Source organism: Saccostrea echinata, unplaced genomic scaffold, assembly GCF_033153115.1.
Source record: "Saccostrea echinata isolate AGI-Se365-2 ecotype Australia unplaced genomic scaffold, CSIRO_AGI_Sech_v1 ptg000089l, whole genome shotgun sequence".
Taxonomy (NCBI): domain Eukaryota; kingdom Metazoa; phylum Mollusca; class Bivalvia; order Ostreida; family Ostreidae; genus Saccostrea; species Saccostrea echinata.
Window position 1 is genome coordinate 283456 of NW_026889838.1, and position 72089 is coordinate 355544.

A 72089-nucleotide genomic window follows, 5' to 3' on the forward strand; every position below is an offset into this window, starting at 1 on the left:
TGTTTGTTTACTTGGATATCGATTGAAATAGAATTCAGACTATCTGAGCTTTCGTTAGGTTTCAAATATCCTTTAATTATTTATCAATTTGTTTGTTACCGGTATATATATTGATTAGTTTTTATAAATGAAAAAAAAAATAAAAAATCAGTTGTCCCTCTTCATTGCTTTATCAGTGAAAATCAGGGAGTGTAAATGTTCTAGGGAGGTCCTTGGAACAGCCCCATTTCAGGAAGCTCTAAACACTGCACACCAAAGAGTTCTATTTGTAGGATAGTTATATTGAGTTAGAGTGATCTGCCGTTAGAAGAAAAAAAGAATAAATGGGAATCTACAGTTAATGACACAATTTCTTATGAATTAAAGTTTTCTTAATGTTATGTTAGACCAAAGTTAAGTAATTGAATACATTATTTCCATTAATTTTCCGGATGCAAGTAAACAGCAGTGATTTCTGTTCACAATTAGTTAATTGTTTTTGAACATTTTTTCTGCAGAAATAAGGCAGGCACTCTATGTTGAAAATGAACTACATATACTGAATATGTGAACCTTTATATGATATATTTTTCTCAAAGTCCAAAAAGCATTTCATTAGTGTTTAGAGCTTCCTTAACTATAAAACCCGACAGTCATCAGCTGTTTCAGGCACTATTCAATGTTTAAACTGCTAAAACAACATATTGATGTGATCTAAATAAGCATTAGATTCTAAAGCAAAGTATTCTGTATTAATTTTGTTAAGTCATCAACAAAACAACTGATTGAAGGCAGCAGGAGTTATACGGGGCAATATTTTTTAAAGGGGTTGTTGTTGTTATTCTTATTCTAACCATATAATATATGTATCATCTACTAAATTTCAATTTATCCTACTTTTATTAGAAATAAAGTCGACTATTTCGTGTCTGTTTTCCTTTCAAAAGTACATTTAGATGTCATCTATACGAACCAATAATATAAACTTTGAAAAAATTCACAATACTAAAATTCATCTTTTCTATAAAAAAAAAAGGAGAATTGTATAACTATAATAACAATAAAGCATCTAATGTCTGATAGGAAAAAAAATGAAATGATAATTTTTAAAAAAATCGGAAACGTATTATAAATTGTATTTATGTTTTTGTTTCAATTGTACCTTACTGTAAACATATTATATTAGCATGTACAATATTTGGCGGAAATTGATTTTTGAACAAGATAGATTTGATTTAGCACATTTTCTAATTTTTGCATACAAGAGCAAGACTTGTAGCCGTATACCTGAATTAGCGGACGTTTCTTTCGGCGAAAGGTGCTAAAAACACTGCTAAATGTAATATGTCTACAGTAATTTTAGTTATATCAATTTGTATGGCTTTGAGAGAATGCATTGAGACTTATGAAACAAGAATATGAATGGTTTCGTTTAAAGTCATTTCGTAAGTTCTATGGTCGGCAGGGGATGCTCACTCCTCATTGGCACCTGATCCCACCTCTTATGGTATAGGGTTCCGTGTTTGCTCTGCTCCTGATTTGCATGTTTAATTGACTTTTGAGCTTGAATACTGTTCGTTATCTCCATATATTTCATTACATAAACCATATACATGTCTTGCTACATTATATACATATACTTTTGGAAAGATAAACACCTTGGGTATATCAGTGCCTCTGTAGCCAAAACGATGTTTCAGAGTCTGAACATAACCATTTGTCTACTTTGTTTTATTGCTTGAGTACTGTGTCTTGTTCGTCTTGAACTAAAAGGTATATCTTCGGAAGGAGCGTTAATTAAAATGATGTTTACTGAGAATCTTAATGTTTATTTTTAAATAGCGAATGAAAATTTCACATGCAGTTCTAGATTAAAAATAATTGTCTGGCGTCAGTAATTAGAATACTAAATAAAGGAACTACATATACATGTACCTTACAAGCAAGTTTAAGACATAATGTCAGTAAATTGACAAGCATGATCGATCTACAAACCATGTTCAACTCCGCTGCAAAACATATTTAAAGGTGGAAAATGTGCATATAGTTTAAGATACAATATACATCCACATTATCTGAGGCAGTAAGTTATATTAATGAAGAAGTAAATGTTTTGTGACTGTGTTGTAAATATACCATTTTCAGATCGAAGGCATTAGCGCGTCAAAATTGCTATTGCGAGTGATTCAGGCCTGATCTGTTCACAATAACAATTAAGATTATTAATTGCCAGAGCATTCATTGATCGGTTGTTTTTCTTTTAATTTAAAAGACTGCAACGCTTATTCCATGCACTATCAAAAAAAAAATTATTCTGCGACCTGTTTCTTTGAATCAGGGCTCATACTATCGTTAGAAGGCAATTTGTTTATTATAATTATGTAAAATGCTTTCCTCATAAATTACCTAGAGTAAGAAAGATCTCTTGCTGTGGCTTTCAACTCGAACTCGACATTTAGATGTATCGACCACGTATTATAAATCAACATCAATTATTTCCATTTATATGTCGACTCGATATCGCCCATTCAACTTGAAATAAAAGATACAACAGAGTCTAACACATCTGTTTCATATTTGGATATTTACTTGGAAAAGACGTTAAACCTAACAACAACATTTTATGATAAACATGATGACTTTAAGATTTCAATCGTCAACTTCCCTGACTTAGCAAAATATCCCTATATCCTGAATATGGGGTTAAAGTCTTAAAGTTAATTCGATACACAGAAACATACAGTTTGTATGACCAATTTCTAAAAGATGCAAAGTTATTTACAAACAAGTTGATGAAACAATAATACAAAGAGTGTCGTATGAAGTAATCATTTTGCAAGTTTTTTGGTTGATTCAATGACCTCGTCAGCAAATACAACCTATCATTAAGTCAATTGCTGACTAAAGTTTCTCTTACTAATTGTAAGGTCATTATTTACACAGTGAATTGTCTACTGATAATTCCCGATCATGATAAGGAGCAAACGGTTGGTGTGACCAGTCAGCAGGGGATGCTCACTCCTCCATGGCACCTGATCCTACCTCTGATTTTTTTGGAGATCCGTGTTTTCTCCACTCTGATTTGTATTGTTTAAAGGGACTTTGAGCTTGAATACTGTTCGTTATCTCACATATTTCATAATTGTTGTTGAAGGTTGTAGTAGATTTTTAATTATATACGAAATTAAGCAATTGAAACTGTGTTGGATTTTTCTTTTCATTTTGTTATTTTGAAAAGAAGCATACCCATTCAGAATACTTATAGGAATTCTGTACATTTTGCAGACTTTGCTGTACCTATATAAGATGTTTCAATGTACATGACAGCTAGCGTTTTACTTTCAAACATTTAAGACTTTGTGTTTGCATTTGTACACTATTTACTATAATATCAGATTTAAGAAATAACGGGGCGATGCATGTTTACAGAAAATATTTATTAAGTGCGTGTCTACGAGAAAACCACGCAGAATGCTATGAAAGCATTTTTTTTTTTCAAAATTTCTTGAAACTTTGCAACTTCAAAGTGGGATCAAGGTCATATACTTCTTGCATAAGTTTGGTGACGTAATTTCATTTTTTTACCATGGATACAGGGAGAATAAGTTTATCGGCATATTTCTATACCCACCATGGAAAAATAACACCTTTTGTATATATTCTGTTTGTGTATGAAAAATCTCCATAATATCTTCAAAATTAATGGATTTAAGAATTAAAACCTTTGAAAAAGAAATATTTACCGCATTTATTCCACATACCTTTTTGAATATGAGGAGCTACGAGTGCAAAAAGGTCACGATAATTGTAAGGAATAAAGATATTTGAATAGTCTGCAGAAAAACAGCTATAAAATTCCAAGAAACGCTTCAGTTGATTTATATTTTTTTTTTTAAGTGATTGTTTTTAGATATTTTATTTAGAATTAATGGGATTTTGGTTGCAAATTTAAATTAATGGAGTTTTCACTCTTGTAAGTGCAAAACTGCAAGTGCAAAAAGGTCACAATAATTGTTAGGGATATTCTGTAGAAAAACAGGTACAGAATTTCAAGAAACACTTCAGTGATTATACTTTTATCAAGAAGTATTTGTTTAAAGATATTATGGTAAAAATTACAGGCAATTTGATGGCCCATTTGAATTACATGTACTTGATTTTTTTCACCCTAGCAAAATTACCTTTTTCTGGGTATAAAGGCATACTGGACTACTGGAGTGATTACATTCTGAACTTTACATCAATTCAGGCACATGACCTTCAATCTCCATGACTTAAATTAGTTTATATTTATCAAGAATATCACACAGATGCATGGTTTGAATATTTGTTTAACCAGAAGTCTTTGTCGAGACTGTAGATCGACTGGTTTGTACTCATGATAAAGGAAGAGATAATTAGCAGTTGGACTTGAAACTTTGCAACAGCAATAAATAGAATAATGATCCTTGATTTAGTCTCTTTTCGTGGAAATCTGACTGAAACTGTAGGAGGAATAGACTTTTAAAAGAATTTTACAGAAATTTCTATTTTAGTAACCATGGCAACACCGTTCATTAAAATCAAAAACTGATAAAAAAAATTATGTATCTCAGTGTAGTCTATAGCTACTTGTGTGTCAAGTAATAATGAAATAAGACTACATGTAAAACTGTAGGAGGAGTAGCTTTTGAAAAATTGTTTAAAGACAGATGGACGACCAACACCTTACTATCACATAATCTCTTCTGGCCATGGTCTCTAACCAGTAGAGCTTAAAATCATGAGTTTTTGACAAGGCTTAATGTATTATAGCAATGAACTGGCTATAGCTATGGGGCTCATTTTACGGGTCCCTTAGCATGAAAATGCACATGCAAAAACTGCAAATATATAAAATTGCAAGTTTAACAGAGAGAGTGTTCAAAAGTGTGAACACATCAGTGAGTAAAATCCACTTTTTCACAGTGTTGCCCAAATTCCATACAGTTCTTCACTCCAAAAGTTGTCTTTAAACATGCAACAAATTTTATACAAATGCTGATTTTGTTTGACCTAAAATTATACAAATGATTGAACAGAATAAAGTTTATGTCATTTTTTTAAAACCATGAAGTCATTAAAAACACAACCAGTATTTAAATGAAGTATTTGACAATGCTCAATTAAGTTCCTTCAAATGCATTTAAAAAGTACCAAATGTATCAAGTTCATGTTACTTTTACAAAGAAAAGACAGTAACATTATGAAAAAATTTATCTATAAGATGATCTCTAATTTTAAATTGTCAAAAAAAAAAAACACATTTGAAGCTACTACACTGAAGGAAAGCAAAATATATGAAACATTAATTGGTGTCCAGGAAAATCAAGGAGTCCCAAAACTGTCATGGAAAAAAAAATTGATCCTTTTCCTTTGAAATGCTGTCGACAACTTGAAGCATCAACTCTGTACCTTGGCATGGTGCAACAGGCCCTATTGCTAAATGTGCTTGGCGTATGTAAATATTCCTGTACAGTATTGCAAATAGTCCAATTTCTGAGATACTTGACACTTTGAAGGAGGGTAATTTCCATTTGACAGGATATCCATTGCATGGTTGAACAATTTATGCTTAGATCTTTCATCTTTTGACCAATTTGGATGCACTTATTGACTGGGATGATATGAATTCAAAATCTGTAAAAGCAATGACAAACTAATGTTTGAATTAAAGTTTAAAATTGATATTGCAATAATCATGATAATCAAAGAAGACATTTTAGTACCATAAATATTCATTTATACCCAAAAGCAAAATAGCATGTATTTTGATGTTCTTAATGACATTGGGAATGAGGGAATAATTTCAATTTTATAGCAAAGGGACCTTGGCAATGCTTGCTTGAATCACCTTTATTTCTTATTTTGTTAGAGATCCAAATGCCTTAATGGCTATCTGAGTTTAATGCAAACCTACAGATGATCCAAATATAAAACAAGCTAATTCAGAGAATTGTGACCCCACTTTTGGAAAAAGATGAGGATGGAAGAACTGGATCAAAATAAATAAAATAAAAAAAAATTAAAAAAAAAAAATTAAAAAAAAAACTTGCAGATGGAAAAATAAAAAAAAGGTCAACCTTGACCTTTGAGCTTTTGGCTTTAAAGTCAATTGGTGTCTTTTTTAAATTAAAGAAATAAATTCAAGACCTCAAGGAGAACCAGAGTTATCGCCAGGACATAATTTAATGCAATATTTGAATTTTTCAACTTGACCTTTTAACTTTGAAATCAAAGGGGGTTTCTTTAAGTCGTTGGGAATTATGATATAAAATTTAATAGAAAAAGCTCAAGGGAAACTTAAGTTATCATTTGAAATTTTTTTGTATCGTAGGAATTTCCAACCTTGACCTTTTGACCTCAAATCAATAGGGATCTTCTCTAGGCTATATGAAGGAGTTGTGATATGAAATGATATTGCAAAAGCTCAAAGGCTTTTTGAAATATTGTCCCCAAATGAAAGTGTTATAATACATACATGCACAGATAGAATGACAAACGGACACACCAAAATTAATATTCCCACTTACAGTACAACCAGGGACAACAAAATAAACTGTTTACATAAAAACACACATACTTGCCTGTACAAGTTATTTATAAAATAATTGATAAACATTTATTGGGGGGCCCGTGGGGGGGGGGGGGGAGGAGGTGTTACCTACAGGTATTAGGTCATATGTTTTCTGTTAAGTCCGTGACTTCTTCCATTTTCCTCCACTCTTTGCTCTGTAAAATAATTGAAAAAGCCAAGAAGCATATATACCATTATACATTACAATTAATGCTAAAATGCTAATGCTGAATTATTTTGAATGAATCATAATTAATTTAATTGAACTTTATGGGCTTGACTTATCACGTAAATTGTTCTTCGTGATTTTGTTTATCAATAATGTGAACGAGCAGTTACATGTACATTATCATGATTATAGTAACTTGTATGTATACATTAAAAAATGTTAACCACATGTACACACTCTGGTTCATGACATTGAACTGCATGATAACAATGCCCACTTAATTTTATTTTTCAGTGTGGAAATGAAACATATTTGTTAATTTTATTTTTTGAGATATTAAACATTGGCATTATTTTTATTATTATGCAGTACCTTCAAAAATATTATTATATTATATTACAGAAAGTGATGACCTGTTTGGTTTGATTCATTTGCTGCATTGTTAATAGGAATACATTTCTGCTAAAGAATAAACATTAATTTTAATATAACAATACTTAATAATCCTCATAGTTAAATGATGACATATAGCCAAATACACACACATGAAATGAAACAAAAATCACACTAGAGATTTTATTTTTAGTTCTAACTTAAATTCAAAATAATACGCAATTGAAATTTTATTTCCAAAAAGGATCATTTACATGTGAAATCTATAATCAATGTTATGAAACTATTGAGTGTAAAAGCCATTCATCAACATTTACTGTAGAATCCTTAATTTATGTGAGTACTAAATATACTCAAATAAGAATGTAAACAAGAATTAACAAGTGGACTGCTGCTCAAATTTTCACTTTTTACATGTATTTTTACAAGTATTTCAGCTATAAAATAATAAAAGCAAGTAATTTTGTTTCATAAGTGAAACTCGATTTATAAGCTACAGATTGAATTTTAGAAATAATTTGATGAAACTTGTACATATAATTATATACACACAGTACATGTATATGTACATTTAAGATCTTCCTTCAGCTCTACCACCATACTGATTTTTAGTGCGTGTTTCTAGACATCTTTTGCATATACATGTAACAAGTAGGAATCAAATAAGTTGATCAATATAAATCATTATAGATTGGACATGTAAGATGTATAAACTTCATATCAATAGATTTTCACAAACTATATAGACAAAGTCAGTAAATATTTCCAATTATGATATCACTTTTTGATAATATTACATGTATATTTACATGTATAGGGTTGTCCTTAAGACCTGGGGGCAGGGGAATTTCTTCACCTATAATGACATAATTCCCCGATTTCTCTGGTATTTCCCTCTCAACCCTCACTAGGGGGAGGAACCCCCAACATGCTTTTTTTTAAAGCTGTTTCATTTCTTATGGACAACCCAAATATCATGTACAGTGTCTATCTGAAAACTTTAAGGTCAGAAATTAAGTTAATTTAAATGGCTCAGCAAAATGTCTTTAGTCTTTAATTCCTTGGGGGACAACAAAAACTGCATAATGTTCTTACCAGTTCCAACAGGCAAAACCTCATTCAGCTTGACCCTCTCGGTTAACGGGTTTGGATAATAGCGTTTCCCCTATCAGGTATAGGTGACAACATGTTCTTTTTTTTCTTTTCCAGTGTAGACCAAGTATATTTCTGTGTTTGACACATACATGTACATGTAGGTTTGTTCACATAAATAAGACGGTCCAAGTCCCATAACAGCTGCAACTTTTCAAGATGGTTCAAGATAGGAAGCGTTTCAGGGACAGAAATGTCTTCTGTGTTGCATTTAAAATGCCTTGTATGTGCAGCTGAATCTATTTTACAATCTTTCAACAAAACTAGAGATTTTTTTATCACAATTGTCCTCAAATCAACTCTTCAAGTCACTTCATCTTTTCGTCTGCCATTAAGACACCAAACTTTTAATTCCTTTATATAAGGAGAGTTCCACTAAGGGAGATAATTTTTCTAATAGTTTCAGCCAACTTCAATAGATCTATTTTTTAATTAGCATAATGCCATTTGCAACCATATTCCTTTTAACTATCAATTGATTTTGAAGGATTTTTGCAGTTAAACTGATATTTATAATATTTTAGGCGTTTCTTGGGTTTTTACAGCATTATAAATATAGTGGTATTTTAAACACATTGATTTAATCTAATTTTAGACCCCACTTCTACAGAATCAGTGTTGATAAATGAAATAAAATAAAATATTTTTAGTTAGAGCACTTCTTTTAAATTTATTTGATATTTTCCATTTGAATAAAAGTGCATTTTTTGCTGCATTTTTTTTCTCTTAATCTATGGGTGTTTTTCTAAATATTTTCATAAAACTGTGCTAAAAATAGAATATAGGACTATAATAGGGGTCCCCACAGGTACCTGACAGTTTTGATACTGGGATTTATTAGAGGACGCATGATGCTAATCAGAAACAATAAAATCAGTCAAAATGATCACAATGCCTTTCATAATAAAATTTGGATTTTGCATGATTTTCTCGTAGATACTCACTTAAACATGAGAACCATACACCTACAAACCATGATTTGCTTTTTCAACTATAAGGATATCTCTAGATGACATTATCATGATTAGCTAAATTTCAAATTCAATATCCATTACAGCTATTGTTTTCATTTTTTTAATCAGTAAGATAATTAAATCAATTCATTTTTTTTACAGGGCAGCAGCTTTATCATTTATGACGCATCACATATCGCTTTTTTAAAAAATTCAACAAGAACATATATTGAAGTAAAATTCACTAAAGACATAGAAGAAATATTCTTGCAAACAATTTATTCATCAGGTAAGATTGTATATGATTTTTTGTTTTATTCGATTTGAATTAAATACATTTCAATTGTGTTAGGAGATATATTTTTTAGGTACTTTTCAAAATAATTATGTTTTACCAGATGTGTGCTCAAAGAAGGGATGTGATCATTTTTGCTTTCCTGGAAAGAATACAGTTGTATGTCAGTGCTTTGAGGGATACTCATTGAGTCTAAACGGAAGAGATTGTCTTCGTAAGTGAAATATTCTTTTAATTAAAACGCATTCTCTGTAAGCTCCAAAAAATCTTGGAAACAACATGTTCCGGATTTGATGAAATTTGCACCACAGATGTGTCTTGGTACAAAACTAGCAAATATGGTGTCGGAAGTTCCACACGTGCACTTGGTTGCCATGGAGACGGATCCATCGAATTTGGCCATTTTTGGCCCTTTTTGACCAAATGAAAACATGAAAATTAAGGAAATGTAAACGGATATTTATCGGTATCTACTACACTCAAACTAAAATCATTGGATCACATGGTAACTTGAACTTTTAAGGTACACAAGGCATATAATCGTTTATTCTAGAAATATTCCCAATCTAATAAAAAGGTCATGCAAATTGACATGGTTTCTGAAAATTTGAAAAATGGAGGATTTAGCATTTTTTGAGATCTTTAAGGCTAAATAAGAAAAATTGTCAGTGGAAAATTTCCAAATCTTATATGTGTTTTTATACTTGAGAATTAGTAGTGTCATCTCATGAAAAAAATATCGGTGGGCATTTACTCCTATTTTTAGTAACATGTATCTATAAATAGATATATTTTAGAAAAATGTAAAAAATCAAATTTTGGCAAAGTTTTAGATGTCAATGCTGGATAATTAGGAAGTATATTGTAAATATTAAGATGTTAATGACAGTAGCTAGACACCACTAGCTGGAGTGAAAAATGGTTGAGGGGGATTCCCATTTCTATTTATAGTATCAAGCACCCAAATATAGATATGTCTCTGAATATTAAGAAAAATGACAGTTTTATGCTAATTGGAAGCTTCATAGAAAAAGTCTTAACAAATATTAAGCTTTTTACAATATGCCTTCCAAAAGAACATGTGTTTGTACAATAATTGATACAATATTGAGCATCAACTCTTGTTTCTTTTTATAACAACAATGGTCTAAAAATAGATTCCTCGAATTATCGAGAAAATGTAGATTCTTGCACTTTTTCAGGCAATGATGGATGGAAAAAATGCAGACTAACTGTTATAAACCTAGTGTGATTGACAAGTACTAGAAACCATTTACAGAAATATACACTATCTGAAGGGGGTGCCCTTTTCTATTTATAGCACAAACACCCATAAATAGAGACATCTCAGCATATGAGGAAAAATGACAATTTTCCACCAGTTGTAAGCTTCATTGAAAAAAATATTTACAAAATATACTGCTGTCTACAATATGTCATGAACAAAAACATTTGGGCAATTAATAATTGACACAATATTGAAGATGGACTCTTTTCTTTTTATAGTAACCGTTGTCTAAAAATAGATGCAGTGAGTTATTTAGAAAATAGAGATTCTTGCAGTATTTTAGACATTATGGATTAAAAATTTGAATACTCCCTATTATAAATATTATGTGACTGACAAGTACTGAAACCAATGACTGAAATGCAGAATGTTTCAAGGGGATTCCCATTTCTATTTTTAGCACCAAAAAAAAATAACCTAGATACGTCATAGTAGGTAAAATGAGGTTAAATAAAAATTTCCCATATACTGGAAGCTTCATTAAAATTTTTACAAACATATTGCTATCTACAATATTTCAACAACAGAAACAGCTGTTTAGACAGCACTTTACATATTAATGAACGTAGGCTCACAATTCTTTTTTAGCAACAGTTTCTAAAAATAGATGCTGTATTATGTAAACTCGCACTATTTGAGATATCATGGATGGAAAATTTCCAGACTAACTGAATAGTGAAAACGAAATGAAATATGGAGATAACGAACAGCATTCAAGCTCAAAGTCCATTTAGACAATACAAATTGGGAGCAGAGCAAACACGGACCTCCAAAAACATCAGAGGTGGGATCAGGAGCCATGGAGGAGTGAGCATCTCCTGCTGATCGAAAAAAAAAACAGGAAATATCCGTAGACAATTCAGTGTGTATTCAATTCAGTGGTCTAACAATTAGTATGAAAAACGTCAGTCAGCATTTGACTTAATGATAGGTTGTATTTGCTGACAAGGTCATTGTATCGACCATAAAACTTGCGAAATGATGACTTCAAACGAGACTGTTGATATCCTTGTTTCATCAACTTGTTTTTCAATAGCTTGCCTCGTTTTAGAAATTGTTCCCACGTAGAGCATGTTCTTGCATATCGAAGCAAATGGGAGACATAAACCCCATATGCAGGTGATAAGGGTTTATTGCTACATAAGTAAGGGAAGTTGACGATTGAAAAATTGAAGTCATCACATTTATCATAAAGCTTTGTTGTTATGTCACCATTAAAGTCTTTTAGTTAATTATCCATAATGTGACTGACAAGTACATGTGCCAGTTACCATTAAGTGACAAGCACAAAAAACAATGAGGACTTCCAGCTCTATTTATAACTGAAATACACAAAATCAGTGAGGATTTCTATTTATAGCAACAAAATTATACAAGAGACCAGAGAGTTTCAGCAGTCATCTGAGAAAAACCCTGTAACGGATCCATGAAATGACAATTAAACAAGAGAATCGAGGGCCTAGGATCGCTCTTCTGAATCTTATATATTTAGATTAAGCCTTGAAATCCCAAACGTAGCTCTGTGACCTACTTTTTGGATAAACTCTGTGAATGCAATGATTGTAAGCCTCTTATAATTTAAAATATTCAGATATTACCTTAAAAATCCTATTTTTTGTCCACACATTTCGAGGAACCAAGATGCTTTATCTACCAAAGTTTGATGACTCTAAGCCTCTTAGTATCAGAAATATTTAGATATAACTGTGAAATTCCAAAATTAAGTCACTTTAACATACAATTAGGTTAACATAGTCCGTGATCCCAAGATGCATCAAATGAGAACGTTTGATGATTATTAGCCTCTTACTCTCTCAAATATTTAGATATTCCCTTAAAAATCCAAATGACCTAGTTTGGTTTGATACATCCAGAGGACCCAAGATGCATCACGTGACGAAGTATAATGAATCTAAGCCAATTACTATCTGAAATATTTAAATATCATCATGAAATTCAAAAGGTAGATCACGGTGATCTACCTTTCAGTTGATACACTCCGAGGGCTCAAGGTACATCAACTGACAGTGTTTGATGATTCTAGGTTTCACAGTGTCCAAAATATGCCTCTAAAATGATTTGAAATTAAATACTGCCAAAATTCAAATGCATCAACTTACAAGGTTTTATGAGTCTAAACCTCTCAGTAGCTAAAATAATGACAATAATTTTTGTAAAAAAAAAGGGTCATCGTGTCCTACTTTTGAGTCAACTTGACATGAGGTCCTATGATGCATCAATTGAAAAAAAAATCTTAATTCCAATCATTATATAGGGCAATATAATAATGCCCAAGGGTGATGCCTTGAACAATTTTTAATCTTCATCATATTTGCATCCATGTTAGCATATAATTAAAGCTTGATGATAAACTGCCCAGTGGTTCTTAAGAAGAGGATTTGTTTTGGCAACCACTACTTTTACCTAAGCTGATCACCTGATGTCTGTCATCCGTCCATTTGTCCGTGCGTCTGTAAACTTTTCACATTTTTAACTTCTTCTCAAGAACCACTGGGTGAATTTTAAACACCTTAGTACAAAGCATTCTTGTGTGAAAGGGAGTTTAAATTGTTAAAATTAAAGGCCAAGCCCCATTACAAGTTTAGAAAATCAAGAAGAAACAAAAATAGTTTGGAGTCATTAAAACATACAAAGTATTCTCAAGAACCAGTAGGCCAGAAAAGCTGAAACTTAAGTTGAAGCTTCCAGAGGTAGTGTACATTCTGAATTGTTCAAATCCTGACTCCAGGGTGTATGATGGGCCCACAATAGGGAATCAAAGTTTTACATTGAAATATATATGAAAATTTTTAAAAATCGTAAGAACCACTGGGCCAGTAAAGCTGAAACTTATTTGGAAGCTTCTATAGGTAGTGTAGATTCTAAATTGTTCAAATCATGTCATGACTCCCAAGGGTAAGGTGGGCCACAATAAGTATGACAAGGGGGAAATCTGGTGAGGAACAGGAGGGACAAAGTAATTAAGCTGAGCGTTGTGGGACATGGGCCTCTTGTTTCCCTAATTATCTCCCCCTGTTTAAGGGGCACATCCCTATGTTTGGTATTAATGAGAGCTCTCAAGCCAAGGACACTCTGTGACAAATTCGACAAAAATTGGCCAAAAGTTATTATGATATTCCAAAAGGTTGACGCAGACCACAGACACAGCCACAGAATAAGCTCTTTGAGTCTTTGGCTAAAAAGAATTAAAAACTATAGACAAAATAAACTTGTAGATTAATATATTGCATAAAGACAAGAATTAGGGCAATCAGGAATCGGAAAAATAATTAGTTTTGTAATCAGCAACAACGCAGAAAGTAGATGCATGTGGTCCATATTGTCTAAAAGAAAATTCCAATGATAATTGATGTCTTCTGCAAAATTTAATTAAAATACAGAAAAATGCACAGGTTCATGATGTCACAATTGGTAATTAGGAGTTCATCTGTAAACAAGAAGTCTCTGATGAGACTGTAGCTCTATCGGTTTGTACTTATAAAAGAGGAAGAGGAAAGAAGCATCTTGACTTGAAACATTGGAACAGCATTAGGTAGAATAATGATCCTTGGTTTAGTCTCTTTTTGTGGCTAGATTTATTGCAATCAGACTAAATCTGCAGGAGGAGTAGCCTTTAAAGAAAATTACAGAAATTTAGATTTTTAGTAAGCATATCAACATCATTCATCAAAATCAAAAAAGGATAGACAAATTGTATTTATGAGTAGTCTATTTGCATGTTATATGAAAATCAGACCAAAACTTAACCATTTCGAAAGTATTTCACAGACATTTTAATTTTTAGTAAATATGGCAGCACTGTTCATCAAAATCAAAAAACCAATTTATAGAATTATATATCTTAGTGTATTTTTTGTATGCCAGATTATATTGAAATCAAACTAAACAGTAGGAGAAGTAGCGTTTTGAAAGTGTTTTCAAGAAATTTTTATTTCTAGTAACCATGGCATTACCGTTCATTGAAATCAAAAACTGATAAAGAAAATTAGGCATCTTAAAGTAGTCTACCTGTTTGCTAAGTTATATTGAAATCAGCCAAAACTGTAAGTGGAGTAGCATTTAGAAACATTGTTCACAGATAGACGGACAGAGAGATGGACAGACGACGGACATCTTACTATCGTATAAGGTTTTCTGGTCTCTGACCAGTTGAGCTAAAAACTGTATGATCTTTCTGCATGTGAATTTAAACAGTTGAGAAAGCATTTATTTAGTTTCTGACCACAATTTCATATTTGAAAAAAAATAGTTGTATTTAAGCTGACTACCTTCTTCTTCGCTCTTTACAATATCTGAAATAGTGCAATTTCTCTATAATTCACAGTATCTCTTTTCAGACAATTATATATATAAAAAGAATTGAGTATCTACCTTCAATAATATACGACGTGTTGTCTAACATGTTCTTGATGTTAACAGATTGTAGAGGGCAGTTTATTTGAAAATACGTTTTCTATGAGTTTCTGATTGGTGGAAAATTATCTTTACTGTCTGAAATAGTGCAAGAATCTACATCTTTGTGATAATTCAGGGTTTCTATTTTTATAAAATTGTTGCCATAAAAACAAATGAAAGTAAAGGCCCTCTTCATGACATATTGTAGACAATTGTATTATTTTGTAAATATCTTTTTAGAAGAAGGTAATTATTGGTGGAACTTTGTTATTTTTCTCATATGCTAAGACAGAAACTTTTTTACGTGTTTGTTGCTATAAATAGAAAAAGAAACCTCATTCAAATAGTGTGCATTTCAGTAAATGGTCACTATTGCTTGTCATTCACATAATGGTTATAACAGTAACTGTTAGGTTGTAAAGTTCTCATCCGTTATGTGTGAGATAATGCAAGAATTTACATATTCTGGATAACTCTAAGCATTTTGATATTTTTTTGACAATTTTGCTATTATAAAAAATGAGAGTTCACCCCTTAAATAGTGTTCAAATATTAATTGACTAACTGTTCTTGTTAATGACATATTGTAGAGAGCAGTTTATTTTGTAATTTTTTTATTCTGTGAAGTTTATTTACTAAAGAATTGTTATTTATTTTCATATATTGAGACATGTAAATTTTAAGGTGTTTGATTCTATAAATAGAAATGGGAACCCCCTTCAAATACAGGGCCTTACAGTAAATGGTTACTAGAACTTGTCAGTTCCTGTTGTTAAAATATTGTAGATAGCAAATTATTTGTGAATATTTTTACGAAGCTTTCAGTATGTGGAAAATTTTTATTTAACCTCATTTTACATACTAAGACGTATCTAAGTTTTTTTTTTTAATTTTTTGTGCTAAAAATAGAAATGGGCATCCCCTTGAAACATTTTGCATTTCAGTCATTGGTTTTTAGTACTTGTCAGTCACATAATGTTTATAATAGAGAGTATTCAAATTTTCAATCAATAATGTCTAAAATAGTGCAAGAATCTCTATTTTCTAAATAACTCACTGCATCTATTTTTAGACAACGGTTACTATAAAAAGAAAAGAGAGTCAATCTTCAATATTGTGTCAATTATTAATTGCCCAAATGTTTTTGTTCATGACATATTGTAGACAGCAGTATATTTTGTAAATATTTTTTTCAATGAAGCTTACAACTGGTGGAAAATTGTCATTTTTCCTCATATGCTGAGATGTTTCTATTTATGGGTGTTTGTGCTATAAATAGAAAAGGGAACCCCCTTCAGATAGTATATATTTCTGTAAATGGTTTCTAGTACTTGTCAATCACACTAGGTTTATAACAGTTAGTCTGCATCCTTTCCATCCATCAGTGCCTGAAAAAGTGCAAGAATCTACATTTTCTCGATAATTCGAGGAATCTATTTTTAGACCATTGTTGTTATAAAAAGAAACAAGAGTTGATGCTCAATATTGTATCAATTATTGTACAAACACATGTTCTTTTGGAAGGCATATTGTAAAAAGCTTAATATTTGTTAAGACGTGAAGCTTCCAATTAGCATAAAACTGTCATTTTTCTTAATATTCAGAGACATATCTATATTTGGGTGCTTGATACTATAAATAGAAATGGGAATCCCCCTCAACCATTTTTCACTCCAGCTAGTGGTGTCTAGCTACTGTCATTAACATCTTAATATTTACAATATACTTCCTAATTATCCAGCATTGACATCTAAAACTTTGCCAAAATTTGATTTTTTACATTTTTCTAAAATATATCTATTTATAGATACATATTACTAAAAATAGGAGTAAATGCCCACCGATATTTTTTCATGAGATGACACTACTAATTCTCAAGTATAAAAACACACATAAGATTTGGAAATTTTCCACTGACAATTTTTCTTATTTAGCCTTAAAGATCTCAAAAAATGCTAAATCCCCCATTTTTCAAATTTTCAGAAACCATGTCAATTTGCATGACCTTTTTATTAGATTGGGAATATTTCTAGAATAAATGATTATATGCCTTGTGTACCTTCAAAGTTCAAGTTATCATGTGATCCAATGATTTTAGTTTGAGTGTAGTAGATACCGATAAATATCCGTTTACATTTCCTTAATTTTCATGTTTTCATTTGGTCAAAAAGGGCCAAAAATGGCCAAATTCGATGGATCCGTCTCCATGGCAACCAAGTGCACGTGTGGAACTTCCGACACCATATTTGCTAGTTTTGTACCAAGACACATCTGTGGTGCAAATTTCATCAAAATCCGAGATATGTCGTTTCCAAACCCTATAGTAAATTTTTTGGTGCTTACAGAGAATGCGTGTTAATTAACGAATATGGACATCATTTTACAAGATATTTTTTGAGTGTTATTTAATTCTTTTTCCGTAGGAACTCACAAGGACACATCCACTAATCTGGTATTAATCAAAGATGGTAAATTATGTATGTCTGAACTGGATATTGTATTAGGAAAAGGGAAACCAATATTTTGCCAAGCAGGAATAATAAATGTAACTGAGGCCGTGGTAGCTACTGATTCTAAGAAAATCATCTTCATAAAATATTACAATCAAAGTTTATGGCGAATATCAGAAACTGTAATAGGAAAATGGATGGAAAGTCCTTTATTGGAATCAAGTTCTAAAATGACTGGTATGTAAATAGTTTAATATGATACAAGAATCCACATGTAAACTGTAAATAGTTTTTTTTGGACGAATGTGTGAGTAGGCATAAATTGCAAATTTGGATGTCCGTATGATTGATATAGTTTTTTTTTTTATTGATGTCAACATTGATGTCAACATTCCTAGTTAAGGGTAGAATTTTTTAAAATTTATATATCATATGCGTATATATCATATACATGTACTTTTTGTCTTATATAATTTTCAAAAATATAATCTTTTCAAAATTCACAGTGTGATTAAATATATACAATGTATGATTCCTTATGACCGTCAGTGTGTTTCCTCTCAGTAAACATGTATCCAGCTATAATTTTTAAATAAAGGAGCATTAGAGTTCTTAACATAGGTGCCACATCTATCAAATATCTAATACGTGTTATTTTGATAAGGTCGGAGTAAATTACGTTATATGAAAATAGAGTCTACGAAAAATGTGAAGAAAGAGGATTATACGAGGACTGTCTTAGAAAAGCGGCATTTAAGCTTCCTGACAATTCTTTTTCATTTAATGCACATGGAAAAGAAACAGCCTTTGTGATTTATGCATATACTGTGTGCCGTGATATAAATAATGAATCAATATACATCTTCTTAATCTCATATATAGATACACTTAATTGTTAGAACTACTTTTGTATTATTCTATACTTGAGCCGAAAAATTATCATTGAGATTTCCTGTCTGCACAAAGGTATTTATTTAAATTTCTGTTTTCATACAACAGTCAGCATAATAATAACAATAATGCTGTGCTTTGTATGAACTTTGCATAAATAAAAGGCAGGGTTTGTCACATAGTCCACTCGCCTCAGGCTTGTGCGCCCTCTGACTGACATTGGTGTCTGGGACTGATACAGGATAAGATATGGAAAAAGAAATGTATTATTATCTACTTACCAGATTATGCAAAGATAAATTATGACGTGAAGATTTAATGTGTAAAAATTCAGTAATTTTACATTAATAATACATTTACAATAAAATGACGATATACCCAGAGACACTCTCATCAGGTATTTTCGGAAATACCTCCTGTGATATTGTAGTATTCCAAATTATCAAAGGAGGTTGGAATCTTTTTTTTTCAAAATGGAAGTGAAGAAACGATGAAACGCAGAAACAAATGTTTTGTACTCTGTTTTATACCCGAAAATATTCAGGTTTGGTTTGGTTAGTTTTCTGATTCAATAGTACGCTTGGTAGATTAACAAAAATGAAGACAAACTGAAATGTCAGGACCATTACACGATGTAGAAACATGGAAACCGCCAATTTGCTTTGCAAGAAGTCAGGGTTATGATCGGGGTTGAGAAATTGTGCTTTCAAAGAATAATCAAAGAATTAATTCCTTGAAATTTTAATAAATCTAGTACTTGCAAAATTGAGGCATTCGTATCTTGCAGAAAATCAGAACTATAGTCGAATTTCTTTCTCTATATGTTTATACATAAAGATGCAAAATTCCGGAACAAATTCAAAACAAAGCAAATTATGTTTTGTCGTTGTTGCGCCTACAGCTTTTTATTAACTTGAGGAAATCGCAATATATAAAATTTTTTTAGTATTTCATAAAAAAATCTATGAAAAATGTTACTCATGGTAAATGATACATAATGCTATAAAATAAAATAAAAATAAACAGAAAATATTCTGCATGGGATAGTGTAAACCATAACTTCGTGAATTATAGGCAGATCAAGAATGATCTAAAATTTTGGTCAGTTCGGATGGTTTTAAATGCAAGTTCTTAGACAGGACCCTTTGGATAGGGTCACAAGGACACCCTAACAAAAATTTAGTATAGTTATTATCATTTATTATAGTAAACTATAGTGACAACTTTATAATCTGATTTACTATGAAACTTTATTTTGAAACTTTTTTTGAGATTTCAAAGCTTAAAATATCTTAAATTAGATAACAGTTATGTAAACATTGGAAATATTATGTGAATATACAAATAATACTTCCATTTAATATTAATAAAAAAAGCGCATGTATGGATTAAAGAACAAAAAAATAATTTGAAATCCATAGTAAAATACCTTGATTTACCATAATAAAAAAAAACTTTGATACTATAGTTAACTATAGTTAACTATAGTAAACTATAGTTAACTTTTATAGTATTTTTTTGTTAGGGCAGATAGAACGTCAGATAATTTTTGCAAATTTTCCCTTGTTTCTAACTGTCGTTAATGTCCAGGTATACCCAACAAGCAAGACAGTAATTTCTTAAATATACTTATGGTTTGAGTGTGTCCTCTCTTCGTCCAAAGTCAATATGCTGTATAGGTTTTTTTAAGGATTGCATATGGGTCCGAACGGGTCATCGTTTTTCTTTGCTGAGAAGAACTTTATAAAAGAGAGCAACTTCGACACCACAGTTAAAAGAATAGAAGATGCACTGACGATATATTCACTTTCAGTGGATATCCATAACAGGTATCTGTAAAATGATATGCTTCTAAAAATGTTAAATTGTTAAGAAATTGTACTGAGTAGACAAACTTAAATGTACATATACTTAAAAATATCTTTTCAAAAGTTTTAAAGAAAACAGTAAGGGATATTTACTTGTTTTGTAAGACATTGATTTTTGGAGGTTTTATGACGAATTGGCAAAATTTTGGATTTTTTGCAAAAATTGAGCTTTGGAAGATTTCTAAATTTTAAAAGAGGAAAGAAACTGACTCGCTTGTTCCTAAGATCAGATTAGTACGTAGCATTTGACAGTTCTGTGTGATCGGTGAAACTACCCATTATAAACTACTACCAATGGGCACTATTCATTTAAGCGAGAAAAAAGAAATAGATTGATTTATGTTCAAAGGCATTCTTAAGAGGAGATTAATAGAATATAAAAAAGTTTTCTTTTGAGAGAGAGAGAGGAGAAAGGCAGACTCAAAAAAGCGTTACAACTAATGATATAAATGTTCTGGTATATATTTCATAGAATATTAGCCTGGACAACGTCAGAAAATTACTACATACAGATTTCAACTCTTGAAGGCAAAGATGTGAGACAAATAATGCAGTCTTTGGACATCAATTATTTAGTTAGCGATCCCTTGTCACAGAGGTAATCTTTATAACGACAAGTGAAGATAGAGATTAGTGATCCATCTCGTAAAACCTTCAAACAATACAAATTTGTGAACAGGGCATAAAACACTAACCCCTGCAAATTTCAGAGTTGAGTACAGGTGCCTAGGAGGAGTAAGCATCAAATAACAAATAAAAATTGACATTTCTATATATAAACGACGTATGATCAATTAAAAATAGTTACTTTCATTCTTATGTCGACTCAATATATCCCAGTTAGCTTGAAATAAAAAATACCACAGATTCTGTAACATCTGTTTCATATTTACATATTTTACTAGAAAAAGACGTGAATGGTAGCCTAACAAAAAAAAAATCGTCATCAACTTCCCTTACTTATATAGCAATATACCCTTATATCCTGCATATGTGGTTTATGTCTCTCAGTTGATTCGATACGCAAGAGGATGCTCTACGTATGAACAATTTCTAAAACGAGGCAAGATATTGACAAACAAGTTGATGAACCAAGGATATCAACAGTCTCGATGGAAGTCATCTTTTCGCAAGGTTTACGGTCGATACAATGACCTTGTCAGCACAAACAACCTATTATTGAGTCAAATGCTGACTGGCGTTTTTCAGATTAATTGTTAGGCTATTATTTATACATAAAACTGTGTACGGATTTTTCCGGGGTTTTATTTCCGATCATGACAAGGAACACGCGGTGGGGGTGACCAGTCGACAGGAGATGCTTTCTCCTCCAAGGCACCTGATCCCACCTCTAAATTTTGAGGTCCGTGCTTGCTTTGCTCCAAATTTGTATCGTTTCATTGGACTTTCGAGATTGAATACTGTTCCTTATCTTCAGATTTCATTGTTATTTAGTACACGTTTCACACGTCGAGCAAAAAGTTTTTTGCTGCTATCAAATCACTTGGTACAGATTTGTCAGAGAGGTATCTTTGAAAAAGTCGGCTTGGGCTCGTAAATCTTCTTTTCTCTCAGTATGAATTCTTAATAAATGTAACTTTTATTGTATTTTTTTTATCATTTCCTCAGTCCGACGTATACTATCCATGGATGATTTTTTTTTTGCTTGAATTATAATTTAAATCGTTTTTATACAGAGCTCTCATATCTGCTACTCTCCAATTTACACCTCTTTCAACAATTTTTACATAAGAAAATTGGCGAAAGTGTAAAAAGTGAACCATTGAATTTGAAAATTGATTTTAATTATTAGTTATCAGTGAAAAAAAAAGATTTTATGTTTTTAATTCATTATCACTTAAGAGGATTTTAAAAAAAAAAAAAAAAAAAAAAAGTGATTTTTTACCTCGCAAAATAGTTTCCTCAAAAATTTGAAATAAATCCTTTTAAGTGATTATATATCTGGTTGATTGTATGCTGATTTACGTCAAATCCGAGAATTTGTCACTCATATACCGACAAAGAGTTTCAAATGAAGACCTACATGACATTCAAGGCCATTGAGCAGTGAGGTATCTTTATCGTGCCAACACCTACCGTGACACAGGGCCTCGATTTAAAAGGCCTCATCCAAAAGTCCCGTTTATTTCTTTTCAAAGTTTTGAGCGCATAGTAAAAGAACAGTTGTCACTTATTTTTTATCGACTAAGATCTTTCGCAACTGGGGCATTGACCCATGAACTTCTGATCACGGAGCAAGAGTTCTTCGGATTGAGCTACCGTGAACGTGATTATAGATTTGAAATAAATGATGAAGTATCATCTTAACGACAATTAATAAATTTATTGATATAAAATAAATGATAGATGGAGAGCTAACAGATATCTAGCTCAAAGATTCATTGAAACAATAAAAAATGGACCTGAGCAAACTAGGACCTTTTAAAGTATCAGATGAATAAACATGTGCCATGCAGGAGTAAAGATCCCCTGTCGACCAGTCACACCTGCTGTGTGCTTTTTGTCTTCATCGGGTAAATGGAAAAATCCTTAGAAATTTCTTTGTGAAAATTTCAATTTCAAAAGTTCACCTTTTTGACCTTGTCCAGGAATCGTTTACAAAGAAAATTATACAAAGAAGAATGTATGAGAGCGTAGAAGAAACGGCAACTCTTGGTAGAGAAAGCTATGTGTTGAAAACATAACCACATGCTAGCTCAAATTTAATTTTGTTCATATTATACCAGGTGACACATGTGTTCTTTTGGGGCATGTGCATTTTTTATTTTTTGTTTATTTTATTTGTTTTGTTTTGAATTTTTTTTTCTTTTTTTTTTGTATTTTTTTTTCCTTTTTTAGGGGGGGGGGGGGGGTTATTATATTCTTTCTATAAATACAATCACTTCTTGTATTGAAACGTGCTTTAGATATTCAAATATGTTTCTTTTTATTTTAATAAGAATATTCTGGGGTACGAAAAGAGGAATCATGAGTGTTAATAACGACGGAAACAATGTGAGGGTGATCAGAAGATTAAATTACACGATGCAATCATTAAACATTTTGCAGGTTGGTATTGATATTTTTATTAAGCAGCCCATATTGTATGTAGTATTTCCGAAGAAACATGTACATATTTTTAAAGAATTTACTTTTTAGCAGGTTTTTTTTTTATTTTCCAGTATTTAAATGAAAAAAATAAAAAAGATTTATTGTAAACATTTTTTTAAACGATATGTATGAATTAAAAATGTATATGTTAAAACGATTTATTTTCTTTAATAACAGGGTTTAGTCATTTGGACGGAATACCAATCAACGAATTCAACAAGTATTTGCTCAGCAGATTATAGATCTATAGAAATATCTTCATCGTGCATTTCATACCAAGGAAGTTTATCGAATATTTTTATACAGGATGCATTTCTTCGTAGTTTGAGAGGTTATTTTTTGCATAAGGACATACCCAACAAATAAATCAGCATACATTACCAGGGGTTTGAAAAAAGATATCAGAAGATGAAAATCCTTTTTTTTCCCAAGGAAAAAAAAACTGCAAAAATTGCCAAAAATAATTATAATTTTACCTAAAATTTCCTCAAAAATTGTTTTGTACCGATTCATAAAAGTCGAAAACTTTCCGGTACTCTAAAATTGCAGAGTATAAGAAAAGGAAGTTCAAAATCACGTTGCATATATATCTTTAAATTTTGACAAAAATGGAATTGTAAAATGTATGTACGAAACTGATTTACGTCTATACTCGATTCTTTACAGAATTTCAAAGATTTTATCGTATAGAACAGTTTTAAGAATTTCAGATGGTAAAAATTTATTCCATCGGTACTATGAAATTCATTGAAGCAACATTCTTATTTGTAGATAATTGTGCAGTAGGAAATGGTGGATGTGATCAGTTGTGTATAAGTGGCAGTACAAGTAAATGTTTTTGCTATGAAGGTTATGCTAGGCAAAACGGATCTACAGAATGCAGAAAAGGTAAATTTGCTAAGAAACCTTTCAATGAAAAAAAAAAAAAAAAATTCAAGCCACAGACACATGACGTTGACTCTACAATCCAAAATCCTTTTTTATATAAATTCGTCGTTCGATTGATGTGAATGATTTTTTATCTAATTAGAAACTCATTTAACATATCAGTTACACTTATTAGATATTTAATTTAGCTTATTTAGCCTGAAATGTTTTCTTTTTTGATTCAAAATGTCCACAAAAATAGGAATGAAGAATTCTTTTAAATATAAACATAGGTAAACATTTTTTTCTTTGTTGGATATTAGTGGTGCTTTGGGGAAATTTTCAAAATTCAACAATGTCTGAAGAAGGATTCTTAAACTACAAGTGCGTTTTTCGTCAAGAAGCCATTTATAAGGCTGGCTTTAATTTTGTCATTTTTTTAAACAGCCTCTTACAACCACCAAGAAGATTTAAAACGCCGTGCAAACAAGTCCTTGGGTGTATATGGGTATATATTGGTGTCCAAAACGTATCCTCCAAAGTGACTAGAAGTATCAAAACATACGTTTTAGTCACTCCTGCACAATGCACTTTTTCTGCTTATATTTATGGTTTAACGATACAGCATATACATATTGTTGACATAAAGACCTCTGACAAGAAATAGAATGGAAAGTGAAAAGCCGACAATATTGTTTTGTTGCAATGAACATTGCTTCTTTTTGTAATTTCTTAACAATTTCTTAACAAGAATGAAAATAATGAGTTCAAATTGTGTTGTTCATATGCATTTTAAAAGAAGCAAAAGAAAAGAAAAAACAATTTTATGTGTGAAATTACGTACATGTATTTAAAATTAACTTAAAATGATCCCAATATTCCAGAAAACAAACATATGTGATAACTTCAGAATTATTTTAAGAATACGGCGATTAAACTCATACCTTTCTTCACTGACAAACTGGGAAATGCCAAAAACGCATATAAAAACGATTAAAGGACGTTTTAAGTAATCCTTAAAATCTGACTTCACAATTCTAAAAAAAAACCATTTCCTGTTTCATATTTGGATGTTTTACTGACTATAGACGATAAAGGCAAACTTACAACTAAATTGTATTACAAACAAGATGACTTCATCTTTTCCATCGTTACCTTCACTATTCATATAGTAATACCACAATATCACCTTCATATAGTGTTTATATCTCACAATTTATTCGATACTCATAAGCATTCTCCAAGTAGATTAATTTTTATTTAAATAAAGGCAGGTTACTGATAAATAAGTTGATGTTACAGGGATTTCATTGATCTGGTTTAAAGTCAGCATTTCAGAAATATGTTGGCTGACGTATTTCATACCAATTGTTTTTGTTTTTATTACTGAACCTGACTTTGGAATGCTGCGTCTACCTGATCTATACATAGGGCTCATGGCGGATGTGACCAGTCAAGAGGGGATGCTTACTCCTCCTAAGCACCTGATACCACCTGGAAATATCCAGGTGTTCGTGTTTTTTGTCCTGCTTGCAAATTTGTTTGTTTGATTTTTGAGACCGATCACAGTTCGTTATCTTCATCTTGTCATTTCCCCTAAACTTTTATTCAGATCGAGATAACGATCTTGTAGCTATGAAATTAATTTTTTTAAAGAAAAATCGAATGACACATGTATCTAAACAAACACCAATTTTAATTTTTTATTTTTTAAACACTCAAACTCCCGCGGAAAATAAACATTACTTGTACTTTTTAGTTATAAAAATTGCTAAAAGATCACGAGGCAGTAAGTTAACAAATGACTACAGTACAGTTTTTCAGACGTAGAATCATAATAACAGCTAAAGGCAATTGCGCTATATTAGAATAGCATAATCCCGAGTTTATAATTATTATTATTATTATTATTAGGGTCTTCCGTCTCCAACGGAAGACCCTTCTATTATTCTATTGTTTCTTTTTCACTTTTATTATTAGGGTCTTCCGTCTTCAGCGGAAGACTCTTCTATTATTCTTATGTTTCTTTTTCAAGCTTTTTATTATTAGGGTCTTCCGTCTTCTGCGGAAGACCCTTCTATTATTCTATTGTTGATTTTTCACTTTTTAAGGTCTTCCGTCTCAACGGAAGACCTTCTTATTATTCTGTTGTTTCTTTTCAACTTTTATTATTATTATTATTATTACCGATTTTGTGCACGCGATTTCTCGTAAATGCATGGATGGATTTTCATGAAACTTTCAGCAATGATGGCAAATTACATGAACTGAAGGCTTTTTTTTAATTTTGATTATGTCACTTCCGGTCGCGAGTTATACCTGATTTTCTTTTTTTAAATTGAAATTTTGTCTGTGCCTCTTTTCAAAAACGGTTGAAGATAGAGTCATGGAACTTTCTGGGATAATAGACCATGATCTGTAGATTTGTCTCCGGTGTTTCGTTTTTTTCCGGCGTCACTTCCAATGTCCAACGGAAGTAGTTTAAAAATATGCAATTTTTAATTTTTTTTCATTTTTAAATGTTTATAACATTGACATATACAGTGTTTCATGTCATTTCATTTCCACCGGAAGTTGTACTTCTAAACCGGAAGTTGTGCAGAAATTCGTAGAACGTAAAGAATTTTTTTTTTAAATGACCTTGACCTTTGACCTTGACCCAAAGGTCATCAAAAATCGGACGGAAGACCCACTCGTTGCTCGCAACGAGATCTTATCTAGTTATTATTATTATGGAGAACATCATACAATGTGTTTTGAAATCTCTCAAAGGTCAAATAGAGTGAAATTTAAACGATTTAAATTTTTCAAAAAATTTAAATTAAATCCAAATGTTAATACAAAGACTATCTCTGTATTTTAAAAGATGGAGAACATCATACAATGTGTTTTAAAATCTCTCAAAGGTCAAATAGGGTGAAATTTACACGATTTAAATTTTTCAAAAAATTTAAATTGAATCCAAATTTTGAAAAAAGGACTATCTCTGTATTTTGAAAGATGGAGAACATCATACAATGTGTTTTAAAATCTCTCAAAGGTCAAATAGGGTGAAATTTAAACGATTTAAATTTTTCAAAAAATTTAAATTCCTTCCACAAACCTAAAAACGCAACAAATGATGTTCTCTTCCTTCAAAATATGGAAGTTGGCTTTTATTTAATATTTCATTGCAATTTAAATTTTTTGAAAAAATTAAATCGTTTAAATCTCACTGTAATTGACCTTTGAGAGGTTCCAAAACACATTGTATGATGTTCTCCATCTTTCAAAACACAGAGACAGTCTTTGTTTTAACATTTGGAAGCAATTTAAATTTTTTGAAAAATTTAAATCGTTTAAATCTCACTCTATTTGACCTTTGAGAGATTTCAAAACACGTTGTATGATGTTCTCCATCTCTCAAAATATACAGATAGTCCTTGTTTTAACGTTTGGATTCAATTTAAATTTTTTGAAAAATTTAAATCGTTTAAATTTCACTCTATTTGACCTTTGAGAGATTTCAAAACACATCATATGATATTCTCCATCTTTCAAGATATAGAAAAAGTCCTTGTTTTACCATTTGAATTCAAATTAATTTTTTTGAAAAATTTAAATTGTTTAAATCTTACTCTATTTGACTTTTAAAAGATTTCAAAACACATTGTATGATGTTCTCCGTCTTTCAAAATACAGAGATAGTCCTTATTTTAACTTTTGGAAGCAATTTAAATTTTTTGAAAAATTTAATTCCTTTAAATCTCACTCTATTTGACCTTTCAGAGATTTCACACAATATTGTATGATGTTCTCCATCTTTCAAAATACAGAGATAGTCCTTTTTTCAAAATTTGGATTCAATTTGATTTTTTTGAAAAATTCAAATCGTTTAAATTCCACTCTATTTGACCTTTGAGAGATTTCAAAACACATTGTATGATGTTCTCCATCTTTCAAAATGTAGAGATAGTCCTTGATTTTACCATTTGGATTCAATTCAAATTTTTGAAAAATTTAAATCGTTTAAATCTCACTCTAATTGACCTTTGAGAGGTTTCAAAACACATTGTATGATGTTCTCCATCTTTCAAAATACAGAGACAGTCTTTGTTTTAACATTTGGAAGCAATTTAAATTTTTTGAAAAATTTAAATCGTTTAAATCTCACTCTATTTGACCTTTGAGAGATTTCAAAACACATTGTATGATGTTCTCCATCTCTCAAAATATACAGATAGTCCTTGTTTTAACGTTTGGATTCAATTTAATTTTTTTGAAAAATTTAAATCGTTTTAATTTCACTCTATTTGACCTTTGAGAGATTTCAAAACACATCATATGATATTCTCCATCTTTCAAGATATAGAAATAGTCCTTGTTTTACCATTTGAATTCAATTTAAATTTTTTGAAAAATTTAAATTGTTTAAATCTTACTCTATTTGACTTTTAAAAGATTTCAAAACACATTGTATGATGTTCTCCATCTTTCAAAATACAGAGATAGTCATTATTTTAACTTTTGGATTCAATTCGAATTTTTTGAAAAATTTAAATCGTTTAAATTCCACTCTATTTGACCTTTGAGAGATTTCAAAACACATTGTATGATGTTCTGCATCTTTCAAAATGTAGAGATAGTACTTGATTTTACCATTTGGATTCAATTTAAATTTTTGAAAAATTTAAATCGTTTAAATCTCACTCTATTTAATCTTTCAGTGATTTCAAAACACATTGTATGATGTTCTCCATCTTTCAAAATACACAGATAGTCCTTGTTTTTACATTTGGATTCAATTAAAAATTTTTGAAAAATTTAAATCATTTAAATTTCACTCTATTTGACCTTTGAAAGATTTCAAAACACATTGTATGATGTTCTCCATCTCCCAAAATACAGAGATAGTCCTTGTTTTAACATTTGGATTTAATTTAAATTTTTTGAAAAATTTAAATCGTTTAAATCTCTTTCTATTTGACCTTTGAGTGATTTCAAAACACATTGTATGATGTTCTCCATCTTTCAAAATACAGTGATAGTCCTTGTTTTAACAATCAAAATCACATCTCATCGATATCGGACGGAAGACCCACTCGTTGCTCGCAACGAGATCGGATCTAGTTATTATTATTTTTATTCTTTTTTCTTCTTACAAAATTTGTGCAGACGATTTCTCGGAGATGGCTCGTTCGATTTTATTCAAATTTTCACGGTAGATGCGTTGACATCTGAAGTTAATTCCGCCAAATCTATAAAGGGATATCTACTTCCGGTCGAAAGTTATCGCCCTTTTATCAAAATTTAGAGGACCTCCTTGTCTGCTATGGAACTCAAAAACGGCTTAAGATAGAGCGTTGAAATTTTCAGTGATGATAGAGGACATGTTGCCATTTTGCACCTGGGTTTGGATATTTTCCGGAAGTGCCTAGTATGGAAGCTCGGTAGGGGTCAAAATTTAGGACACGAATCATGAGTGAATTTTTGAGACATTTTGTATCATATCTCTTAAAGTATAATTATTTTGTAAAAACATACTGAACAATATTTGTGCAGAATGACAAAATCTTCAATATGATATCAAGAAAAAAGGGCTGACTTATCATATTAGGGGCCGAGAGGGGCCAAAAGTATTAAATCAATAACTCTTTAACGATCAATATTTTGTATACATTACTGAAACAAAAATGTTTATCTTAACAATTTACAACCATATATTATGATATATACATCATATGTTACATAATTAAGGTCCATAAGGGGCCAGAATGCGAAATCTTTGGCACTCTATATCTCGAAAGTGGGAAATATTTTGATAAACAATATTGAATAAAAGATGTTCAAAATAATGTTCTAAACAATATCTAACCTTTCGATTTTTGCTAAACGTCCCCATTAAGGAGTTAAAGGGCTGGCCCCTAAATATATCTTTTGCATATAGCTCGGAAACGAAAAAGAATTTCTGAATAGTTGTTGAACAAAAAGTGTTTAAAATCATGAGAGCTTTAAAGTGATATGAAGAAAAAGGGGCTGGCCCCTCTAAATAAGGGCTGAGAGGGGCCGAAAGTCTTTGAACAATAACTCTTTAACGATCAATATTTTGTAATGCATTACTGAAGCAAAAATGTTCATCTTAACAATTTACAACTATATATTATGATATTCACATCATATGTTACATAATTAGGGGCCATAAGGGGCCAGAATGCTAAATCTTTGACGCTTTATATCTCAAAAGTGGGAAATATTTTGATAAGCAATATTGAACAAAAGATGTTCAAAATAATGTTCTAAACAATATGCAACCTTTCATATTCTGCTCAACGTCCCCATTAAGGAGTTGAAGGGCCGGCCCCTAAATACTTCCTTTGCAAATATCTCAGAAACGAAGAAAAATTTCTGAGTAGTTGTTGAACAAAAAATGTTCAAAATCATGAGAGCGTTAAAGTGATATGAAGAAAAAGGGGCTGGCCCCTCAAAATAGGGGCTGAGAGGGGCCGAAAGTCTTTGAACAATAACTCTTTAACGATCAATATTTTATAATGGATTACTGAAGCAAAAATGTTCATCTCAATAAATTACAACTATGTATTATGATATTCACATCATATGTTACATAATTAGGGGCCATAAGGGGCCAGAATGCTAAATCTTTGACGCTTTATATCTCAAAAGTGGGAAATATTTTGATAAGCAATATTGAACAAAAGATGTTCAAAATAATGTTCTAAACAATATGCAACCTTTTGATTTTTGCTAAACGTCCCCATTTAGGAGTTGAAGGGCTGGCCCCTAAATACTTCCTTTGCAAATATCTCAGAAACGAAAAAGAATTTCTGAGTAGTTGTTGAACAAAAAATGTTCAAAATCATGAGAGCTTTAAAGTGATATGAAGAAAAAGGGGCTGGCCCTTCAAAATAGGGGCTGAGAGGGGCCGAAAGTCTTTGAGCAATAACTCTTTAACGATCAATATTTTGTAATGCATTACTGAAGCAAAAATGTTTATCTCAACAATTCACAATTTTATATTATGATATTCACATCATATTTACATAATTAGGGGCCGAAAGGGGCCAGAATGCTAAATCTTTGACGCTTTATATCTCAAAAGTGGGAAATATTTTGATAACCAATATTGAACAAAAGATGTTCAAAATAATGTTCTAAACAATATGCAACCTTTCATATTCTGCTAAACGTCCCCATTAAGGAGTTGAAGGGCCGGCCCCTAAATACTTCCTTTGCAAATATCTCAGAAACGAAGAAAAATTTCTGAGTAGTTGTTGAACAAAAAATGTTCAAAATCATGAGAGCGTTAAAGTTATATGAAGAAAAAGGGGCTGGCCCCTCAAAATAGGGGCTGAGAGGGGCCGAAAGTCTTTGAACAATAACTCTTTAACGATCAATATTTTGTAATGCATTACTGAAGCAAAAATGTTTATCTCAACAATTCACAACTATATGTTATGATATTCACATCATATTTACATAATTAGGGGCCATAAGGGGCCAGAATGCTAAATCTTTGACGCTTTATATCTCAAAAGTGGGAAATATTTTGATAAGCAATATTGAACAAAAGTTATTCAAAATAATGTTCTAAACAATATGCAACCTTTTGATTTTTGCTAAACGTCCCCATTAAGGAGTTGAAGGGCCGGCCCTTTTTTGAAAAATTCTTGAACAGAAAGTGTTCAAAATCATGAGAACTTGAAGGTGATATCAAGGAAAAGGGTCTGACCCATTAAATAAGGGGCTGAGAGGGGCCGAAAGTATACAATCAATAACTCTTTAATGATCAATATTTTGTAATATATAACTGAAGCGAAATAGTACATCTTCACACACTTTATCTAAATAACATGATGTTGATATCATATATTACACAGTAAGGGGTCTTTAGGGGGCCAGATTGCATAATCTATGTCTCAATATATCTCCTAAAGGAAGAATATTTTGATAAACAGTCTTGAACAAAAGACGATCAAAATAATATTCTGACCAATATGCACTCTTTCAATTTTTGCTAGACGTCCCCATTTAGGACTTGAAGGGCCGGCCTTTAATATTTCTTTTGCATATATCCCAAAACAAAAAAGAATTTCTGACTAGTTGTTGAACAAAAAGTGTTCAAAATCATGAGAGCTTTAAAATGATATCAAGAAAAAGGGGCTGACCTCTCACATTAGGGGCCAAGAAGGGGCGAAAGTCTTTAATCTATATTCCTTTAATGTTCAATATTTTGTAAAACATTATTAAAGCAAAATTGTTCGTCTTAACAATTTATTTATATCATTATATTTGAACGAAAATCTCAGTCAAATTCTTATCTCATCTTATCAAAAATCGGACGGAAGACCCACTCGTTGCTCGCAACGAGATCTCATCTAGTTATTATTATTCTTTTTTTCTGCACAAATTTTGTGCAGACGATTTCTCGAAGATGGATTGATGGATTTGCTTCAGATTTTCAGGATTGTTGCTAGGTTATCTGAAGCTAATTCCGGCTAAATGATTTTTTGAAATTCACTTCCGGTCGGAAGTTATCGCCCTTTTATCAAAATTTAGAGGACCTCCTTGTCTGCGATGGAACTCAAAAACGGCGTAAGATAGAGCGCTGAAATTTTCAGTGATGATAGAGGACATGTTTTCCGGAAGTGCCTAGTATGGAAGCTCGGTAGGGGTCGAAATTTAGGACACGAATCATGAATGAATTTTTGAGACATTTTGTATCATATCTTTTAAAGTATAATTATTTTGTAAAAACATACTGAACAATATTTGTGCAGAATGACAAGATCTTTAATCTGATATCAAGAAAAAAGGGCTGACTTATCATATTAGGGGCCGAGAGGGGCCAAAAGTATTAAATCAATAACTCTTTAACGATCAATATTTTGGTATACATTACTGAAGCAAAAATGTTTATCCTAATAATTTACAACTATATATTATGATATATACATCATTTGTTACATAATTAAGGGCCATAAGGGGCCAGAAGGCCAAATCTTTGGCACTCTATATCTCGAAAGTGGGAAATATTTTGATAAGCAATATTGTATAAAAGATGTTCAAAATAATGTTCTAAACAATATTTAACCTTTCGATTTTTGCTAAACGTCCCCATTAAGGAGTTGAAGGGCTGGCCCCTAAATATATCTTTTGCATATAGCTCGGAATCGAAAAAGAATTTCTGAATAGTTGTTGAACAAAAAGTGTTCAAAATCTTAAGAGCTTTAAAGTGGTATGAAGAAAAAGGGGCTGGTCCCCCAAAATAGGGGCCGAGAGGGGCCGAAAGTCTTTAAACGATAATTCTTTAACGATCAATATTTTGTAATGCATTACTGAAGCAAAAATGTTTATCTCAACAATTTACAACTATACATTATGATATTCACATCATATGTTACATAATTAGGGGTCATAAGGGGCCAGAATGCTAAATCTTTGACGCTTTATATCTCAAAAGTGGGAAATATTTTGATAAGCAATATTGAACAAAAGGTGTCCAAAATAATGTTCTTAACAAGATGCAACCTTTCATTTTTCGCTAAACGTTCCCATTAAGGAGTTGAAGGGCCGGCCCCTAAATACTTCTTTTGTAAATATCTCAGAAACGAAAAAGAATTTCTGACTAGTTGTTGAATAAAAAGTGTTCAAAATCATAAGAGCTTTAAAGTAATATGAAGAAAAAGGGGTAGGACCTTCACAATAGCGGCTGAGAGGGGCCGAAAGTCTTTGAACAATAACTCTTTAACGATCAATATTTTGTATTGCATTACTGAAGCAAAAATGTTCATCTCAACAATTTACAAGTATATCTTATGATATTCACATCATATGTTACATAACTAGGGTCCATAAGAGGCCAGAATGCTAAATCTTTGACGCTTTATATCTCAAAAGTGGGAAATATTTTGATTAGCAATATTGAACAAAAGATGTCCAAAATAATGTTCTAAACAGGATGCAACCTTTCATTTTTTGCTTAACGTTCCCATTAAGGAGTTGAAGGGCCTCGAATATCTCAGAAACGAAAAAGTATTTCTGACTAGTTGTTGAACAAAAAGTGTAAAAAAAATCATGAGAGCTTTAAGGTGATATCAAGGAAAAGGGTCTGACCCCTTAAATAAGGGGCCGAGAGGGGCCGAAAGTATACAATCAATAACTCTTTAATGATCAATATTTTGTAATATATTACTGAGGCGAAATAGTTCATCTTCACACACTTTATCTAAATAACATGATGTTGGAATCATATGTTACGCAATAAGGGGTCTTTAGGGGGCCAGATTGCATAATCTTTGGCGCAATATGTCTCGAAAAGGAAGAATATTTTGATAAACAGTATTGAACAAAAGACGTTCAAAATAATATTCTGAACAATATGCACTCTTTGAATTTTTGCTAGACGTCCCCATTCAGGACTTGAAGGGCCGGCCCTTAATATTTCTTTTGCATATATCCCGAAAACAAAAAAGAATTTCTGAATATTTGTTGAACAAAAAGTGTTCAAAATCATGAGAGCTTTAAGATGATATCAAGAAAAAGGGGCTGACCTCTCACATTAGGGGCCAAGAAGAACCGAAAGTCTTTAATCTATAACCCTTTAATGATCAATATTTTGTTAAACATTATTAAAGCAAAATTGTTCGTCTTAACAATTTATTTATATCATTATATTCGAACGAAAATCTCAGTCAAATTCTTATCTCATCTAATCAAAAATCGGACGGAAGACCCACTCGTTGCTCGCAACGAGATCTCATCTAGTTATTATTATTATTCTTTTTTTCTGCACAAAATTTGTGCAGACGATTTCTCGAAGATGGATTGATGGATTTGCTTCAAATTTTCAGGATTGTTGCTAGGTTATCTGAAGCTAATTCCGCCTAAATGATTTTTTGAAATTCACTTCCGGTCGGAAGTTATCGCCCTTTTATCAAAATTTAGAGGACCTCCTTGTCTGCGATGGAACTCAAAAACGGCGTAAGATAGAGCGCTGAAATTTTCAGTGATGATAGAGGACATGTTGCCATTTTGCACCTGGGTTTGGATATTTTCCGGAAGTGCCTAGTATGGAAGCTCGGTAGGGGTCGAAATTTAGGACACGAATCATGAGTGAATTTTTTAAACATTTTGTATCATATCTTTTAAAGTATAATTATTTTGTAAAAACATACTGAACAATATTTGTGCAGAATGATAAGATCTTTAATATGATATCAGGAAAAAAGGGCTGACTCATCATATTAAGGGCTGAGAGGGGCTAAAACTTCTAAATCAATAACTCTTTAACGATCAATATTTTGTAATGCATTACTGAAGCAAAAATGTTTATCTGAACAATTTACAACTATATAGTATGATTTTCACATCAATTGTTACATAATTAGGGGCCATAAGGGGCCAGAATGCTTAATCTTTGACGCTTTATATCTCAAAAGTGGGAAATATTTTGATAAGCAATATTGAACAAAAGATGTTCAAAAAAATGTTCTAAACAATATGCAACCTTTCATTTTTTGCTAAAAGTCCCCATTAAGGAGTTGAAGGACCGGCCCCTAAATATATCCTTTGCATATATTTTGGAAACGAAAAAGAATTTTTGAATAGTTGTTGAACAAAAAGTGTTCAAAATCATGAGAGCTTTAAGGTGATATCAATGAAAAGGGTCTGACCCCTTAAATAAAGGGCCGAGAGGGCCAAAAGTATACAATCAATAACTCTTTAATGATCAATATTTTGTAATATATTACTGAAGCGAAATAGTTCATCTTCACACACTTTATCTAAATAACATGATGTTGATATCATATCTTACGCAATAAGGGGTCTTTAGGGGGCCAGATTGCATAATCTTTGGCGCAATATATCTTGAAAAGGAAGAATATTTTGATAAACAGTATTGAACAAAAGACGTTCAAAATAATATTCTGAACAATATGCATTCTTTTAATTTTTGCTAGTTGTCCCCATTTAGGACTTGAAGGGCCACCCCTTAATATTTCTTTTGCATATATCCCGAAAACAAAAAAAAAAAGAATTTCTGAATAGTTGTTGAACAAAAAGTGTTCAAAATCATGAGAGCTTTAAGATGATATCAAGAAAAAGGGGCTGACCTCTCACATTAGGGGCCAAGAAGGGCCGAAGGTCTTTAATCTATAACCCTTTAATGATCAATATTTTGTTAAACATTACGGTATTAAAGCAAAATTGTTCGTCTTAACAATTTATTTATATCATTATATTTGAACGAAAATCTCAGTCAAATTCTGATCTCATATGATCAGAAATCGGACGGAAGACCCACTCGTTGCTCGCAACGAGATCTCATCTAGTTATTATTCTTTTTTTTTTTTCCTTACCGATTTTGTGCAGAAGATTTCTCGGAGATCTCTCAATCGATTTGCTTCAAATTTTCAGGGTTAATGCGTTGCTATCTGAAGTTTATAACGCCGCTTCAGTTTTTGAAAAATCACTTCCGGTCAGAAGTTATCGCCCTTTGATCGATTTTTACATAGACCTTGTGTCTGCACAAAAACTCAAGAACGACAAATGCTAGAGTGTTGAAACTTTCAGTGGTGATAGAGGACATGCTCTAGATGTGCACCTTGGCTTTCAAATTTTCCGGAAGTGCGAAGTATGGAAGCTCGATAGGGGTCGAAATTTAGGACGTGATATATGAGTGAATTTTAGAGACATTTCTTATAATAACATTTTAAATAGAAGTATTTTGTTAAAACATATTCAACAAAAAGTCTTCAAAATCAGAAGACCTTTTATTTGATATCAAGAAAAAGGGGCTGACCCCTCAAATTAGGGGCCTGGAAGGGCCAAAAATCTTTCATCTATAACTTTCTAATGATGAATATTTTGTTATAAATTATTGAAGCAAAAATTTTTATCTTAACATTCTGCAACTATATATTATAAAAGTTTGATCATATGTTACGTAATAAGGGGCCATAAGGGGCTAGAATGCTAAATCTTTGACACATTATATCTCGAAAAGGGGAAATATTTTGATAAGCAATATTGAACAAAAGATGTTCAGAATAATGTTTTAAACAATATACACCCTTTTAATTTTTGCAAGACATTCCCATTAAGGACTTGGAGGGCTGGCCCCTAAATATTGTTATTCTATATATCTCCTAAACGAAAGGAAATTTCTGAATAGTTGTAGAACAAAAAGTCTTCAAAATCACAAGACCTTTTGTTTGATATCAAGAAAAAGGGGCTGACCCCTCAAATTAGGGGCCTGGAAGGGCCAAAAATCTTTCATCTATAACTTTCTAATGATCAATATTTTGTTATAAATTACTGAAGCAAAAATTTTTATCTTAACATTCTGCAACTATATATTATAAAAGTTTGATCATATGTTACGCAATAAGGGGCCATAAGGGGCTAGAATGCTAAATCTTTGACACATTATATCTCGAAAAGGGGGAAATATTTTGATAAGCAATGTTGAACAAAAGATGTTCAGAATAATGTTTTAAACAATATACACCCTTTTAATTTTTGCAAGACATCCCCATTAAGGACTTGAAGGGCTGGCCCCTAAATATTGTTATTCTATATATCTCTTAAACGAAAGGAAATTTCTGAATAGTTGTTGAACAAAAAGTCTTCAAAATCACAAGACCTTTTATTTGATATCAAGAAAAAGGAGCTGACCCCTCAAATTAGGGGCTCAGAAGGGCCAAAAGTCTTTCATCTATAATATTTTAATGATGAATATTTTGTTATAAATTACTGAAGCAAAAATGTTTATCTTAACATTCTGCAACTATATATTATAAAATTATGATCATATGTTACGTAATAAGGGGCCAGAATGCTAAATCTTTGACACATTATATCTCGAAAAGGGGAAATATTTTGATAAGCAATATTGAACAAAAGATGTTCAGAATAATGTTCTAAACAATATACACCCTTTTAATTTTTGCAAGACATCCCCATTAAGGACTTGGAGGGCTGGCCTCTAAATATTGTTATTCTATATATCTCTTTAACGAAAAGAAATTTCTGAATAGTTGTAGAATAAAAAGTCTTCAAAATCACAAGACCTTTTATTTGATATCAAGAAAAGTGGCTGACCCCTCAAATTAGGGGCTCAGAAGGGCCAAAAGTCTTTCATCTATAACTCTTTAATGATGAATATTTTGTTATAAGTTACTGAAGCAAAAACGTTCATCTTAAAATTCTGCAATTAAATATGATATAATTTTGATCATATATTACGTAATAAGGGGCCAGAATGCTAAATCTTTGACATCTCGAACAAGGGGAAATATTTTGATAAGCAATAATGAACAAAAGATGCTCAGAATAATGTTCTAAACAATATGCATCCTTTCACTTTTTACAGACGAATATCTCAGTCACGATCTTGACTAATCTTATCCAAAATCAGACGGAAGACCCACTGGTTGCTCGCAACGAGAACCATCTAGTTTCTATTATTATTCTTTTTTTTCTTACCGATTTTGTGCACGCGATTTCTCGAAAACGGCTCGATGGATTTCCATGAAACTTTCAGGACTTATGTAATATCAGTTGAACCTTATGCATTTTTTTCTTTTTTGATGACGTCACTTCCGGTCTGGAGATATTGTCGATTTAATGATTTTTGAAAGGTCGGGTTGTCCGGACATTTTCTCATGAATGGCTCTAGATAGAACCATGTAACATTCAGGTATGATAGACCTATGTCTGCAGATATGCGTAAGGCATTTCATTTTTACCGGAAATGCCGCACTTCGGCGCTCGCTATGGTCTGAAAAAAGGCATATCGAAAACTTCAAATTTTTCAACGCTTTTTTTTACAATAGCTTTTTACCTGTAAATATTTTGTTAAAACATATAGAACAAAAGTTGTGTAGAATGTTACGATCTTTCAGAGGATATCAACAATTAGGGCTTGACCCTTAAAATTAGGGAGCTAGAGGGGCCAAAAATGTTTTCCTGATATCTCAAAAAGTATTGAGAATTTGTATAACATCCTAGAAGCAAAGTTGTTCAAAATGACAAGTAGCAGCTAAGGAGATCATTAAAAGTCGTCAAAATGACATCACTTCCGGTCACACCGAGAGTAATGCTAAATGGCTTATTTTTGCACATATGACCGTAGAGGTCTCTCGATCTCGATCTCATCTTCTTGAAATTTAGACGGAAGACTTATTAGTTGCTTTGCAACAAGCTCGTCTAGTTATTTTTTTTTTTTTTTCCTTACCGATTTTGTGCAGAAGATTTCTCGGAGATCGCTCGATCGATTTGCTTCAAATTTTCAGGGGTAATGCGTTGCTATCTGAAGTTTATAACGGCATTTCAGTTTTTGAAAAATCACTTCCGGTCGGAAGTTATCGCCCTTTGATCGATTTTTAGATGGACTTCGTGTCTGCACAAAAACTCAAGAACGACAAGTGCTAGAGTGTTGAAACTTTCAGTGGTGATAGAGGACATGTTCTAGATGTGCACCTTGGTTTTCAAATTTTCCGGAAGTGCGAAGTATGGAAGCTCGGTAGGGGTCGAAATTTAGGACGTGATTTATGAGTGAATTTTAGAGACATTTCTTATAATAACATTTTAAATAGAAGTATTTTGTTATAACATGTTGAACAAAAAGTCTTCAAAATCACAAGACCTTTTATTTGTTATGAAGAAAAAGGGACTGACCCCTCAAATTAGGGGCTCAGAAGGGCCAAAAGTCTTTCATCTATATTTTTTAATGATCAATATTTTGTTATAAATTACTGAAGCAAAAATGTTTATCTTAACATTCTGCAACTATATATTATAAAATGGTGATCATATGTTACGTAATAAGGGGCCATAAGGGGCCAGAATGCTAAATCTTTGACATTTTGTATCTCGAAAAGGGGAAATATTTTTATAAGCAATATTGAACAAAAGATGTTCAGAATAATGTTCTTAACTATATACACCCTTTTAATTTTTTGCAAGACATTCCTATTAAGGACTTGGAGGGCTGGCCCCTAAATATTTTTATTCTATATATCTCCAAAACAAAAGGAAATTTCTGAATAGTTGTTGAACAAAAAGTCTTCAAAATCACAAGACCTTTTATTTGATATCAAGAAAAAGGGGCTGACCTCTCAAATTAGGGGCCTGGAAGGGCCAAAAGTCTTTCATCTATAATTTTTTAATGATCAATATTTCGTTATAAATTACTGAAGCAAAAATGTTTATCTTAACATTCTGCAACTATATATTATAAAATGGTGATCATATGTTACGTAATAAGGGGCCATAAGGGGCCAGAATGCTAAATCTTTGACACTTTATATCTCGAAAAGGGGAAATATTTTTATAAGCAATATTGAACAAAAGATGTTCAGAATAATGTTCTTAACTATATACACCCTTTTAATTTTTGCAAGACATCCCCATTAAGGACTTGAAGGGCTGGCCCCTAAATATTGTTATTCTATATATCTCTTAAACGAAAGGAAATTTCTGAATAGTTGTTGAACAAAAAGTCTTCAAAATCACAAGACCTTTCATTTGATATCAAGAAAAAGGGGCTGGCCCCTCAAATTAGGGGCTCAGAAGGGCCAAAAGTCTTTCATCTATAACTTTTTAATGATCAATATTTTGTTATAAATTACTGAAGAAAAAATGTTCATCTTAACATTCTGTAACTATATATTATAAAACTTTGATCATATGTTCAAAATAATGGGCCAAAATGGGCCAGATTGCCAAATCTTTGACACCTCGAACAAGGGGAAATATTTTGATAAGCAACATTGATCAAAAGATGCTCAGAATAATGTTTTAAACAATATGCATCCTTTCACTTTTTATAGTCGAATATCTCAGTCAAGCTAGGTCTTGACTAATCTTATCCAAAATCAGACGGAAGACCCACTCGTTGCTCGCAACGAGAGCCATCTAGTTAGGGTCTTCCGTCTGCAACGGAAGACCCTTCTATTATTGTATTGTTTCTTTTTCACTTTTATTAGGGTCTTCCGTCTCCAACGGAAGACCCTTCTATTATTGTATTGTTTCTTTTTCACTTTTATTAGGGTCTTCCGTCTTCAGCGGAAGACCCTTCTATTATTCTTATGTTTCTTTTTCACTTTTATTATTATTCTTCTTTTTTTTCTCCTTACCGATTTTGTGCAGAAGATTTCTCGGAGATGGCTCGGTCGATTTACTTCAAATTTTCAGAGTTTATGTCTTATCATCTGAAGTTTGTACCGGCATTTCAAAATTTGAAAAATCACTTCCGGTCGGAAGTTATCGCCCTTTTATTAAAATTCAGAGGACCTCCTTGTCTGCAATGGAACTCAAAAATGGCTTAAGCTAGAGCGCTGAAATTTTCAGTGATGATAGAGGACATGTAGCCATTATGCACCTGGGTTTAGATATTTTCCGGAAGTGCCTAGTATGGAGGCTCGGTAGGGATCGAAATTTAGGACACGAATCATGAATGAATTTTTGAGACATTTTGTGTCATATCTTTTAAAGTATAATAATTTTGTTAAAACATATTGAACAAAATTTGTGCAGAATGACAAGATCTGTAACATGATATCAAGAAAAAAGCGCTGGTTTATCACATTAGGGGCCAATAGGGGCCAAAAGTCTGAAATCGATAACTCTTAAACAAGCATTATTTTGGTATACATTACTGAAGCAAAAATATTTATCTTAACAATTTACAACTATATATTATGATTTTTACGTCGTATGGCAAATAATAAGGGGCCACAAGGGGCCAGAATGCTAAATCTTTGACGCTTTATATCTCGAAAAGAGGAAACATTTTGAAAAGCAATATTGAACAAAAGTTGTTTAGAATGATGGTTTCAACAATGTGCATCCTTTAAATTTTTCCTAAACAGTCCCTATAAGGACTTAAAGGGACGGCCCCTAAATATTTCAAGTTCACATATCTCGAAAACGAAACGAAACTTCTGAATACTTGTTGAACAAAAAGTCTTCAGAATTACAAGATCTTTCATGTGATATCAAGAAAAAGGGGCTGACCCCTCAAATTAGGGGCTCAGAGGGGCCAAAAGTCTTTCATCTATAACTCCTTAACGTTAAATATTTTGATATTAATTATTGAAGCAAAAATTTTCATTTTCACAATCTGCAACTATATATCTTAAAATTTTCATCAAATATTACATAATTAGGGGCCATAAGGGACCAGAATGCTTAATCTTTGACGCTTTATATCTCGAAAAGGGGAAATATTTTGAAAAGCAATATTGAACAAAAGTTGTTTAGAATGATGTTCTCAACAATGTGCATCCTTTGAATTTTTCCTAAACAGCCCCTATAAGGACTTTAAGGGACGGCCCCTAAATATTTCAAGTCCACATATCTCGAAAGCGAAACGAAACTTCTGAATATTTGTTGAACAAAAAGTCTTCAGAATTACAAGATCTTTCATGTGATATCAAGAAAAAGGGGCTGACCCCTCAAATTAGGGGCTCAGAGGGGCCAAAAGTCTTTCATCTATGACTCCTTATCGTTAAATATTTTGATATTAATTATTGAAGCAAAAATTTTCATCTTCGCAATCTGCAACTATATATCTTAAAATTTTCATCAAATATTCCGTGATAAGGGGCCACAAGGGGCCAGAATGCTTAATCTTTGACGCTTTATATCTTGAAAGAAGGGAATATTTTGAAAAGCAATATTGAACAAAAGATGTTTCGAATGATGTTCTCAACAATGTGCATCCTTTGAATTTTTCCTAAACAGTCCCTATAAGGACTTAAAGGGACGGCCCCTAAATATTTCAAGTCTACATGTCTCGAAAACGAAACGAAACTTCTGAATACTTGTTGAACAGAAAGTCTTCAGAATTACAAGACCTTTCATGTGATATCAAGAAAAAAGGGGTGACCTCTCAAATTAGGGGCTCAGAGGGGCCAAAAGTCTTTCATATTTAACTCCTTAACGTTAAGTATTTTGATATTAATTATTGAAACAAAAATGTTCATCTTCACATTCTGCAACTATATATCTGAAAGTTTTCTTCAAATATTACGTAATTAGGGACCATAAGGGGCCAGAATGTTTAATCTTTGACGCTTTATATCTCGAATGAATATTTCAAGTCTACATGTCTCGAAAACGAAACGAAACTTCTGAATAGTTGTTGAACAAGAAGTGTCTTCAGAATTACAAGATCTTTCATGTGATATCAAGAAAAAGGGGCTGACCCCTCGAATTAGGGGCTCAGAGGGGCCAAAAGTCTTTTATCTATAACCCTTTTACAGTAATGTTCATCTTCACGATCTGCTACTATATTTTAAAATCTTCATCAAACATTGCGTTTTTAGGTGTCATAATGATCAGAATTTTGTTAAACATAACTGAAGGAAATTGTACGTTTTCACTATTTATATATTTATGAACGAAAATCTCAGTCAAATTCGTATCTCATCTTATCAAAAATCGGACGGAAGACCCACTCGTTGCTCGCAACGAGATCGCATCTAGTTATTATTAGGGTCTTCCGTCTCCAACGGAAGACCCTTCTATTATTCTATTGTTTCTTTTTCACTATTATTATTATTATTTTTTTCTGTCCAAATTTTGTGCAGACGATTTCTCAGAGATGGTTGGATGGATTCACTTGAAATTTTCAGAGATGATGTATCATGATGTAAACCTAATACATTTTCTTTAATTTTTGGAAATTCACTTCCGGTCGGAAGTTATCGCCCTTTAATCGAATTCTTAGTGACCATTTTGTCTACACAAAAACTCAAAAATGACAAAAGCTAGAGCGCTGAAATTTTCAGTGATAATAGAGGACATGTTCTAGTTGTGCACCTCAGTTTTCAAATTTTCTGGAAGTGCCTAGTATGGAAGCTCGGTAGGGGTCAAAATTTAGGACATGAATCAGGAGTGAATTTTCGAGACATTTTTTATCATATCTTCAAAACTATAAATATTTTCTTAAAACATATTGAACAGAAATTGTGTAGAATAATAAGATCTTTTTTATGATATCAAGAAAAAAGGGCTGACTCATCACATTAGGGGCCAAGAGGGGCCAAAAGTCTTAAATCCATAAATCTTAATCAATCAATATTTTGATATACAGTACTAAAGCAAAAATGTTTATCTGAACAATCTACAACTATATATTATGATAAAAATCTCATATGTTACATAATTAGGGGCCATAAGGGTCCAGAATACTAAATCTTTGACGCTTTATATCTCGAAAATTGGAAATATTTTGATAAGCAATATTGAGCAAAAGATGTTCAAAATAATGTTCTAAACAATATGCAACGTTTCATTTTTCTCTAAACGTCCCCATTAAGGAATTAAAGGCCGGCCCCTAAATATTTCTTTTGCATATATCTCGGAAACGAAAAAAAAATTCTGAATAGTTGTTCAACAAAAAGTGTTCAAAATCATAAGAGCTTTAAGGTGATATCAAGAAAAAGGGAATTGCCCCTCAAAATAAGGGCTGATAGGGGCCGAAAGTCTTTCATCAATAACTCTTAAACGAATAATATTTTGTAATACATTACTAAGGCAGAATAGATCATCTTCACACTCCTTAACTATATAACGTTGTTGGCATCATATGTTACGTTATAAGGGGACAATAGGGGCCAGAATGCTAAATCTTTGACGTTATTAGTGGACATTAGGGGCCAGAATGCTAAATCTTTTACGCTTTATATCTCGAAAGTTGGAAATACCTTGATAAGCAATATTGAATAAAAGATGTTCACAATAACGTTTTGAACAATATGTTACCTTTCAATTTTTGCTAAACGTTCCCATTAAGGAGTTGAAGGGCCGGCCCCTATGATTTCTTCTGCAGATATCTCGGAAACGAAAAAAAAATTAGAATAGTTGTTGAACAAAAAGTGTTCAAAATCATGAGAGCTGTAAGAAGATATCAAGAAAATAGGGCTGGCCCCTCAAAATAGGGACCAAGACGGGCCGAAAATCTATAATCTATAATCTTTAATGATCAACATTTTGTTATAGATTACTGAAGCAAAATTGTTCATCTTAACAATTTATTTGTATCATTATATTTGAACGAAAGTCTCAGTCAAATTTTTATCTCATCTTATCAAAAATCGGACGGAAGACCCACTCGTTGCTCGCAACGAGATCGCATCTAGTTATTATTATTATTATTCCACTTTTTCTTTACAATTTTTGTGCAGAAGATATCTCGCAAACGGTTCGATCGATTTTCATGAAATTTTCAGGGGTAATGCCTTTTGATCTGAAGATGATCCTTTTTTGTTCAAATCCTTAAAATTCACTTCCGGTCGGAAGTTATCGCCCTTTAATCGATTTTCAGATAACCATTTTGTCGACACAAAAACTAAAAAACGGCAAAAGCTAGAGCGCTGAAATTTTCAGCGATTATAGACGACATGTTGAAGTTTTGCACCTGGGTTTTCCAATTTTCCGGAAGTACCTAGTATGGAAGCTCGGTAGGGGTCGAAATTTAGGACATGAATCAGGAGTGAATTTTCGAGACATTTTTTATCGTATCTCTAAAACTATGGAGATTTTCTAAAATTATATTGAATAGAAATTGTGTAGAATTACAAGATCTTTTATATGATATCAAAGAAAAAGGGCTGACTCATCACATTAGGGGCCGAGAGGTGCCGAAAGTCTTTAGTCAATAGCTCTTTAACGATCAAAATTTTGTAATGCATTACTGAAGCAAAAATGTTTATCTCAACAGTTTACAACTATATATTATGATATTCACATCATATGTTACATAATTAGGGGCCATAAGGGGCCAGAATGCTAAATATTTGACGCTTTATATCTCAAAAGTGGGAAATAATTTGATAAGCAATATTGAACAAAAGATGTTCAAAATAATGTTCTTAACAATATGCAACCTTTTATTTTTTGTTAAACGTCCCCATTAAGGAGTTAAAGGGCCGGCCCCTAAATGCTTCTTTTGGAAATATCTCAGAAACGAAAAAGAATTTCTGACTAGTTGTTGAACAAAAAATGTTCAAAATCATGCGAGCTTTAAAGTGATATGAAGAAAAAGGGACTGGCCCCTCAAAATAGGGACTGAGAGGGGCCGATAGTCTTTGATGAATAACTCTTTAATGCTCAATATTTTGTAATGGATTACTGAAGCAAACATGTTTATCTCAACAATTTACAACTACATTTTATGATATTCATATCATATGTTACATAATTAGGGGCCATAAGGGGCCAGAATGCTAAATATTTGACGCTTTATATCTCAAAAGTGGGAAATAATTTGATAAGCAATATTGAACAAAAGATGTTCAAAATAAGGTTTTAAACAATATGTAACCTTTTCATTTCTGCTAAACGCCCCCATTTAGGAGTTGAAGGGCCGGCCCCTAAATGCTTCTTTTGCAAATATCTCAGAAACGAAAATGAATTTCTGACTAGTTGCTGAACAGAAAGTGTTCAAAATCATTAGAGCTTTAAAGTGATATGAAGAAAAAGGGGCTGGACCCTCAAAGTTGGGGCTGAGAGGGGTCGAAAGTCTTTGAACAATAACTCTTTAACGATCAATATTTTGTAATGCATTACTGAAGCAAAAATGTTTATCTCAACAATTTACAACTATATATTATGATATTCACATCATATGTTGCATAATTAGGGGCCATAAGGGGCCAGAATGCTAAATCTTTGACGCTTTATATCTCAAAAGTGGGAAATAATTTGATAAGGAATATTGAACAAAAGTTATTCAAAATAATGTTCTTAACAATATGCAACCTTTTGATTTTGCTAAATGTCCCCATTAAGGAGTTGAAGGGCCGGCCCCTAAATATATACTTCGCATACTTCTCGGAAATGAAAAAAGAATGTTTGAATAATTGTTGAACAAAAAGTGTTCAAAATCATGAGAGCTTTAAAGTGATATCAAGGAAAAGGGTCTGACCCCTTAAATTAGGTGCTGAGAGGGGCCGAAAGTATACAATCAATAACTCTTTTAATGATCAATATTTTGTAATATATTATGGACCGAAATAGTTCATCTTCACACTCTTTGTTTAAATAACATGATGTTGATATATGATACGCAATAAGAGATCTTTAGGGGCCAGATTGCATAATCTTTGTATATATCTCGAAAAGGAAGAATATTTTGATAAACAGTATTGAACAAAAGACGTTCAAAATAATATTCTGAACAATATGCACTCTTTCATTTTTTGCTAGATGTCCCCATTTAGGACTTGAAGGGCAGGCCCTTAATATTCCTTTTGCATATATCCCGAAAACAAAAAAGAATTTCTGAATAGTTGTTGAACAAAAAGTGTTCAAAGTCATGAGAGCTTTAAGATGATATCAAGAAAAAGGGGCTGGCCTCTCACATTAGGGGCCAAGAAGGGCCGAAAGTCTTTAATCTATAACCCTTTAATGATCAATATTTTGTTAAACATTATTAAAGCAAAATTGTTCGTCTTAACAATTTATTTATATCATTATATTTGAACGAAAATCTCAGTCAAATTCTTATCTCATCTTATCAAAAATCGGACGGAAGACCCACTCGTTGCTCGCAACGAGATCGCATCTAGTTATTATTATTATTATTCCACTTTTTCTTTACAATTTTTGTGCAGAAGATATCTCGCAAACGGTTCGATCGATTTTCATGAAATTTTCAGGGGTAATGCCTTTTGATCTGAAGATGATCCTTTTTTGTTCTAATCCTTAAAATTCACTTCCGGTCAGAAGTTATCGCCCTTTAATCGATTTTCAGATAACCATTTTGTCGACACAAAAACTAAAAAACGGCAAAAGCTAGAGCGCTGAAATTTTCAGCGATTATAGACGACATGTTGAAGTTTTGCACCTGGGTTTTCCAATTTTCCGGAAGTACCTAGTATGGAAGCTCGGTAGGGGTCGAAATTTAGGACATGAATCAGGAGTGAATTTTCGAGACATTTTTTATCGTATCTCTAAAACTATGGAGATTTTCTAAAAACATATTGAATAGAAATTGTGTAGAATTACAAGATCTTTTATATGATATCAAGAAAAAAGGGCTGACTCATCACATTAGGGGCCGAGAGGGGCCGAAAGTCTTTAGTCAATAGCTTTTTAACAATTAAAATTTTGTAATGCATTACAGAAGCAAAAATGTTTATCTCAACAATTTACAACTATATATTATAATATTAACATCATATGTTACATAATTAGGGGCCATTAGGGGCCAGAATGCAAAATCTTTGACGCTTTATATCTCAAAAGTGGGAAATATTTTGATAACCAATATTGAACAACAGATGTTCAAAATAATGTTCTCAACAATATGCAACCTATCATTTTTTGCTAAACGTCCCCATTAAGGAGTTGAAGGGCCGGCCCCTAAATACTTCTTTTGCGAATATCTCAGAAACGAAAAAGAATTTCTGACTAGTTGTTGAACGAAAAGTGTTCAAAATCATGAGAGCTTTAAAATGATATGAAGAAAAAGGGGCTGGACCCTCACAATAGGGGCTGAGAGGGGCTGAAAGTCTTTGAACAATAACTCTTTAACGATCAATATTTTGTAATGGATTACTGAAGCAAAAATGTTTATCTCAACAATTTACAACTATAGATTATGATATTTACATCATTTGTTACATAATCAGGGGCCATAAGGGGCCAGAATGCTAAATCTTTGACGCTTTATATTTCAAAAGTGGGAAATATTTTTATAAGCAGTATTGAACAAAAGATGTCCAAAATAATGTTCTAAACAGGATGCAACCTTTCATATTTTGCTAAACGTCCCCATTAAGGAGTTGAAGGGCCGCGAATATCTCAGAAACGAAAAAGTATTTCTGACTAGTCGAACGAAAATCTAAGTCGAATTCTTATCTCATCTAATCAAAAATCGGACGGAAAACCCACTCGTTGCTCGCAACGAGATCTCAGCTAGTTATTATTATTATTATTATTATTATTATTATTTAAATAATATATTTAAAGTCTGTTTACAGGCGTTTCCATGAAATTATAGTGACTCACTTTCAGATAAATGTGGGAGATTTAAAGAGCTAAATTTCCTCAAATCTCATCAATCATAAACATGTTATGTAAACAGATTCTAGTAAATTCTAATACATTTGAACGTGTGCCAGTAAAGTCTTCATGCCTAGATTTCGAATATGTTAAGCAGAATCCTTCATAATGTTCATGTTCTCCCAATGTTCTCCCAATAAAGTCCCGCAGGAAATGTCATTACTGGCGATGTGGATATCCGTAGTTAATGATGAGGACCTCAAACAACCTATTTTAAAAGGATCAAGATTTAAAAAAAAATTGAACATCCTACTTGCGACAAAAATCATAAATATCAATTCTGTCGAAGATAACATCAGGCGATAGGCAAAATGTACAAGGCCTTAACATTTCTTCCGAATGGATAAAAAGATAGAAGGTAACCGTTGATGTTGATGTCGCGTGCTAAGCAGCTGAAGGGCAATGTGAATACTATCTAGCCATCTGTATTCAGTTATTCTGAAGTGACCATAAGGAATAAGATAGATTACATTATCAATATGTACTAGTCCAAGCTGACAAACCAGGTAATGTAGTCTTTGTTCGTAAGGCTCATTGTTACAAGTGTCAAATGCAAGTCGGATATTGTCCTCTATTGCTCATGAATCTAAGCTGGAAGAAATTGCATAAAGATAAAAATGTTAAAACTTCTGGGATATGTGTTAATTATATATGGGAAAATATTTTGAAAAATTTTAGAGTTTGGTATTAGAATAGCCTGTTATATTGTATGAAATGCATAGATTAGTACAAACTACAGATTGAAGAGAAAGTTCCTTCAGGATCTCTGAAAAATGTACGTTAAAGATTTATCTGCTACCTGTCAAAGCAGGTTATAGAGGAATAACAATTATTATGGAGTTAAATAAGATTATACATATTAAAAATAGTTGGAAAACATCTTAAATAAACCTTAGTTTCATAAGTATAAAGAAATCTGGTTCGGAAAAAGTAGAAAGAATGTTGAAACATTCAAATAAAGGGGGGAGGAGTTTTCATCAATCGAATACTGTTGAGTGGCAAACAACATTCAGGTTCAGTTTTTAGGTCACCTGAGTCACTCAGGTGACCTATTGCTATCCGTTTTTGTCCGTCGGCGTTTGTCGTTCGTCGTTCGTTAACAATTGAACATTTTCAGCTTCTTCTCTGAAACTGCTTAACCAATTTCAACCAATGTTTGCATATATCATTTATGGGTGAAGGGGAACAAAAATTGTTAATTTCAAGGTCCCTGCTCCCCTGGGGCCTGAGGGATGGGGCTTAAACCACCAAAATTAATGCAATCTTTAAAAATCTTCTTCTTCACTCCGGGACATCAAGCAGTCAAGCTGTTGGCATGATTGTAACAAGCAGTGAGCCCTTTTGAGATTGTGAAATTCATGGCCCCAAGGTCAGGGGTTCTGGTGTTAGGGCGGGGCTATATAGATCATATAGTGAAAGTGCATTATTTCTTTGAAAAACTCCTTCTCTACTCCTGGGTATTAAACAAACTATTTAAGTACAAAATTATGATGAGCAAGAGTTCCTCTTCCAAAATTGTGAATTTCATGGCCCCTGGGTCAGGAGTTCTGGTGTAAGGGGGGGGGGGGGGCTCTATTGATTATATAGTGAAGATACATTAATTCTTTGAAAATCTTCTTCTCTGCTCCAGGGTGTCAAACATACTAACTAAGTATATAGTAATTATGAGCAAGAGTGCCTCTTCCAAAATTGTGAATTTCATGGCTCCTGGATCAGGGGTTCTAGTGTAGAGGGGGGGGGGGGGCTCTAATGATAATATAGTGAAAATACATTAATTCTTTGAAAATCTTCTTCTCTGCTCCTGGGTATTAAACAAACTAACTAAGTACATAGTAATGATGAGCAAGAGTACCTCTTCCAAAATTGTGAAATGCATGGCCCCTGGGTCAGGAGTTCTAGGCCATTTGGTCAAGTGTTCTGGTCCTGGCCAAGGCTCTATTAATACATATTCTACTGAGAGAAGTTATTCCCCTTGGCAATTGACTTTTGATAATTAATCACTGTAAATAATGTATTTGAAAAGTTAATAGAATAAGAGAATTATGCAAAAAAATTTATTGTATAGTACAAAAACTATTTTCGTAGTTTTAATGATCAAATAGACTTGTGAATAATAGAATAATAAAAATGAGACAAAAATAACTATTAAAATGTTCTTCAAAGACCAAGGCCAATGTGAGAGATTATAATTTGGGGTTAAAAATAGTACATAATCATCAATAGTTTGTTAACAGTCTGCATGGTGATAGTGATAAATTGGGGACAGATTAGAACTTAATTTTGTTACTAAATATTAGACTATTTAATTCATTGATCCTGATCATCGTATTTCTCTGGCTTTTGGGCAACAAAGCTTCATCTACCAGTTTATTTTATATTCTATGGATCCTCTAAGTTGTTGCATTATACTCAGGTGACCATTAAGACCCTTGGGCCTCTTGTTAAATTTTAGATAGCCCTGCTGGATTTCCTATATTTTCCTTCGCTGCAGACAAACCTTAGAAGCTGTAAATATAAAGAAAAGAATGTTCAAATTTACATGCATTTAAAAAGAAATTTAAAACCTTGACCCTTCTTGAATGATTACAGAAAATATCAATAGGGCTAAGAAAAGTGCATAAAACTCTTTTAGAATATAATTTTAACTTCATACTTTTTAAAACAAAAACTTCGTTGTGCCGCACCACTCAGTCTACTTTGTTCTAATTGTTATAAATTATATAGAGATTTTGCTTAATATTTTGAAGTCAGCAAGATACTGATATACAAAAAAGAAATTTTATTGGATTAATCATACCAAGTTTATTGAGTAGAACAACCCTCGTTGTTATGAGTTCTATTTGTTTATTTTGAAAAAAAAATCAAATGCATAAATTTTGTCAAGTTTTTGATCATTTTGTTTTACCTTTATATGTTTTTGTTGTTTTAGAAAATGGCACCGTGCATTTGTTTGCTATTGACGGCGTAACCAACACGGTATATGGTGTCGATAGTACTTTTGAAATTCTGAAAAACTTTTCCAAGGAGAAAAATGAAATCATTGATGTGGATATTGATGTCCATACGGGTGACCTTTACACGCTTCAGGGAACCTTAATAAAACATTTACAATTTAGCATTGATGGGAATGTTTCATCGCATAGTTATTACTTAGAAGGTATGATTGCTTTTCGCACATATAACTTACATTTCATGAATTTCTTTATGAATTTACAAATTAAATTTTCACAATGTCTTTGTTCATGTACAATGAATATTCTTTGACAGGGCAATCTAAACTGTTCTGTTATGATTCGATCCTAAATGCAGTAATGATCATAAAGAAATCTCTCAGCCATTACTCCCTATATGAAATACATCTTCAAAATGGATCAATTACAGAATTATTAAGTGGAATTTTAGAACCTCTTGACATGATTTGTGTCCCTTCAAAAAGGTTTGATTTTAATATTGCACTAGAACATATGTTTTCGAGATAAAGATGTTGCATTTCAAAATACAAAGTTTTCATTGCTACTATTTAAGCAATTGGATTAAGATCTCATTGCATTGACGTCTTTGCAACATGTAATGTAACCAATATAAAGTTCCTTCATATAAGTAGCATCTTCGTCAAATGATCTGAGTATATTTGATATAGAATTACTAGACATTTTGTCAATATTGTTATCATTGTTCTTCTTTCATAGTTACATCGTAATAGCTATTGACCAACAGAGTCCTGTCCTCCTACTACATAGTTTGAAAGACAACACAACTATAAGTACCCCTGCATTTTTCAAGAGTGGCTATATTCGATTGGCGATGGGAAAAGATGGTATATATTTTCTCTTTATATCTCACCTGAGCCAAAGGCTCGTGTGAACTTTCTGTTTAATCTGGCCGTTGCTTGTCGTCGGCGTCGTAGTAATGTAGATTGAAGTTTGTTAAATGATGACCCCATGATTTACATGGGAATATGTAAAGAATAAAATGCTCTTCTCAAAAACAGCTAAACCATGATAGGCCATATCAGATATGGAGGTTAAAGAGTTCAATACTTCCCCCCTTGGGTAGAGTGGAACCATTTATATTTGTAGACTATGCAAATCTGAGCTGCTTTCTGTTTTCTATAACCAAAGTATTCAAGTAAGCGATGTGCCCCACTGGCCTCTTGGTTTTGATAAAGAGTGATTCCCAGATTCTAAAAAAACTTCTATAGGGTCAAAATTACTTACATTACCAAATTCAATATAGGTAATTTAAACTTCACATCCCCATTTTAATGCATATTTTAGATTCTTTTTAGTAAAATGTGGACAAAATTGCGATACATATATATTATAATATTTTGCATCGGTTACTGTCTCTAAAAGTGTAATATTTTCTTGCAAACGATAGATTGATTGATTGATGGTATGTTGTTTAACGTCCCATTCGAGAATTTTTCACTCATATAGAGACGTCATCATATACCAGTGAAGGGCTTCGAATTTTGACCTTTACTCGGCACTCGGGGCAATTGAGGAGTGAAGAACTTTATCATGGAAATGCCTGCCGTGACATGGGCCTCGGTTTTTTAGGTCTTATCCGAAGGACCCGCAACTTTCACTTGAAAGTGCCGAGCGCATGGCGAAGGAACAGTTGCTATCCATTTTTTATCGACTTAGGTCAGTCGCGGCCGAGATTCGTACTCACGACCTCCCGATCACGGAACGAGCGCTCTACCGACTGAGCTACCGTGAACGGTGCAAAAGATATATACGGAAAAAATATACAGCTTTAAAAAAAAGAACGTAATAGGTTTTTTTTCCCTTTTTGCCAGGGACAGTATATCTGATATAAAATGCAAACATTGGTCATTAAAATTGTCATATAAAACACTTAGATAACTTTTGAATCTCTTTTATGGGCCAAATGTAGATAAAAGCCCAACTAGGGGGTTTGAAGTTTAAAGTATTTTTTCGAAAGATCAAAAAGGTAAAATTGCATCAATTATGTAATTAAATTTTAATGAACCATAAACAGCTATTAAATACCCGTTTACAGTGTAAATGTATAGCTAAAAATAGAGCACTTGGTGACTGATTAAATTTATGATGCAGTAAACACTGACTTACACTCAAAAACCAAGGGTTTCCGATCCGCACTTGTTTCTCCAAGAGAGAAACGAACTAAATTAACGACCCCGGTTGCAAAGACACTGACCCTAAAACATATGCAAATTTGAAATTACGAGGGTTGTCCCAGAAAAACGGGAACATATTTTCAATATCTTTCGTTTCACCAACACAATAAGTTGAAAGGTAGCATACATCATGTTCAATATTTTTAACATAATGCATTAAACTTTCAATAATATAGCTCGATAAATAACATTTTCCTCTCAGGTAAGCGAATCTTACAGATCAGCTGTCGGCTCAACACTGACGACGTCAAAGCGTAGCTCCTAGCGGTTGTGAATTTGATCTGGAATTATGAGTCCGACAGAATTCGTTTAAGCATAAATTAAGCGCTGTATTTTTTTTTTAAGTTAACAAGTTATACCTCTTAAATACTAGCGATGCCAAAAGATTCCGGAATTAATTCTTTTCAAAGACAATCTCCCAATATTGATCATAAACCTAACTGCTCGCATGGATAACCAGACAAACCATTCTCTAACCTCGTCAACTAGGTATAAACCTGTATTCGAAATTTACGTTTGTGATTTTTCCATCGTTAAAATATTTTTTACCGTTATCCCGCCCAACACAGTACTGCTTGATAATTTAATGTTCGACCAACGTCACCATTTTTGACAATATTTAATTAAAAATGTTTTGATACATAGCGACATTTGTTTGTCATTTATAATGTCAAATTAATGAATTTTTATGCATAAGTACTAAAGGTCATAGAGTATTTATGGAGGTAAATTTTGCCATACATATTAGTGATAAAGAAGAATTCATTGATGATGCTATTTTGAAATGTCAAAAATTGCAGTTGGCCGATCACCGACATTTAATACCCTTTAAATGTTGTTTTTAAAATGCATATGGCAACCTAATAATATTTTGTCAAAATACCGAAAATATCCAGAAAAGTGCAAGAAATTATTAGATACATTTCTTTTAGGAAAAATTGCTAAACTTGCATCTCGCTAAACATTCCATTCAAACGTCCCTCAAATGTGAAATAGATTTGAATTTATTGTAGATGAAGATTTGTATTCTTTGGAAATTGGATCGAGCAAAATTTATAAAATAAGCTTTGATTGGAAGACTATTACAATGCTTTTTGAGGATAGCACTACGTTATATAGAGACATTGATGTCGATGAAAAATACATCTATGCTGTTGGCATGTATAATAGGTAATTGTAACGCTATATTAATATTCATTAATTAATTAAGTATTATTAATACAAGTTAGATGATTAGTATTAATTATGTTATACATGTTGGAAATATTTATTTTAAGAATGATACACGTAATTTGGAAATCTACTGGGAAATTACAGTCACAAAAACCATTATCTCCATACTTAGGCACAGTTTCTTTCATCTTAAAAGTTCCAGATGTCCAAAGAGGTAACAATAGTTATTATGTAGGATTTTTTTTATTCCTATTATAAAAATGAATACAATATTTCCCACTTTGCTTAACAATAAAAAAAAAATGCAGCGAGTAGAGTGCATTTGTTCATACTCTTTAACTAGTAAGTAATGTAGAAAACATGTTTATAATTGATCCATTTTTTCTTAAAAATACGATTCAGTATTATTTCATTAAGATTTTTTAACTATAATATTTTCAACTGTGTTTTCGTAATCGGATTTGTCGTGCTATTTGTCTGTTTACCCCTCTTTCTTCAAACTCCATATAATCTTTCAGTTAAAATCAAATGTTTTAAATTGATGATGAACAAAAATAATGAATTTAACAGGTACTGGCTAACACATTATTTTCTTTTATTTTTTCTAAAATTAATATTCAAGTATTATAGTAAAAAATAAGACAGAGGAATATTCGAAACAGTTTCTAGTAGATTGGCAAACATGTTAGTTGCTTTCTAATCGAAAGCATGAAATATATGGAGATAACGAACAGTATTCAAGCTCAAAAGTCCATTAAACAATACAAAATAGGAGCAGAGCAAACACGAACCTCCAAAACATCAGAGGTGGGATCAGGTGCTATGGAGGAGAGCGCATCCCCTGCCGACCAGTCACACCCACCGTGTGCTCCTTGTCATGATTGGGAAATAACGGTCTTATACAATATTTGAATGAATGTTACGAAAATATGATACAGTATAACTTTTTAAATAAAATGACATTTATTATCTCCTTTTTTCAAGGTTATCGGAATAATGCAACACTAAATGATCCAATCAGTGAAAGTGACACCATAGCAATTGTTCTAATATGTTTCACAGTGATTGCCGTTCTGACTTTCTTTGTAGCTGGGTTTACTTTTTTCAGAAGAAGGTATATATTAATTTTTCTTAAATCATAAATTTTAACTATGTTTATAAGAATATGACACTTTGATAGGGAAAGCTGGCTCTTTTGGCTCATTTGGTTTTTGGTGTTTGCAAGAAAAACATATCTTGGTAAATTTTTTTTTTTTTTTTTTTTTTGATATATTCTTCATAGAAGAAGAGTTAAAAAAAACTTCTGAGGCGTTAAAAGTACTCTCCTCTCAAAAAAGATTTTTTGTGACCATTCAAGGAGATGAGCTTGATATCGACTAATTTCTTTATTAATAAAAATCATTGACGGAAAAAATCTATATGTTTGATTTATACACTTTAATTTTAAAGCTTTAATTTCATATGAATCACATATAATATTCTAGGTTTTTGCTTTTAACCCCCTCCCACCTTTTCCTAATTTAACGTATATGTATAAATACCATCTCTACTCTTATTTTTAAGCTTATTTTTTTTTCTCTTGTCAAATTTTTGCTAATGTAATGGTGTATTTGGTTGAACATTAAACCCGTTTGATAGAATACAATGATTTTAAGATGCACAAAATAACATATTTCTGTTTTTATTTTGCAGGGGGAAATGTTTTTGTTTTCGAAGAATATTGTGGGAAAAACGCCTGCCACAAAGCAATATGAGGTCTATATATTCTTTCCCACCAGAAAGCAGCATAAGACACCCTCCACCATTACCGAAAAGATCTTAAATAAGTTTGTGATATTTTGACATATTCATGTTTGATGCAAAGATTTCACTGGTTGTAGATTATAAAATACTTTTTGCTTATAGGTAGTGAAAAAGAGATAATGACAGTATTTAGCTTATTATTAATTTTTAAAGATACCTAAATCAGTATAATTGTTTGTTTGTTACGCTGCAAAGAAATATGGAAGAAAAATTGCACTAGTGGTTATTCCATCTTGTGATGAATTGAATAAAGTTATGCTTAATACTACAGATAAATGTATCATTTTTGAAAGACGATGTGTCTGCTCACTAACTTAAGATATAACAATATCATGAAGATATTTGTTTGTTCTTTGTATTCTGCCACAAATAATGTTCAAGCGATCTATAGAAAACGTATGTTCAAATTCGTAATATAAGGTTTGACACAATGACAAAAATAGCACAGATAGAGCCCGACGCGCAAAATATAGCTCAGAACGAATGCTTTTTACCTAAGGATGCTTATCTCTTCAATATTGTTTTTTGACAGATCGATCCAGACTGTTTCGTTTGGAAATGAACCGATATTTCAAATTCCTGTTCAGATATCCACTTCAATCTTCTTTCAATCTTTCCCTGAAATTTGTACTATTATAGGCAGAACATACAATTGTTACATCGATTATTGCTTCCAAAGTTTTTAATACAAAAAAAGCTCTACATTGCCTAGATATCGAAAATCTGATACATAATCCTCCTACCTTTTTCGTACGTGTTCATGTTCTTCTTCACCCTACAACTAAAGTCCTGCTGGACACGTCATTACTGGTGATGTAAACATAGTTAATAATGAGGACCTTAAATCCCTTATTTTAAAAGGACCAAAATTTAAGGTACCCCGTTCTTTCAACTGGCATCATAATTTTATAAATATCATGAATTCTGTGGAAGATTACGCCAGGCGATGGGCCAAACACGAAAAAGAAGACCTTGACACTTTGTCAGAATGGATTAAGAGCATCAGATGGATGTTGAAATCTCGCATTCTGCGATTGAGGGGCTGTATGAAAACTATTTATCCTTCTGTCTTTAATAATTCAAAAGTGAAAAAGGAATAAGATAGATTACACGATCAGTATGTACTGGTCCCAGCTGACAAAGCTGGTAACAACATAGTCTTTGTTTCTAAGGCTCATTATTTGAAAAGTATTTTAGAGGAACTAGGATTGAATTCTACTGGTGGAAATCCAACTTACACCCTTACCTCCCTTTCTAAGGAGTAAATTCTTCAAAATCATTTTAAGATAATTTTAATATTCCCAACAATCAAAATGAATTTGAATTACCATACCTTTACTGGATTCCTAAACTTCATAAAAATCCTTACAAACAAAAATACATAGCGGGTTCCAGTAAATGCTCTACCAAAGATCTTTCTTTACTCCTCACTAAAATATTTACTGTAATGAAGGAGAAACTTCACGAGTACTGTTCAACAGTATATTTGAGAAGTGGTGTAAATCAGATGTGGATATTTAAAAATTCCAAACAACTTTTGGAAAATTTGAAATCACAAAATTTTACTAAAATCAATAGCATCAAAACGTTCGATTTTTCAACACTTAATACAACCTTTCCCTACGATAAATTGAAGTCCAGACTTTTTGAGATCAAAGACAGCTGCTTTTTCAATAAAAAGGGAACTCGTTAATATACTTACCTTGTCATTGGTCATTTGCAAAATTATTTTGTTAAAAAGCACTCTGATTGTACACACAAGTACTCTGAAATTAAAATGGTATATAAAAAAGATGCTTGAGTTTCTGATTGACAATATCTATGTAGTTTTAGGGGATCAGGTCTACCAACAATCTGCTGGAATTCCTTTGGGTACCAATTGCGCCCCTTTATTAGCAGACCTATTTTTTTATTCATATGAAGCAGAATTTATTCAAAAACTTCTAAATAAGAAGAAAATACTTGCTGTCCCTTCAACTTGACATTTCAATATATCGACGACGTATTTATCAATTAACAATCGTTACTTTCATTCATATGTCGACTCGATATATCCCAATGAGCTTCAGATAAAAGATACCACAGATTCTGACGCATATGTTTCATATTTAGATACTTTACCAGAAAAAGACGTTAATGGTAACCTAACAACCAAGCTTTATGATAAGCGGGATGACTTCAACTTTTCAATCATCAATTTTCCTGACATATGTAGCAATATACCCTTATCACCTGCATATGGGGTTTATGGCTCTCAGTTGATTCGATATGCAAGAGCATGCTCTACGTATGAATAATTTCTAAAATGAGGCAAGCTATCGACAAACAAGCTTTCGAAACAAGGATATCAACAGTCTCGTTTGAAGACATCCCCTTGCAAATTTTTCGGTCGATACAATGACCATGTCAGCACATACAACCTATCATTGAGTCAAATGCTGACTGACGTTTATCATACTAATTGTTAGGCCATTATTTATACACTGAACTGTCTACGGATTTTTCCGGTTTTTGTTTCCCGATCATGACAAGGAGCACACGGTGGGTGTGACCGGTCGACAAGGGAAGCTTACTCCTCCATGGCACCTGATCCCACCTATAATTTTTGAGGTCCATGTTTTCTCTGTCCAAATTTGTATCGTCTCATTGGGCTTTTGAGATTGAATACTGTTCGTTATCCTTATATTTCATTATAAACGTTATCGACAGTTGATATATATAGAAACAGAATGGTAATACCTAGTGATTAAAAGCTATTATATATGTTTACAGATGTGAGTACATCTACCTGAAAGTACTAGTTATGTAATGCCAAATTTTCATGAAATATATTTCTAACATCTACTACGACAAAGTAAGAATCATTATGTAACAATATACCCTTATGTTATTAGGGCGATAAATGCCTTGTTTCAAAGTGAATGTCAACTAATTTGACATTTCTGTGCGTAGCAAAAAGGAAAATATTGATTAATCGCTTGTATAAAATATTTTAAACATAACAATACTTTTAAAATAAAGTATACTGAAGATGTTGCTACGCAACTATGTTAAGGCTTCCCGAAGCTTCCAAATGCGCTCAAAGCATAATATTGAATTGCAAGGTCAGTTTTGGTTTTAATTTATAAGTATTGTACTTTAGTACTTCCAATTTATATAGAGGGTTCCCTCGGCTATATATACTGAAACCCAAAAGAGACGCAACATCCTATTTTAGGAGGAAATATTATATAAAGGATATAATTTTGTATCTAAAAAGTAAAGACATCTTCAGCTTTGTAAATATCGGTAATTTAACTGTTGAATGATTTTCATACCATTACCGGAAGTTAAGTTTTAGTCCGCTTAACAGAAATGAAAAATTACATGTTTAACAAAACATATGGCAATAATATGGGGTTTTAAGGGTTTATATCTGTTCATCATAAGTAATGCAGCAATATTCCGAAAAATAAATTCCCCTGTCTTTTCCGTAAGCGATGCCAAGGGTTCCTCAAAATGACTTAAATACGCATTTCTATTGCTCTAGCTGGAAAATCTCAAAATAAAGGTGATGGAGAGCTGCAGATGCAAATGTGTACTACATCACGCCTCAACAGGCTCTTACGTATCATTAGCATGAATGACAACCCTTGGACTGGAAGTCCAAGGGTTACCAAACTTCGCTAGGCTAGAGAAAATTCGACCTCATCATCTGAAAAACAGGCATTTAAAAATAGCAAAGAATATTTCTTTCGCTCAGATCTCGAGATTGATGAACCTATTGCAGAGATTGTAGAAATCAAGTTGCAATTGTTGTGCATGGCAGTCCTGCACACTGTAATTGAATGGCCGGGGTGGGGGTGTTTTAACAGTCATGAGTTACTCTCTAAAGTTAAAAGATAATCATTTAACATTTTTATCAAATCTCTATGTTTTTAAATCGAGTTTTACCTTACTGTGTTCGTTTTTTGGAAAATTATAAAAAATTCAAATATTTATAGATTACTGCTTGTTGCATTTCTTTTGCGTTTCAGTATATTAACATATTTGTTATGATATCACATGACTTTGTTGATCACGTGACGGTCATTTATACAGACCCTGAAACGTGCTACTACCCCAAAAAAGCGTGTAACTTTCGTGCGCTTTTCGTTTCGTGCAAACCGTGTAGCGTTTCGTGTAAACCGTGCAGCGTTTCGTGCAAACCGTGTAGCGTTTCGTGTAAACCGTGCAGCGTTTCGTGTAAGCTCCAAAGCGTTTCGTGCAAACCGTGTAGCGAGCGTGCGAGAAGCGTGTGAGAAACGTGCGACTTTCGTGTAAGAACCGTGTGAGAAACGTGCGACTTTCGTGCAAGAATCGTGTGAGAAACGTGTAGGATTCATTCGGAAGTCATTTCATTTTAAATATGGCTATCGATGGGTCAGGATGTCAAATGGTGTTGTTTATAGCTAATATTATTCGGAGATATTATACTGGATGTATTTTAAGAGTAAAATTTTTAAAAAAAAGTATGAGAGCAACAAAATAAAATTACACGGTAATGTATATTAAATTTGTTTCTCTTTATTTTTTCCCTCAAAAATAAAGATGGACAGGAAATTTATTCAAATTAATTACATGTAATAACAGTGTATGTGCAACATTTTTATTGAATTGATTTTAATGCACAATCGGAGTGATCATATCTTTTTTATTTTATTTTCCAAAGAAAGCAACAAACGAAATTTCAAACGAAATTTTATCAGGACTCCGCTCTTGTCTATTACCAGATTGTATTAAATAATTTTAATCAAAAATGTGTGTCATTAATAGTCTTCAAACACATAGCATTGGTTGATTAATAATTGAAATTATGAGCATAATTCACATGCATTTACGAACGCAGGATTAGAAATTACCGAGAAGGGGGGGGGGTGGCGCATTTCAAAAACGCAAGCTTTAAATTTCAATATTTGTCGGTACTGGGTGTTAAAAAGCATAATTGACTTTCTTGTGTATAAAGAAATAAATACTTAATTTATGTGGTGCATCGGATGCACCACTTAAAATATATTGGAATATTTAAATCTTCAACTTCCCATTTGCAATGTGCGAATGTGATCAAGGTCATTTACGACAGCGACCTCGGGCGACAGGGAACTGAAAACTTGTTCTGCTTTTACATGTATCTTTTATCAATCATGTCTAAAATATACCCGAGAATAATGATTGAGTTTAAATTTGTAGTATTAAATGCTTATTTTTTTTTTATTTAATTGGTACACATAATACCCGTGGATTTTATTTTTAATCGACCCGAATTTCCGTGATCAGTAGATTGTTTGGCAGTCACAATAAAAAAGAGTTTAGAAATAAATTATACATGTAAATAACAATTACATATCAGTTGTTTTATAAATCAGGCAGCTTTAATTTGTATTAAAATATTCGAGTTTTCATGTACTGTACTTGGACATGTATACACGAATATTGCATGGTAAGTTGTGCCGTGACTATTTGTAAATTACATAAAATTTCCCCTTAACCGAGTTTTATAGTGAAAGAATTTACAAGGTGATGGGTACATGTATATTGTATACACCCCCCCCCCTCCCCGCGGGTTTTTCTTCCATATAGAATTCTAATGTTAAATTAAACTCTATAATAAAACGTTTAAATGTTAAAACTACCATTTGGCATAAAATGTTTTATTTTATTAAATCTCGCTGGAGTCATGAATATTTTTAAGCACAGTTACTTGTTTCTCTAATAATTTTTTCCCGATAGTATAATTACTATAACGACTGCCGATGGTCTTTAGCCATGTCAGATTTACAGATACACAAGTAAGATCTCGGTAATCCCCCCTCCCCCCTCCTCGCCCCCGACCAAAAGAGAGAAAGAAATTAAATGCATAATCATCCTCTTTTCTGCAATGTACTTATTAATTTTGCATATTAAAGAAGTGAACCTGAATTAATTAAATAAAATAAACTTACTGCTAAATCATCAGAAAATCGATCCGTTCACGGAAATAAACACGGTACAATATTCATTAAAAATTAATTACTTAAGTTATATTTCGCTAATAAACGAGTTTTTAATATAATACATAAAAAAGATTAATGCCGAAAGAAATTATGAGGGACAAATATAAATGTTTCTCTTGCAGTGTAAAATTTAGAGAAAAAAAGGATGTACACTGACGATGATGGGCATATCACCTTAAAACAAGCGGATTACAAACGGAAAGACAATCATGAATTATTATCTACTAAACTTTGATTATTTCTATCAGTTTATAAACATGTAGTACAGGTGTAGCGAGTTTTAATTTAAAACATACTCTGAAAGATTGCGACTCTAAATTAATCTATATTTAACCTGTAAAAAAATAAATAATGCCCGAGAGATTCCGAACAGAATATCCAGATCGAGGCCAAAGCGTGCGAGAATCGTGTACAAAGCGTGTGAGAAACGTGTACAAAGCGTTTCGTGCAGCCTTTCGTGTAAACCGTGCAGCCTTTCGTGCAAAGCGTTTCGTGTAAACCGTGTAGCGTTTCGTGCAAACCGTGTAGCGAGCGTGTACCGTTCGTGCAGCGTGCGTGTGGGGTAGTAGCACGTTTCAGGGTCTGTAATTTTTTGAAGTGTTTCACATAAATCGCTTCGGCACAGTCGATTAACACAATAATTCTTAACATTTTGATATATAAATAAACTCACCGTACCTGTGCTTGGGAAAAGTCATAGTATTACTTGGGTACAAAATATTTCGTGAAAAATTCAATTTACCTACAGATTTGAGGGTATTATCGACCAAATATTATAATCTGTATTAAAACAAAGCCATGATGCATTTTTTTCCAAACAAGATTTAGTTAGAAAATAACCTCTTCTTACAGATTTCTACAAGAAAACTCAGATTAATCCTCATTAATCACCTGCGCCAGACTCATTTATACACATAAAATAAATTCTTCCTCCCACCACAAGTATAAAATAGAGAACATTTCAAAAGTATACGAATGCGAAGTATATGAATTTTGCAAAAGCTATCTAGTATTTCACCTGCAGTTTGAAATAAAGTGTCAAGTTCCTGACACTCTCCCCGTCATAAAAACTCAAGTTGGCAGTGACGACGTCATTTTCCATTCTGACGTCATATTTTAGTAGTTCAGAGAAGTGAAGGCACAGAGTGCACTGTGATATTCTATGGGAAGCCCAAACCTACCTGCGTAATAAAAAAAATCCTTGAAATCTAAAAATATGAATTATGACCTTGTGGCAGTTAAAGAGAAGAAATTTTAACTTGATAAATGCACGTTTCTAAATTTCTTGTAGGGATACATGTATTGCAATTTTAAATATTGCATAAATATTATTGCTTTATTTTCTATTTTGTATAGCTGAAGCAAAAACTTAGGGTCGCATTCACTTTTTTCAAGTTCACAAGAAGAAAGGCGGCTTTCAGTGACTTTTTATTAACCAATCAGTCACTGAATGGCAGGTACTTTTCGGTGAACTTTCAGCCACAATTCAGGTACCTTTCAGTCACCATTCAGCGGACACATTTCAGTTATCTTTTATTGACCTTTCCGTCGTCTTTCCGTCGTCTTTCAGTGACCTTTCCGTCATTTTCAGTGACCTTTCAGTCATAATTCAACGACCTTTTCATCGGCTTTTCATTAGTTTATCAATAGTTATTCCTTAAAATTTTTGATATAAAATTATTCACATCTTTAAATGTGTTTTCGTTTTCTTATTGTGATAAAATTCAGGTACGTAGAACTGGTAATGGTTAGATGTTCAACTGTCTCTAAATTGTTTACTAAAATGTTAAACTGTAATTATTAAGGAGTTTGGATCCTGCCATCAAAAGTAATGAAAATTTTTTATCAAGTATATTTTTAGAATTTATACACATAGCTTAATTAAAAATCAAAACAAAAGATGGGGGTCAATGCACTTCTTTTGTCGCTACAGAGCATTTAGTTTGACCTTTTTGCACTGTAAATACGTCTTACACATAAATCAATTTTTAAAGTTTTTCCTCTAATATTTTTTTATTCAAATAAATTATGGGAACAAACACAGTTTTATTTCATCTTGAATAGACACATTAAAATTTGTGACAACGAAAAAATTTTCAAATTACTCCGCATGTTCAATTATTTGACCTTTTTGCACTAAGAAAATTCATTTTTCTGGCATTAAAAATTTTAACAAGCAAAAAAAAAATTCATTTGAAAGTTATTACATTTTACTGAATTTAAAAAGAATGGTTAAGTATTTTATATATTCAGAAAAGAAAATAAAAAGTGGGGGTCCGTGATGTTAATTTTTAGATATTACTAAAATAGTGCTATTTTTAAGCATAAAATAGGGATATTTTTTTTTTATTTTCACAATATATTTCCTATATTTATCAAATATAATGAAAGAATTCATGACAGTTTATTTGATATATAATTTAGGACCAGTATAAAACAGTTCACTACACTAAATAACTCTATGTGCAGACTGCATGTAAAAATGGGAATCCAAACATACTTTAAATACTTCGAAAGAGAAATAATGATCATTTTCTTCTAAAACAAAAAAAAAAACCTTCCGCCACAAAATATAGTTCCTCACTTAATGCTTTTGGTATGGAATTTTATCATAGAGTTTCAACTGAATATAGTTTAATTGGCATTGTAGAATTCAAATTTATTGTAAAAATTAAAATTTTATGCAGAATTTTTGAAATATAGGTTAAGATATAAATCTGCTCAAAAGCTCAGGAGCGAACCTCGTAAACTATAACATTTATGTCTAAATATGATTATTTTTAACATTAAAGATTAACATTAAAAAAAAGCTAAAAAAAATTAACATTAAAATTTCATTAACGGAAATAGAATTGTCTTATTCTTTTTCTTTCTGTAAAATCTCTAAATGAGTGAAAATTATTTTAACAAGCTAATTCAATTTTTTTTTTAATTTTATAAGTTGTTAAATGAATAAACAATCATTTAATCAGGAAAAAAAATCGAGGATATCGGTCAAAATGCTCATTAATATAATACAATATCTTTAATATAAACATAATAAGAGTTTCCTTATTGTATTCTGCTCTAAAATAGTTTTTCTACCATAGTGTATAATGCGGTTACAATGTAGTTTTCATGGAAACATCTGATTATGAAAGATGAGATCAGAATTAATTATTTACGCCTTTTCTGGAAGAAACTTAATATTTGTAAATTTTGTTTCTTAATTGTCAAAATCGCATGATATTTTAGCATCTAAAACGTTTTAAAATTAGTTTACATAAACAGAATTAGTTATTAATGACTTGTGGAAGAACCTTAATATTGTAAATTTTGATTCTTGATTGTTAAAATCGCACGATAATTTAGTTTGTTAAAAGATATCGTTTTAAGAATTTAGAATGTTTTCAGGATGAAGATTTTTTTTAATCATTTCTTTGGGGAAAAAAAACAAAACAGGTGCCCGTCGCCGATAATTGTCATCATCCCGATAAAAGATGTGTAATTAATTATTCTGCCCCAAAAAATCCACCCAATTCACGTAGAATATACAAAATGTATATAAGATATATACACATTGCCCATCTCCTCGATACAGCAGGTGAACTGGGTGTCCCAATTCAATTTCTACAAATCTTTATTGATTTTAAATCAATTTTTACTAAATAAGACGTCGTAGCTTTTAAATGGGTAATGTCTCAGATTATTACGCAGGAGGCCACGGTTCGATCCTTGATTTCTGCATTTTTTTTTCTTATATCCACTTTTTTCTCTTTTTTTTTTTTATTCGAAAATAGATTGATTTAAAACATTTTAATAAGAAAACTTGAAATAAAATTTATAAGTTAAAAAATAAGCCGATTATTCAATAAAAAGATACAACTGAAAGATAACTGAAAGGCCACTGAAATGTATCTGCCATTCAGTCAACTGAATGGTAACTGAAAGATCACGGAAAAGTCACGGGAAATGATCTGTTCTGTGACCTTTCAGTGGGCATTTAGTGGGTATTCAGTTACCATTCCGTCGACTGAATTGTGTAATTTCATCCCGTGATTATTAAGGTTATAAATAAAATTTTCAAGAAAAATAAGATTTATTGTACATGCATATGATATTACAAAATTAGATTTGGTTCAATTAAGGAAAATATCATTTCCTTACAAAGTGCAAATTTTTATACTTTTGGTCGAATAGTTAGTCCCGCATTTATCTAATATTTTATAAATAGGAAGATAAAAATTAAATACACATTTTGAATTATATTATTCCTGTCTCTTTCGAAACAACTTCCTTAGGAGCAAACTTCATTAGGTCACCTGAAATAAAGAAATCACAGATGCAATTAAATTACTAATAATAAAAGACCTCTCTCCATGTCCATTGAAATATACAAGAGCAAAAGTTATAGCCAATAAAATAAACCCATTGCATCTATATGATTGTCTAATTTACATTCCCAATCGTAAAACAAATCCCAAAGTGAAGATTAAATCAGAAGCTAAACCATTCGAATAATATATTTCCTCTATTTTCAAAATATTTCTGGGTCTATAATACAATACAAAATCTTCCTTTATTCACGGTTACATACAAGATCCATTGAATACCACTGAAATATTTGCATAATAGTTCACAAAGCTTTTTAAGTAAGTCATTGCTACCTATTGCAAGAGAGCGACAATTACCCATATTCATTTAATGATTAACTCAATACGATAAGTAAAAGGGTAAAATAAATTACACTTCCAGATGTATATACGATTGTCCGTTAAAACCGTTGACAAGTACTCTAGAGTAAAAGATAATCAACACTGTTTCCCAAAATTTTCCCTACTCTTTAGTTCATTTTGCATAGCTACGAATTTCATATTTCAAAGATTTACATGCTCAACTGAAGAAAATATGAAAATTTATGTTTTGTGTGATAAAGCCTTACGGCGTACAGTTGATAAAGTCAAACTGTCTAAAGCAACGTCACGTTTCATCTTTGCTTCAAAAAGTTGGATAAGCCCAACTTAAATCCGGGAGTTTTACTGACGCACATACTTGATTTCCCCTTTATTCCTCCATAAACAGTTGAGGAACCAATTTCGCACACAGAATGAATCTTATGAAAACTTGTGTTAGTAATTTATTGAAGTACTCTCCCTTTCAAGGAACTTAATAGGCTGTCTTTTTTTTCTAGTATACAATGTAAACGTCATTGCAATTATCTGATTTACACAGGGACTCGATCAAATAGCTTCCGCTTGCAAAATGCCTATCCAGCTTCTATTTTAATTTATTAGTGATAGTTTATATTTTGTTATCTTCTGTTATCATTTAAAGTCTCTTATGGCGTTCTTACTCAGTCAACATACTGTATAACAGTTACTGAACTGCTCCTGTGCGCCGTAACCTCATCAAACATCGTCATTTCTCGGGCAATGCGTTTACCACTTCCATTTCAAAATGTCGGAAAACTGCCAGCTAATTCCCTAAAATTTTCAAATGACTACCTAATCGATAGTGAATCAAAAATATGAGAACTTTTACCCCAACTTTATATAATCTATAATTTTTATTTCGTAACAATACTCGCATATTCCTTGATAAAACCCTAATGTTTTGGTCGTGCCCTGTGCAGATTTAAGTATAATAAAATTCTTATTTTCGCACATAATTGAATAAAAATATTAAGATGTACTTAAATATGATACATAAACATTCACCGAGATCAGCCCAGTGCCTGAAAAAAGACGATGTCCACGATATTACAGGACAACCCTTGTATATTACATTCAGGTTGTTCTCGTATAGATCTGTTTATTGATTAAAGATGTTCTTTTTTACAATTGTTTAACCAGTTATTCATGTACTAGATTCTGCAATGTATGACTGGGTGTGTGAGTGCTAAAAAATCCATTGTAATTCTGCTCTTGAAAATATTTTTGTGTATAATGCAATGGATAAAAAAAGATTCTGCAAGGCAATCTAATTAAGATCTAAACATATTTTTCTTGTTTAGAACCAGTGCTGTTAAAACTTCACAACATGTATTATAGACTCATAAATATCTTAAGATAAAATAAAGCAATCATAAAGAGGTTGAAAATATTTCCCCTGTTGTTGGTGAAAAACAGAATCGGACTCATTTCTTACCAAAAGCTAGGAGAACTGATTTAGTTTCGAAAAATCTGAAAACAGCTGTTATCCCTTCAAAACATATTCTTCAAAACATGCAGAATAATGCAAGATAAGGCAATCAAATAAGAAATATGCTTTGTAAGCGCCATGGAAAAAAGCGGCTTTCAAAATATATTTGAGGTATTTAACAATAGAATCTTATCAAAAGAGAACATTAGTCATCAATATTGAGTAATTATTTTGGTTCTTACATTCCGTAGCTTTCCTAGATAGTTAGAGAGTTAGAACCCCAATGCATATTCTCTAAGTTGAATATCTATCTCTAAGACTCCACATGAAAAAAAATCAGTTGGACATTAAAACAAACGTTTCCTTTTTTTCCAGTACACTATAATTTCAAGTCCCAATATTCTGATCTTTAAGCCGCACACATGGGCATAACATGAGATCTACTGTCCCAAATTTGAATATATACTAACTAAAAAAAAATAAATCCCTTTTGGATTTTACGAATCTGTTCTTCTTTCCAAAATAATATTCACGACAGGGAATTAATTCACAGCGTTATCATGATATTCAAATTAAATATTAGAATAATGTTGGTTTATATTTTTGATTTGTTTATTTGTTTGTTTTTCTTTTTATATGTTTCTTTTTTGTTTTTAGTAAATTAATTGATTATTGAAAACTTGGGGAAAGAGAGAAAGAGATGGCTTAAAACAAACACAAGATTCATATATTTTTGAGACAATCAATTACTGTTTTTAAATATTTGATTCATGTTTTAGACAAATATGAAAGTTCATGCACAGCAATATAATGATCATAAAGTTTTATAATTAGCTGTACATATAGTTGTTTTTCTTTTTTTTAATTTCTTATAGCCAGTATAGTTGCTTTTACTACAAAAAGGCAGCTTTCTATTTAAAAATGTATATAATACCACTTATACGAGTCTGGTCTCGGATAAGTGAGTTTATTTCAGTAACCCTAGTAATATTTATCTATTCCGGATAAGTTACGTACATTCGGATAAATGTAAATTCTCACCCTTAGTCACAAGCTATCATTCCGGATAATTTAGGTCCATTTGTATATAGTCTAATAATAAGTTCTTTTCTACCTCCTTTCTCGAAGAATCGATTAAACGGTAAGGTCATGGAAATTTTTTGGGAGTTAAATTCTGGCAATTTTTTAATTTTTTTTTACATCAAATAAGTTTGATTTTTGGTATAACTATTGAGGTTTGTAGTTTCAAAGCAAATTAGACGTATCGATGGCGAAGTTTGACTTCGGATTTGGCCTGATTGGACTTTTTCGTAAACTGAATTGATTTTACGCGATGTTGTAGTTTGTGAGTTACAGGTAACAGGAATATATTAAGATCAGTTTGGGGGTCAAAGGATTGTTTAACTTGAGTTTTTATTTTTAGGAGCGAAATGTTAAACTTCGAGTCCATCATAGCTAATAACGGGGGGGGGGGGGGGGGGGGATTTCATAAAACACGGAATATTCTAAGAAGCCGGGCTTACTAGACGGATTTTAGTTTGTTTTCTACATAGATTTATCGTGCTCGAAGAAGGTGTATTGATTCGCATTTTACAAGATGTAATCGTTGTAACACAGTCATCTACATCATTATATAATATTACACAATCTATTTTGATTAAGAAAATATAAAAATATAAATGATTTCTTATTTAGCAATTATTAATTCTACATTGCTTAAAGTGATCTATGTTATGAGAGAAATCTAAGCACATAAGAACTAGAACACAACCTTGGTCAGTGACCTTGTTTACTCGTAAACATTTTGTTTATTATTGATGGTCAGTTAGAGCGGACCAACCGTAAACCTTGTTTCAATGCAGTAATTTATATTACAGATCACTTATTTCTATTTTTGTGTATTTATGGGTATTTGTTAGACTTTCAGTCTCCTAGATACGGTAGATCAGAGCAGTTATCAAGTGCAAGCTGGTCATCTCTACTAATTATTGCTGGTCACTCCAAATAAATATCCTGAGACTAGTACATCTGGTGGTCACTTTGACAGTTTATGACAGTTTATGGTCACCGAGGAAACCTAAGTAGGACAAAAGGCGGGACCATTGGAGTCCATTGAGGTCAACAGGACATACTGTGATGGAGCGTCCTTGGATACGAGATTAACGTGTGCGATACGGACTTGGTCATCACCAATAGGACAAGGTCTTTCTAAGGCATTGGAGTTTGATGTCAGTAGTATAAATGTTACCGCACAGTGAATTTTGTGTGTTACCCCGACGCTCTCCGTATAAACAACTACCAAGAACTTCTC

General features: G+C 32.1%; 2 protein-coding genes across 2 annotated transcripts; both read left to right on the forward strand.

Annotated features, from left to right (window-relative positions):
- Positions 1 to 20277: 20277 nt before the first annotated feature.
- On the forward strand, positions 20278 to 52768 carry LOC133177182 (low-density lipoprotein receptor-related protein 1B-like). Its single transcript, XM_061312269.1, has 6 exons — positions 20278 to 20410; positions 20922 to 21047; positions 23410 to 23518; positions 23738 to 23891; positions 24332 to 24448; positions 52434 to 52768. The coding sequence occupies exons 1-6, from the start codon at positions 20280 to 20282 to the stop codon at positions 52766 to 52768; spliced, it is 972 nt and encodes a 323-aa protein (XP_061168253.1). The 5' UTR covers positions 20278 to 20279.
- Positions 52769 to 55688: 2920 nt separating this feature from the next.
- Positions 55689 to 57666, forward strand: LOC133177183 (uncharacterized). The gene is made up of 4 exons (XM_061312270.1): positions 55689 to 55841; positions 55949 to 56058; positions 56829 to 56958; positions 57537 to 57666. Exons 1-4 carry the CDS (start codon positions 55759 to 55761, stop codon positions 57664 to 57666), a joined length of 453 nt encoding a protein of 150 aa, XP_061168254.1. The 5' UTR covers positions 55689 to 55758.
- Positions 57667 to 72089: the final 14423 nt, after the last annotated feature.

What these genes read in the sequence shown, in the direction of transcription:
- LOC133177182 (XM_061312269.1), top strand. Translation starts at nt 20,280, where the DNA reads ATGGGTCCGAACGGGTCATCGTTTTTCTTTGCTGAGAAGAACTTTATA. An exon ending in ATTTCTTCGTAGTTTGAGAG is followed by an intron (nt 23,892 to 24,331) that starts GTTATTTTTTGC and finishes TCTTATTTGTAG; the next exon opens with ATAATTGTGCAGTAGGAAAT. An exon ending in ATCTACAGAATGCAGAAAAG is followed by an intron (nt 24,449 to 52,433) that starts GTAAATTTGCTA and finishes TTGTTGTTTTAG; the next exon opens with AAAATGGCACCGTGCATTTG.
- LOC133177183 (XM_061312270.1), top strand. Translation starts at nt 55,759, where the DNA reads ATGCTTTTTGAGGATAGCACTACGTTATATAGAGACATTGATGTCGAT. An exon ending in AGTTCCAGATGTCCAAAGAG is followed by an intron (nt 56,059 to 56,828) that starts GTAACAATAGTT and finishes CCTTTTTTCAAG; the next exon opens with GTTATCGGAATAATGCAACA. An exon ending in TTTACTTTTTTCAGAAGAAG is followed by an intron (nt 56,959 to 57,536) that starts GTATATATTAAT and finishes TTTATTTTGCAG; the next exon opens with GGGGAAATGTTTTTGTTTTC.